This window comes from Arachis stenosperma, chromosome 2 (assembly GCF_014773155.1).
Source record: "Arachis stenosperma cultivar V10309 chromosome 2, arast.V10309.gnm1.PFL2, whole genome shotgun sequence".
NCBI classification, from domain to species: domain Eukaryota; kingdom Viridiplantae; phylum Streptophyta; class Magnoliopsida; order Fabales; family Fabaceae; genus Arachis; species Arachis stenosperma.
The window spans coordinates 70,709,236-70,781,324 of NC_080378.1; the positions used below are offsets into that span (position 1 = coordinate 70,709,236).

At 36.4% G+C, this 72,089-nt stretch overlaps 1 protein-coding gene and 1 non-coding gene across 2 annotated transcripts; both read right to left on the minus strand.

Annotated features, from left to right (window-relative positions):
* Positions 1-23,143: 23,143 nt before the first annotated feature.
* Positions 23,144-36,964, minus strand: LOC130960415 (protein BLISTER). The gene is made up of 13 exons (XM_057885804.1): positions 36,526-36,964; positions 33,797-34,526; positions 33,196-33,683; positions 31,924-32,043; positions 30,911-30,976; positions 29,896-30,006; positions 28,673-28,749; positions 27,672-27,739; positions 26,866-26,970; positions 26,281-26,444; positions 26,055-26,123; positions 24,441-24,596; positions 23,144-24,024 (listed from the first exon to the last, which is right to left on the minus strand). Exons 1-13 carry the CDS (start codon positions 36,601-36,603, stop codon positions 23,944-23,946), a joined length of 2,313 nt encoding a protein of 770 aa, XP_057741787.1. The 5' UTR covers positions 36,604-36,964; the 3' UTR covers positions 23,144-23,943.
* A 6,707-nt stretch (positions 36,965-43,671) lies between these two features.
* Positions 43,672-43,780, minus strand: LOC130965000 (small nucleolar RNA R71). The gene has a single exon (XR_009081060.1). It is a non-coding gene; the product is annotated as a small nucleolar RNA R71 (small nucleolar RNA).
* Positions 43,781-72,089: the final 28,309 nt, after the last annotated feature.

A 72,089-nucleotide genomic window follows, 5' to 3' on the forward strand; every position in this document is an offset into this window, starting at 1 on the left:
ACAGACAAGGTTAGACCTTCCGGATTCTCTTGAATGCTGCCATCAGTTCTTGCCTATACCACGAAGACTCTGATCTCACGGAATGGCTGGCTCGTTTGTCAGGCGAGCACTCGGTTGTCAGGCGATCAACCATGCATCATGCAATCAGGAATCCAAGAGATATTCACTAAGCCTTAGATGCTTGTAGAACAAGAATGGTTGTCAGTCACCTTGTTCATGGGTGAGAGTGGTGATGGGCGTCAATCATCACCTTCATCATGTTGAAGAACAAGTGATATCTTGGTAAAAGAACAAGCGGAATTTGAATGGAAGAACAATAGTAATTGCATTAATACTCGAGGTACAGCAGAGCTCCACACCTTAATCTATGGTGTGTAGAAACTCCACCGTTGAAAATACATAAGCATAAGGTCTAGGCATGGCCGAATGGCCAGCCTCCCAATGATCTAAGAACTAAAATGTCCAAAGATGATCTAGAGATCTAAAAGTGATCAAAAGATGAAAATACAATAGTGAAAGGTCCTATTTATAAGAAACTAGTAGCCTAAGGTTTACAGAGATGAGTAAATGACATAAAATCCACTTCCGGGCCCACTTGGTGTGTGCTTGGGCTGAGCAATGAAGGAATTTCGTGTAGAGACCTTTTCTGGAGTTAAACGCCAGCTTTCATGCCAGTTTGGGCGTTTAACTCCAAATTTTATGCCAGTTCCGGCGTTTAACGCTGGAATTTCTGTAGGTGACTTTGAGCGCCGGTTTGGGCCGTCAAATCTTGGGCAAAGTATGGACTATTATATATTGCTGGAAAGCCCAGGATGTCTACTTTCCAACGCCGTTGAGAGCGCGCCAATTGGGCTTCTGTAGCTCCAGAAAATCCACTTCGAGTGCAGGGAGGTCAGAATCCAACAGCATCTGCAGTCCTTTTTGGTCTCTGAATCAGATTTTGCTCAGTCCCTCAATTTCAGCCAGAAAATACCTGAAATCACAGAAAAACACACAAACTCATAGTAAAGTCCAGAAAAGTGAATTTTAACTAAAAACTAATAAAAATATACTAAAAACTAACTAAAAGATATCAAAAACATACTAAAAACAATGCCAAAAAGCGTACAAATTATCCGCTCATCACAACACCAAACTTAAATTGTTGCTTGTCCCCAAGCAACTGAAAATCAAATAAGATAAAAAGAAGAGAATATACTATAGACTCCAAATTATCAATGAAACTAAGCTCCAAATTAGATGAGCGGGACTAGTAGCTTTTTGCCTCCGAACAGTTTTGGCATCTCACTTTATCCTTTGAAATTCAGAATGATTGGCTTCTTTAGGAACTCAGAATCCAGATAGTGTTATTGATTCTCCTAGTTAAGTATGATGATTCTTGAACACAGCTACTTATTGAGTCTTGGCCGTGGCCCAAAGCACTCTGTCTTCCAGTATTACCACCGGATACATACATGCCACAGACACATAATTGGGTGAACCTTTTTCAGATTGTGACTCAGCTTTGCTAAAGTCCCCAATTAGAGGTGTCCAGGGTTCTTAAGCACACTCTTATTTGCCTTGGATCACAACTTTATTCTTTCTTTTTCTTTCTTTTTCTCTTTCTCTTTTTTTTCTTTTTTTCTCCTTCTTTTTCTCTTTTTTTTTTTTTGTATTCACTGCTTTTTCTTGCTTCAAGAATCATTTTTATGATTTTTCAGATCCTCAGTAACATGTCTCCTTTTTCATCATTCTTTCAAGAGCCAACAATTTTAACATTCATGAACCACAAATTCAAAAGACATATGCACTGTTTAAGCATACATTCAGAAAACAACAAGTATTGTCACCACATCAAACTAATTAAGCTAGTTTTAAAGATGAATTTGAAATCCTGTACTTCTTGTTCTTTTGTGATAAAAATAGTTTTCATTTAAGAAAGGTGATGGATTCATATTCATAGCTTTAAGGCATAGATACTAAGACACTAATGATCATAAGACACAAACATGGACAACCATAAGCATAATTTTCGAAAAACAGAAGAATAAAGAACAAGGAGATTAAAGAACGGGTCCACCTTAGTGATGGCGGCTCTTTCTTCTTCTTGAAGATCCTATGGAGTGCTTGAGCTCCTCAATGTCTCTTCCTTGTCTTTATTGCTCCTCTCTCATGATCATTTGATCTTCTCCAATTTCGTGGAGGAGGATGGCATGTTCTTGGTGCTCCACCCTTAGTTGTCCCATGTTGGAACTTAATTCTCCTAGGGAGGTGTTAAGTTGCTCCCAATAGCCTTGTGGAGGAAAGTGCATCCCTTGAGGTATCTCAGGGATCTCTTGATGAGAGGGGTCTCTTGTTTGCTCCATCTTCTTCTTAGTGATGGGCTTGAGGTCATGCCTTCTCAGTTGAACCGGCTTTGGATGCCATAAATGGTTATGGAAAAACAAAAAGCAACGCTTTTACCACACCAAACTTAAAAGGTTTGCTCGTCCTCGAGCAAAAGAAGAAAGAAGAGAGTAGAAGAAGAAGAAATGGAGGAGAGGGAGATGGCTCTGTGGTTCGGCCAGAAGGGGAAGAAGTAGTGGTTTATGAAGGATGGATGTGAGTGTTGAAGAGAAAGAGATGTTGAGGTGATTGGTGAATGGGTGAAGAAGAAGAGAAAGAGTGGTGGGGTTTATGGGGATCCTGTGGGGTCCACAGATCCTTAGGTGTCAAGGAAAAGTCATCCCTGCACCAAATGGCATCAAAATCCACGTTTTGAGCCATTTCTGGCGTTAAACGCCGGGCTGATGCCCATTCCTGGCGTTTAACGCCAGGTTCTTGCCCTTTCCTGGCGTTTAACGCCAGTCTGGTGCCCCTTTCTGGCGTTAAACGCCCAGAATGGTGCCAGACTGGGCGTTAAACGCCCAACTGCTAGGCTTACTGGCGTTTGAACGCCAGCAGCTTCTTCCTCCAGGGTGTGCTGTTTTTCTTCCTGTTTTTCATTCTGTTTTTGCTTTTTTCATTGTTTTTGTGACTTCTTATGATCATCAACCTACAAAAAAGAGAAAATAACAAAAGGAAATAGTTAACTATAAAACATTGGGTTGCCTCCCAACAAGCGCTTCTTTAATGTCAGTAGCTTGACAGAGGACTCTCATGGAGCCTCAGAAATGCTCAGAGCCGTGTTGAAACCTTCCAACACCAAACTTAGAGTTTGGATGTGGGGTTTCAACACCAAACTTAGAGTTTGGTTGTAGCCTCCCAACACCAAACTTAGAGTTTGACTGTGGGGGCTCTGTTTGGCTCTGTTTTGAGAGGAGCTCTTCATGCTTCCTCTCCATGATGACAGAGGGATATCCTTGGGCCTTAAACACCAAGGATTCTTTATTCACTTGAATGATCAACTCTCCTCTATCAACATCAATCACAGCCCTTGCTGTGGCTAGGAAGGGTCTGCCAAGGATGATGGATTCATCCATGCACTTCCCAGTCTCTGGGACTATGAAATCAGTAGGGATGTAATGGTCTTCAATCTTCACCAAAACATTCTCTACAAGTCCATGAGCTTGTTTTCTTGAATTGTCTGCCATCTCTAATGAGATTCTTGCAGCTTGCACCTCAAAGATCCCTATTTTCTCCATTACAGAGAGGGGCATGAGGTTTACACTTGACCCTAAGTCACACAAGGCCTTCTTGAAGGTCATGGTGCCTATGGTACAAGGTATAGAAAACTTCCCAGGATCCTGCCTCTTTTGAGGCAGTTTCTGCCTAGACAAGTCATCCAGTTCTTTGGTGAGCAAGGGTGGTTCATCCTCCCAAGTCTCATTTCCAAATAACTTGTCATTCAGTTTCATGATTGCTCCAAGGTATTTAGCAACTTGCTCTTCAGTGACATACTCATCCTCTTCAGAGGAAGAATACTCATCAGAGCTCATGAATGGCAGAAGTAAGTCCAATGGAATCTTTATGGTCTCATTTTGAGCCTCAGATTCCCATTGTTCCTCATTGGGGAACTCATTGGAGGTTAGTGCACGCCCACTGAGGTCTTCCTCAGTGGCGTCCACCTCCTCTCTTTCCTCCCAGAATTCGGCCATGGTCATGGCTTTGCACTCTCCTTTTGGATTTTCTTCTGTATTACTTGGGAGAGTACTAGGAGGGAGTTCAGTAATTTTCTTGCTCAGCTGACCCACTTGTACTTCCAAATTTCTAATGGAGGACCTTGTTTCATTCATGAAACTTTGAGTGGTCTTTATTAGATCAGAGACCATTGTTGCTAAGTCTGAAGTATTCTGCTTAGAACTCTCTGTCTGTTGCTGAGAAGATGATGGAAAAGGCTTGTTATTGCTAAACCTGTTTCTTCCACCATTGTTGTTATTGAAACCTTGTTGAGGTCTCTCTTGATTCTTCCATGAGAGATTTGGGTGATTTCTCCATGAAGAATTGTAGGTATTTCCATAGGGTTCTCCTAGGTAATTCACCTCTTCCATGGAAGGGTTCTCAGGATCATAAGCTTCTTCCTCAGATGAAGCATCCTTAGTACTGTTTGGTGCATTTTGCATTCCAGACAGACTTTGAGAAATCAAATTGACTTGTTGAGTCAATATCTTGTTCTGAGCCAATATGGCATTCAGAGTGTCAATCTCAAGAACTCCTTTCTTCTGACTAGTCCCATTGTTCACAGGATTCCTTTCAGAAGTGTACATGAATTGGTTATTTGCAACCATTTCAATCAATTCTTGAGCTTCTGCAGGCGTCTTCTTCAGATGAAGAGATCCTCCAGCGGAGCTATCCAAGGACATCTTAGATAGTTCAGAGAGACCATCATAGAAAATACCTATGATGCTCCATTCAGAAAGCATGTCCGAGGGACATCTTCTGATTAATTGTTTGTATCTTTCCCAAGCTTCATAGAGGGATTCTCCATCCTTCTGTCTGAAGGTTTGGACTTCCACTCTAAGCTTACTCCATCTTTGTGGTGGAAAGAACTTTGCCAAGAAGGCATTGACTAGCTTTTCCCAAGAGTCCAGGCTTTCTTTAGGTTGAGAATCCAACCATATTCTAGCTCTGTCTCTTACAGCAAAAGGGAATAGCATCAGTCTATAGACCTCAGGGTTAACCCCATTAGTCTTGACTGTGTCACAGATTTGCAAGAATTCAGCTAAGAACTGATGAGGATCTTCCATTGGAAGTCCATGGAACTTGCAATTCTGTTGCATTAGAGAAACTAATTGAGGTTTAAGCTCAAAGTTGTTTGCTCCAATGGCAGGGATAGAGATGCTTCTCCCATAGAAATCAGGAGTAGGTGCAGTGAAGTCACCCAGCACCTTCCTTGCATTGTTGGCATTGTTGTTGTTTTCGGCTGCCATGTCTTCTTCTTCTTTGAAGAATTCGGTTAGGTCCTTTCAGGTTCAGGGTCAGCTTCAACAAGAATGCCTTTGTCTTTGTTCCTGCTCATATGAAAGAGAAGAGAACAAGAAAATATGGAATCCTCTATGTCACAGTATAGAGATTCCTTGAGGTGTCAGAGGGAAAGAATTAGTAAGAAGAAGGAGAAGGAAAATTCGAACTTCAATTGGATAATGTTCGAATTGTTCATTTAGAAGGAGTAGTACTCCATAAATAGAAGGATGTGAGAAGGAGGGAAGAGGATTTTCGAAAATTCAATCAAAAGATTTTGAAAACATTTTGAAAATTTGATTGATAATTTTCGAAAATTCAAAGTGAAAAAGAAATCAAGTGATTTTTGAAAAAGATTTTGAAATTAGAAATTAAAAAGATTTGATTGAAAACTTAATTTGAAAAAGATGTGGTTAAAAAGATTTAATTGAAAAGTTAAGGTTTTAAAAAGATGTGATTGAGAAGATATGATTTGAAAACAATTTAAGAAGATATGATTTGAAAACAATTTAAAAAGATATGTTTTGAAAATTATTTTAAAAGATTTGATTTGGAAAATTAGTGACTTGCCTAACAAGAAAAGATATGATTCAAACATAAAACCTTCCTTAATAGAAAAGGCAAAAAATGTTCAATCAAATCATTAATTGTTAGTAAGTATCCTTGAAAAAGGAAAGAAATTAATTTTGAAAGCATTTGATTGAAAAGATTTGATTTGAAAAAGATTTGATTTGAAAAACTTGAAAAAATTGATTTGAAAACAAAATCTTCCCCCTAGCACCATCCTGGCGTTAAACGCCCAGAATGGTATACATTCTGGCGTTTAACGCCCAAAATGCTACCTCTTTGGGCGTTAAACGCCCAACCAGGTGCCCTGGCTGGCGTTTAAACGCCAGTCTGCCTTCTTCACTGGGCATTTTTGAATGCTCAGCTTTTTCTGTATAATTCCTCTGCAGTGTGTTCTCAATCTTCAATCCCTTGTATCATTGACTTGAAAAGACACAAATTAAAAATATTTTTGGATTTTTAATAATTAAAATGCAACAAGAATCAAATAACAATGCATGTAAGACACCAAACTTAGCAGTTTGTATACTACTAACACTATATGAGACACATGAACACTCAAGTCAATAGAAATTAAAGATTAAAACAAGAAATATATGCATGGATTCGAAAAATGTAACAAAAACATGCATTTGACACCAAACTTAAGATGAGACTCTAGACTCAAACAAGAAATATTTTTGGATTTTTATGGTTTTGTAAATTTTTTTTTTCGAAAATTAAGTGGAAAAAGGTATCAAAATTCTTTAATGAGAATTCCAGGAATCAGTGCAATGCTAGTCTAAGACTCCGGTCCAGGAATTAGACATGGCTTCACAGCCAGCCAAGCTTTCAAAGAAAGCTTCGGTCCAAAACACTAGACATGACCAAAGGTCAGCCAAGCCTTAGCAGATCACTGCTCCAAAAGCAAAATTGATGAAAATCAACAAGCTCTTGTGGTGATAAGTTGAAACCTCGGTCCAATCAGATTAGACATGGCTTCTCAGCCAGCCAGATTTCAACAAATCATCATGAAACTCTAGAATTCATCTTCAAGAATTTCGAAAAAAAAAATACCTAATCTAAGCAACAAGATGAACCGTCAGTTGTCCAGCCTAAACAATCCCGGGCAATAACACCAAAAAATTGATGTTGTTGCCGGATCTTGGCACTGATGTTACCAAAGGCTTGCTCAAAACTAGAACAATCCCCGGCAACGGCGCCAAAAACTTGGTGCGCGAAATTGTGAACTATACTTTTTCACAACTCTCATAATCCCTGGTAATGGCTCCGAAAACTTGGTCGGGCGCTCAATACCATGGCATTACACAACTTCGCACAACTAACCAGCAAGTGCACTGGGTCGTCCAAGTAATAAACCTTACGTGAGTAAGGGTCGATCCCACGGAGATTGTTAGTATTGAAGCAAGCTATGGTCATCTTGTAAATCTTAGTCAGGCAACTCAGATATATATATGGTGATGAACGAAAATAACATAAAAGATAGAGATAGTGATACTTATGTAATTCATTGGTAGGAACTTCAGATAAGCGCATGAAGATGCCTTCCCTTCCGTCTCTCTGCTTTCCTACTGTCTTCATCCAACCCTTCTTACTCCTTTCCATGGCAAGCTCGTATAGGGTCTCACTGTTGTCAGCAGCTACCTCCCATCCGCGCAGTGAAAGCTAATGCTCAATACTCTGTCACAGTACGGCCAATCACCGGTTTGGTTCCCTCCCCTACCGGAATAGAATAACTCTTTTGCGTCTGTCACTAACGCCCAGTAGGTTACAGGTTTGAAGCACGTCACAGTCATTCAATCATTGAATCCTACTCAGAATACCACAGACAAGGTTAGACCTTCCGGATTCTCTTGAATGCTGCCATCAGTTCTTGCCTATACCACGAAGACTCTGATCTCACGGAATGGCTGGCTCGTTTGTCAGGCGAGCACTCGGTTGTCAGGCGATCAACCATGCATCATGCAATCAGGAATCCAAGAGATATTCACTAAGCCTTAGATGCTTGTAGAACAAGAATGGTTGTCAGTCACCTTGTTCATGGGTGAGAGTGGTGATGGGCGTCAATCATCACCTTCATCATGTTGAAGAACAAGTGATATCTTGGTAAAAGAACAAGCGGAATTTGAATGGAAGAACAATAGTAATTGCATTAATACTCGAGGTACAGCAGAGCTCCACACCTTAATCTATGGTGTGTAGAAACTCCACCGTTGAAAATACATAAGCATAAGGTCTAGGCATGGCCGAATGGCCAGCCTCCCAATGATCTAAGAACTAAAATGTCCAAAGATGATCTAGAGATCTAAAAGTGATCAAAAGATGAAAATACAATAGTGAAAGGTCCTATTTATAAGAAACTAGTAGCCTAAGGTTTACAGAGATGAGTAAATGACATAAAAATCCACTTCCGGGCCCACTTGGTGTGTGCTTGGGCTGAGCAATGAAGGAATTTCGTGTAGAGACCTTTTCTGGAGTTAAACGCCAGCTTTCATGCCAGTTTGGGCGTTTAACTCCAAATTTTATGCCAGTTCCGGCGTTTAACGCTGGAATTTCTGTAGGTGACTTTGAGCGCCGGTTTGGGCCGTCAAATCTTGGGCAAAGTATGGACTATTATATATTGCTGGAAAGCCCAGGATGTCTACTTTCCAACGCCGTTGAGAGCGCGCCAATTGGGCTTCTGTAGCTCCAGAAAATCCACTTCGAGTGCAGGGAGGTCAGAATCCAACAGCATCTGCAGTCCTTTTTGGTCTCTGAATCAGATTTTTGCTCAGGTCCCTCAATTTCAGCCAGAAAATACCTGAAATCACAGAAAAACACACAAACTCATAGTAAAGTCCAGAAAAGTGAATTTTAACTAAAAACTAATAAAAATATACTAAAAACTAACTAAAAGATATCAAAAACATACTAAAAACAATGCCAAAAAGCGTACAAATTATCCGCTCATCAGTGCCATCAATGGTTATGGAAAAACAAAAAAACTATGCTTTTACCACACCAAACTTAGAATATTGCTCGCCCTCGAGCAAGAGATGAAAGAAGAGAAGAAGAAGAAGAAGAAAATATGGAGGAGAGGGGGAGGTGTATTCGGCCAAGAAGGAGAAGAGAGGTTTGTGTTGTGTGAAAATGAAGAAGAATGGAGGGGTTTATATAGTGAGGGGAGAGGGAGTAGGTTCGGCCATTTAGGGTGGGTTTGGGTGGGAAAGAAATTTGAATTTTGAAGGTAGGTGAGGTTTATGGGGAATAGTGAATGGATGTGAGTGAGGGGTGATTGGGAAGAGAGATTGAGGTGATTGGTGAAGGGTTTTGAGGAAGAGTGTTTATTGGAAAGAGAGGATGAATGTTGAGAAAAGGGGAGAATATGGTAGGTGGGGATCCTGTGGGGTCCACAGATCCTGAGATGATCCTGTGGGGTCCACAGATCCTGAGGTGTCAAGGATTTACATCCCTGCACCAATTAGGCATGTAAAATGCCTTTCCATGCAATTCTGGCATTTAAACGCCGAAGTGATGCATGTTCTAGGCGTTCAACGCCCATGTGCAGTATGTTTCTGGCATTGAACGCCAGTTCCATGCTTGTTTCTGGCGTTCAACGCCAGCTCTCCTCAGGGTGCATTCCTGGCGTTTGAACGCCAGGGTGTTGCTTGTTTCTGGCGTTCCGCGCCAGATCCATGCTCTGTTCTGGCGTTGAACGCCAGCCAGATGCTCCTTACTGGCGTTTAAATGCCAGTAAGTCCTTCCTCCAGGGTGTGATTTTTCTTCTACTGTTTTTGATTTTGTTTTCAATTTTAATATATATTTTTTTTCGTGACTCCACATGATCATGAACCTAATAAAACATAAAAGAACAATAAAATAAAAAATAAAATTAGATATATAAATAAAAATTGGGTTGCCTCCCAATAAGCGCTCCTTTAATGTCACTAGCTTGACAGTGGGCTCTCATGGAGCCTCACAGAAGTTCAGAGCATGATGAAGGCCTCCCAACAGCAAACTTAGAGTTTGGTTGTGGCCTCCCAACACCAAACTTAGAATTTGATTGTGGGGGCTCTCTTTGACTCTGTACTGAGAGAAACTCTGCATGCTTACTCTCCCTTGTTATAGAAGGATAGCCGTGTGCCTTAAACACAAGGTAGTCCTCATTTAATTGAAGGACTAATTCTCCTCTGTTAACATCTATCATAGCTTCTGCTGTGGCTAGGAAAGGTCTTCCAAGGATGATGCATTCATCCTCCTCCTTCCTAGTGTCTAAGATTATGAAATCAGCAAGAATGTAAAGGCCTTCAACCTTTACCAACACGTCCTCTACTAATCCATAAGCTTGTCTTACTGACTTGTCTGCCAATTGTAATGAGAATAAGGCAGGTTGTACCTCAATGATCCCCAGCTTCTCCATTACAGAGAGTGGCATAAGATTTATGCCTGATCCTAGGTCACACAGAGCTTTCTCAAAGGTCATGGTGCCTATGGTACAGGGTATTAAGAATTTCCCAGGATCTTGTTTCTTTTGAGGTAAAGTTTGCTGAACCCATGTATCTAGTTCACTAATGAGCAAGGGAGGTTCACCTTCCCAAATCTCATTACCAAACAACTTGACATTCAACTTCATGATAGCTCCTAGATATTGAGCAACTTGCTCTCTAGTTACATCTTCATCCTCTTTAGAGGAAGAATAGTCTTCAGAGCTCATGAATGGCAGAAGAAGATTTAATGGAATCTCTATGGTCTCTATATGAGCCTCAGATTCCTTTAGATCCTCAATAGGGAACTCCTTCTTGCTTGAGAGGCATCCCATGAGGTTTTCCTCATTGGGAGTCACGTCCTCTCTTTCCTCTCTAGGTTCGGCCGTGTTGACTATGTCAATGGCCTTGCACTCTCTTTTTGGATTCTCTTCAGTATTGCTTGGGAGAGTACTAGGAGGGGTTTCAGTTATTTTCTTACTCAGCTGGCCCACTTGTGCCTCCAGATTTCTGATGGAGGACCTTGTTTCATTCATGAAACTTAAAGTGGCCTTAGACAGATCAGAGACTAAATTTGCTAAGTTAGAGGTATTCTGTTCATAATTCTCTGTCTGTTGCTGAGAAGATAATGGATAAGGCTTGATATTGCTGAGTCTATTTCTTCCACCATTATTAAAGCCTTGTTGAGGCTTTTGTTGATCCTTCCATGAGAAATTTGGATGATTTCTCCATGATGAATTATAGGTGTTTCCATAAGGTTCACCCATATAATTTACCTCTGCCATTGCAGGGTTTTCAGGATCATAAGCTTCTTCTTCAGAAGATGCCTCTTTAGCGCTGTTGGATGCATTTTGCCATCCATTCAAACTTTGAGAAATCATGTTGACTTGCTGAGTCAACACTTTGTTCTGAGCCAATATGACAGTCAGAGCATCAATTTCAAGAACTCCCTTCCTCTGAGGCATCCCGTTATTCACGGATTTCCTCTCAGAAGTGTACATGAATTGGTTATTTGCAACCATGTCAATAAGTTCCTGAGCTTCTGCAGGCATTTTCTTTAGGTGAATGGATCCACCTGCAGAGTGGTCCAGTGACATCTTGGAAAACTCAGATAGACCATAATAGAATATATCTAATATGGTCCACTCTGAAAACATATCAGAAGGACACTTTTTTGTCATCTGCTTGTATCTTTCCCAAGCTTCATAGAGGGATTTACCATCTTTTTGCTTGAAGGTCTGAACATCCACTCTAAGCTTGCTCAGCTTTTGAGGAGGAAAGAATTTATCCAAGAAGGCCGTGACCAGCTTATCCCAGGAGTCCAGGCTATCTTTAGGTTGTGAGTCCAACCATGTTCTAGCTCTGTCTCTTACAGCAAAAGGGAAAAGCATGAGCCTGTAGACTTCAGGATCAACTCCATTCGTCTTAACAATCTCACAAATCTGCAAGAACTCAGTTAAAAACTGGTAAGGATCTTCAGATGAAAGTCCATGAAACTTGCAGTTCTGTTGCATTAGAGCAACTAATTGAGGTTTCAGCTTAAAATTGTTTGCCCCAATGGCAGGAATTGAGATGCTTCTTTCATCAAACTTGGACGTGGGTTTAGTAAAATCACCAAGCATCCTCCTTGCATTATTGTTGTTAGGTTCGGCTGCCATCTCCTTCTCTTGTTCGAAAATTTCATAAAGGTTGCCCCTGAATTGCTGTAATTTAGCTTCTCTTAGTTTCCTCTTCAGAGTCCTTTCAGGTTCAGGATCAGCTTCAACAAGAATGCCTGCTCATATGAAAGAGAAGAGAACAAGAAAAGAAGAGGAATCCTCTATGTCACAGTAAAGAGGTTCCTTATTATTAGTAGAAGAAAAAGGGAATAAAGAAAGGAGAATCCAAACACAAGGGTAAGGATAGGGGCAGTGATTTGAGATGAAGAGAGGTGAAGAGAAGTGTTAGTGAATAAATAAATAAATAGAAGAAGAGGAGAGGGAAAGAATTCGAAAATTAATTTTGACAAGGAGTTAATGATTTTCGAAAATTAAAGATGAGATAGAATTAAAATTAAAATTTTAAAACAATTAGTTAATTAAAAAGAATTTTTGAAAAAGAGGGAGGTATTTTCGAAAATTAGAAAGGGGAGAGTAGTTAGGTGGTTTTGAAAATGATAAGAAACAAACAAAAAGTCAAAAAAATTAGTTGGAAAAGATATTAAAATCAAATTTGAAAAGATAAGAAGATAAGAAGTTAGATAAGATATTTTAAATCAAATTTTTGAAAAAGATAAAATTTTAAAAAAGATATGATATAAAAGATAAGATAAGATAGATTTAATTTTTTAAAATTAAAATTAATTATTTAACTAACAAAGAAACTAAAAGATAAGATTCTAGAATTTAAAGATTGAACCTTTCTTAACAAGAAAGTAACAAACTTCAAATTTTTTAATCAATCACATTAATTGTTAGCATAATTTTCGAAAATAAAGATAAAACTAAGAAAAAGATTTTTGAAAAATATTTTTAAAAAGAAATTTTCGAAAATTAGTAAGAAAAAAGAAAAAGATTTGATTTTTGAAAAAGTTTTGAAAAGATAAGATTTTTAAAATTGAAAATTTGACTTGACTTGTAAGAAACAACTAATTTTAAAAATTTTTGACTAAGTCAACTCAAATTTTCAAAAATTATGAGAAAATTAAGGAAAAGATATTTTTTATTTTTTAAATTTTTAATTATGAGAGAGAAAGATACAAATATGACTCACAACATAAAAATTATGAATCAAAACACATGATGCATGCAAGAACACTATGAACACCAAGATCACTTTGAAAATCATGATGAACATCAAGAACATATTTTTGAAAAAAAAAATTTGATGCAAAGAAAACATGCAAGACACCAAACTTAGAAATCTTTAATGTTTAAACACTATGAATGAAAAAATGTATATGAAAAACAATAAAAGACACAAAACAAGAAAGCATCAAGATCAAACAAGAAGACTTAACAAGAACAACTTGAAGATCATGAAGAACACTATGAATGCATAAATTTTTGAAAAATGCAAGAATTTTTAAATCACGCAATCGACACCAAACTTAAAACATGACACAAGACTCAAACAAGAAACACAAAATATTTTTGGTTTTTATGATTTTATGATTTTTTTTTCGAAAATTATTCTTTTGAAAAACGAAAATAAAGAAAAATTTTTTTGAAAAATTTTTGAAGGCTTTTTGAAAAGAAAATTACCTAATCTGAGCAACAAGATGAACCGTCAGTTGTCCATACTCGAACAATCCCCGGCAACGCCGCCAAAAACTTGGTAGGCAAAATTGTGATCATCAACAATGGCTCCAAAGACTTGGTGCTCTCAAACATGAATCACACTTTGTCACAATTCCGCACAACTAACCAGCAAGTGTACTGGGTCGTCCAAGTAATACCTTACGTGAGTAAGGGTCGATCCCACAGAGATTGTTGGTATGAAGCAAGCTATGGTCATCTTGTAAATCCCAGTCAGGCATATTCAACTATATTAAGAGATTATTGGATTTTTGAATAATAATAATAAATTAAACAGAAAATAAAGATAGAGTTACTCATGTAATTCAATGGTGGGAATTTCAGATAGGTGTATGGAGGTGCTGTATTCCTTCTGAATCTATGCTTTCTTACTGCTTTTATCCCATTTTTATCACTCCTTTCTATGGCAAGCTGTATGTAGGGCATCATCGTTGTCAATGGCTACATCCCATCCTCTCAGTAAAAATGGTCCAAATGCTCTGTCACAGCAGGGCTAATCATCTGTCGGTTCTCGATCATGTTGGAATAAAATTCCTTGATTCTTTTGCGTTTGTCATCACGCCCAGCAATCGCGAGTTTGAAGCTCGTCACAGTCATTCAATTCCGGAATCCTACTCGGAATACCACAGATAGGATTAGACTTTCCGGATTTCCATGAATGCCTCCATCATTTCTAGCTTATACCACGAAGATTCTGATTAAGGAATCCAAGAGATATGCTCCCGGTCTAAGGTAGAACGGAAGTGGTTGTCAGTCACGCGTTCATAGGTGAGAATGATGATGAGTGTCACGGATCATCACATTCATCATGTTGAAGTGCAACGAATATCTTAGAATAAGAATAAGTCAAATTGAATAGAAAATAGTAGTACTTGCATTGAAACTTGAGGAACAGCAAAGCTCCACACCCTTAATCTATGGTATGTAGAAACTCCATCGTTGAAAATACATAAGTGATGAAGGTTCAGGCATGGCCGAATGGCCAGCCCCCAAAACGTGATCAATAGTCTCCTTAGATGAATAAAATAAAACTGAGACCAAAGATTCTGATACAATAGTAAAAAGTTCTATTTATACTAAACTAGTTACTAGGGTTTACAGAAGTAAGTATTTGATGCATAAATCTACTTCCGGGGCCCACTTTGTGTGTGTTTGGGCTGAGCTTGAACTTTACACGAGCTAAGGCTTCTATTAGAGTTGAACGCCAAGTTGTAACGTATTTTTGGCATTCAACTCTGGTTCGTGACGTGTTTTTGGCGTTTGACTCCAGAATGCAGCATGGAACTGGCGTTGAGCGCCAGTTTACGTCATCTAATCTCGAACAAAGTATAAACTATTATATATTGCTGGAAAGCTCTGGATGTCTACTTTCCAACGCCATTGAGAGCGTGCCATTTGGAGTTCTGTAGCTCTAGAAAACTCATTTTGAGTGCAAAGAGGTCAGATTCCAACAGCATCAGCAATCCTTTGTCAGCCTCCTATCAGAGTTTTGCTCAGGTCCCTCGATTTCAGCCAGAAAATACCTGAAATCACAGAAAAATACACAAACTCATAGTAAAGTCCAGAAATGTGAATTTAGCATAAAAACTAATAAAAACATCCCTAAAAGTAACTAGATCATACTAAAAACTACCTAAAAACAATGCCAAAAAGCGTATAAATTATCCGCTCATCACATGTGCATGTGATGCATACCTGCCATATGGCTAATAATATCATCTATTGGTTAGGCCAGTGAAGAGAGTAAAGTGCAAATGACAGAAACACCCCGACACAGATCTAGAAGCTACAAGAAAAAAAGGAGAAGACTAAAGTAAAAGGGTAGAGGACTGAAGGGCAAGCAACATAGGACGAAGGGTGATGGGCTGAGGGTAAAAAGCGGAAGAGGATGACATAACCAAAGAGGAAGTGAAAAGACAACACTAGAAGGCAGAGGGAGAAGGGCGAATGGTGGAGCACACAAGGTGGAGGAACACAAAAAGAAAGATCAACTTGGGAGAGAAGAAAATGTGGTGAATATTAAGGTTCGAGGTGCAACGGAATGGAGTTCTAACAACGGCGCCACACCAGCCATCCGGGTGAACGAATTTGTCTATTTTGACGATTGAGTATTTTTGTAAAAAAAAAATTGAAGTTAATTTTGTTGTTAACTAAATTAAAGAGTACTTTTTGTTGTGATAAGATTGCCTGAGGTGGATGTCCATTTTTCACAAGTCTCAGGTTTTCAAGGGGAATCATATTAATTAATGTTTGAAAATGATGCTCATGTGTATGCCTATAAATAAGAACTTGATATAAAGTAATACATACAGTTAAAAGCAATAAACAAGTCAATACTCTCTCTCTCTCTCTTTACGAATACTTCTCTCTTTCTTTTATATATATATACTACAGCATATAATATTAGTAATATATTAATCATTATTATATTGAAATCGTGGTGAATATTATTACTAGATTTATCTAATTATATTTTTTATTTTATATTACTTCTTCCTTATTTATTTTATATTTATTTTACAACATGTTATCAGCACGAGACTCTGATCAAATTTTTAGGAAGACTCAAGTAACAAATTTTTATTATGTCGAAACTCTCACATCTTGAATTCAGTGCTCTTGATATATCTGGAAACAATTATTTATCATGGATATTAGATGCTGAAATCCATCTTGATTCAATGGATATTGGAGATACCATTAAAGCTGAAAATAATGCATCCCAGAAGGATAAAGCCAAAGCCATGATTTTTCTTCGTCGTTGATAAACCACTATTTTATGGTTTATCTTATGCTCAATTGAGTAGTTTTTATCAACTCTTTACTCACTTATTCATACAATTCGCATGTTTTACATTTTCCTTCCTGATTTTGTGCTATGATTGAAAACATGCTTCTTTGATCTTATATTTGCTTATTATTAATCCTCTCTTATGACCATTAGATGCCTTGATATGTGTGTTAAGTGTTTTCAGATATTATAGGGCAGGAATGGCTTGGAGGATGGAAAGGAAGCATGCAAAAGTGGAAGGAATACAAGAAGTTGGAGAAACTGCAAAGCTGTCAATCTGACCCTCTCGCACTAAAACGACCATAACTTGAGCTATAGAGGTCCAAATGACGCGGTTCCAGTTGCGTTGGAAAGCTAACGTCCGGGGCTTCGATTTGATATATAATATACCATAGTGGCCCTGACGCTAGGCGACGCGACCGCGTGGTCCATGCGGCCGCGTCGCAGTGACGAAAAACCAGCGTGGCAGATTTCTTCTCCAGCGATTTCTGGGCTATTTTCAACCCAGTTTTTGGCCCAAAAAACTCAAATTAGAGGCTATAAAGTAGAGGGATTGCATCCATTCAGATCATGCACTCATAATTCACTTTTTACAGTTTTAGATGTAGTTTTTAGTGAGAGAGGTTCTCTCCTCTCTCTTAGGATTAGGATTTAGGACTTCTCTTAGTTTTAGGAGTGACTCTCAATCCCAGGTTCTTTATTTTTATTTATCCCAATTTAATTTATGAACTCTTCCATGTTACAAATTACTCTTTTAAATTAATGTTATTTGAGATATTTTAGATTGATGATTGCTGTCTTTTATTTATATAAATAATTTGAATTTTCCTGTTGCCCAATTGGCTTATGAATATTGTTAGTTTTAGATTTTACTGCTTTGAATGAATTGAAGGTATTCCAGATATTTATGATTTTAATTTAGCTTTTTACATTCTTGGCTTTGGTTAAATAATTGGTGACTCTAGAGTTATCAAACTCATTGTTGATTGAAAATTGGATTTCTTCATTTCATTAATTCAAGTTCCAATAACTCTAGTCTTTCCCAAGGAAAGACAGGATTCGAATTAATTTATCCACTTAATTTACCTTCATAGTTAGAGGTTAACAAAGTGGGAGAAGAATCCAATTCTCTTTATAATTGATAAGGATAACTAGGATAGGACTTCCAGTTCCCATACCTTGCCAGGAGTTTATTTTATAGTTATTTATTTATTTTTCTTATTATTTTTTGTGCAACATACTGCCCCCTTACTTCCAAAACCCCAATTTTACCTGTTTCATAGCCAATAATAAGAACATACCTCCCTGCAATTCCTTGAGAAGACGACCCGAGGTTTAAATACTTCGGTTATCAATTTATTTAGGGGTTTGTTACTTGTGACAACCAAAACGTTTGTACGAAGGGATTTCTGTCAGTTTAGAGACTATATCTACAACACGACTGTTTTTATGAAATTCTTTACTGGTAAAAATCCCAACGTCAGTCGTCATCTTGACGAAGGATTGAAAAATGAATATCTCACATTAAAAAATCCTGCAGATCTTTGGAAAGACCTCGAAGAAAGGTATAATCATCAGAAAACGGTGATACTTCCTCAGGCCCGATATGAATGGACGCACTTGCGTCTACAAGATTTTGAATCTATAAATGAATATAATTCTGCAATGTTTCGAATCACCTCACAAATGAAATTATGTGGGAAAAAGATATCTGATAATGATATGTTAGAGAAAACTTTCTCAACCTTCCATGCCTCGAATGTGCTCCTGCAGCAACAGTATCGAGAAAAAGGATTTAAAAATATTCTGAGTTAATTTCTTGCCTTCTTGTTGCTGAACGTAACAATGAGTTGCTTTTAAAGAATCATGAAGCGTGCCCAGCTGGCGCCGCCCTATTTCCTGAAGTAAATGCGGCAAATTACCCTAGAAGAGGTAAATGGCAAGGTTTTAATAACAAGAAAAATTATGGAAGGAAAAGCAATTATATTCAAAAGAGAGGTTCTCACCAGAAGTGGGATAAAGAAAGAAATATCGAGCAGAATAAATCAACAGAGGATAAGTTTCCGTTGTGGTAGAAAGGGCCATTGGTCACGTACCTGTCGTACCCTAAGGCACCTAGTCGATCTTTACCAGGCATCTTTGAAAAAGGACGACAAGGGAAAAGAGTCGAATTTCGTTTCAAATGATGCTGAAAATTCCACCACTCATTATGATGTATCTGATTTCTTTGAGGATCCTGAAGGGAATATTGGTCATTTGATCAATGATGGAATAGTTTAATATGTGAGATTGTTAAGTACCCATGTAAATAAATAATGTAAAGAACTCATTGTTAAGTTTTATTTTCTATGCATTTAAGTTTCAAATGTGATGTATATAAATAATGAAATATTAATGTTTATGAATTTTGAAATTATTAAATTTGTCAAGTTTTAAAATAAAATTTTAGTATATGACATTATGTGCAGTATTTCATAGAAAAATAATTCCAATCAAGAATTTGATTTGACTGTGCACGTATTGCTACTCATTTTATTATTATTTATCTTTGAAGAAAATGGCAAGAATATGTAATGAAGATGTATGCCTTGCGAATAGTGCAAGTTCGCACACTATTCTCAAAAGTGATATATATTTTACCCATTTGTGCCAAAAGAAGAATGTGTTAATACTATTATTGGCTCAGGCAATGTGATTGAAGGCTCCAGAAGAGCTATAATTTTGTTTCCCGGAGGAACAAAATTCATAATAAATAATGCACTGTTGTCTACCAAGTCTCGAAGAAACTTGTTGAGCTTTAAAGATATTCGCCGAAATGGATATCATATTGAGACTATGAATGAGGAAAGTCATGAGTACTTATGTATCACAACTCATGATTCAAATAAAAAGGTTATATTAGAAAAATTACCCTCACTTTCATCTGGGTTATATTATACCAAGATTAGTGCAATTGAATCACATGCCATTGTAACCCAGAAGTTTACTAGCACAAATGAGTTCATAACTTGGCACGACCGATTGGGTCATCTGGGAACAACCATGATGAGGAGAACTATTGAAAACTCCCATGGACATTCACTAAAGAACCAGAAGATTCTTAAAACTAGTAAATTTTGTTGTGCTACATGTTCTCAGGGAAAGTTAATTTTAAGGCCATCACCAGTAAAGATTGGATTTGAGTCCCCTGAATTCCTAGAAAGGATTCAAGGTGATATATGTGGACCTATTCATCCATCGTATGGATCTTTTAGATATTTTATGGTCCTAATAGACGCATCTTCGAGATGGTCACATGTGTGCTTATTATCTTCTCGCAACCTGGCATTTGCGAGATTATTGGCTCAAATTATTCGATTAAAAGCACAATTTTCAGGAAATCTAATTAAAGCAATTCGTCTTGATAATGTTGGTGAATTTACTTCCCAAGCTTTTGATGCTTATTGTATGGCTAATGGAATAAGTGTTGAACATCCAGTAGCTTATGTTCACACACAAAATGGGTTAGCAGAATCAATTATTAAACGCCTCCAATTAATTGCTAGACCCTTACTTATGAGAAGAAATCTCCCAACCTCGGTTTGGGGCATGCTGTTTTACATGCCGCAGCACTTATTCGTTTGAGGCCAACAAGTTACCATCAGTTCTCTCCTATGCAATTAGCTTTTGGCCAGCAGCCAAATGTCTCCCATTTAAGAATATTTGGGTGTGCGATATATGTTCCCATTGCACCACATAATCGCACCAAAATGGGACCCCAAAGAAAATTGGGGATATATGTTGGATATGATTCTCCCTCTATAGTGAGGTATCTTGAGATAAAAACTGGAGGTGTATTTAAAGCCTGGTTTGCTGATTGTCATTTTGATGAATCAAAATTTCTAACATTAGGGGGAGAGAATAAGCTTCCTGAAAAGGAACTTAATTGGAATGCATCATCCTTGATGCATTTAGATCCTCAATCAGGGCAATGTGAACTAGAAGTTCAAAAGATTATACATTTGTAAAGAATAGCAAATGAATTGCCTGATGCATTTTCCGATACAAAGAGGATAACCAAATCTTATATACCAGCGAAGAATTTCCCAATTCGAATTGATGTCCCAGTAGGACAAGTAGCCACTGAAGTAAATTCATGCCAGAAGCGGGCAGGCCTGTCGGTTCCAAAGACAAAAATCCTCGAAAGAGAAAAGAGGTAATACTACTCCTGTTGAAAAAGACATAGTAGAGACACCTGCAGTTGTCCAAAATTCTGATTTAGTTTTAATGCCAGAAGACGTTCAGGTACCTGAAATTTGTGAAAATGACGAGATCTCAATAAATTATGTCTTTACAGGAATGAAATGGGACCGAAATAAGACAATTGTCAATGAAATATTTGTATATAATGTGGCATTAAATATCATGCATGAAAGTAAGGATCTTGAGCCAAGATCAGTCGAAGAATGTCGACAAAGGAATGATTGGCCAAAATGGAAAGAAGCCATGAAGGCCGAGTTAGACTCACTTGCAAAACGTGAAGTCTTTGGACCTGTAGTCCGTACACCAGAAGATGTAAAACCTGTTAGATATAAGTGGGTATTTTTGAGAAAACGAAATGAGAAAAATGAAGTTGTGCGCTATAAAGCCCGACTTGTGGCACAAGGTTTTTCACAAAGGCCCGGTATAGATTATGCAAAAACGTATTCCCTTGTAGTGGATGCGATAACATTGCGTTATTTGGTCAGTTTATCTGCATATCATAAACTGCATATGCATTTAATGGATGTGGTAACAGCCTACTTATACGGCTCATTAGATCGGGATATCTATATGAAAGTCCTTGAAGGACTAAAGATATCTAAACCATCCAATGAATATTCGCAAGGGTTATACTCAGTCAAATTGCAAAGATCTTTATATGGTCTAAAGCAATCTGGACGAATGTGATATAATCGTCTTACTGCGTATCTGGCCAAAAATGGATTCAAGAATGATGATATATGTCCATGTATTTTCATAAAGAAAATTGCATCTGGATTCATTATAATTGTTGTGTACGTTGATGATTTAAATATCATTGGAACTCCTGAAGAGATTCCAACAATTATAAAAACTCTAAAAGAAGAGTTTGAGATGAAAGATCTTGGAAAGACTAAATTTTGTCTCGGCCTGCAGATCGAACATACAAAAAATGGGATCTTTATTCATCAAACAACATACACAGAAAAGATCTTGAAGAGATTTTATATGGATAAGTCACATCCCTTAAGTACCCCAATGATCGTAAGATCTTTGGATGTGGAGGAGGATCAATTCCGTCCTAAAGAAGAAAATGAAGATATCCTTGGTCCAGAAGTACCATATCTTAGTGCCATTGGAGCGCTAATGTATCTTGCTAATAATACGCGACCTGACATATCATTCGCGGTGAATTTACTAGCAACGTATAGTTCCTCTCCAACCAGAAGACATTGGAGTGAAATCAAGCAAATCTTTCGATATCTTCATGGAACGGTTGATATGGGATTGTTTTATCCCTATGGATCCAAGTCACAACTAGTTGGCTATGCAGATGCTGGCTACTTGTCTGATCCACATAAAGGGAGATCTCAAACAGGATACCTGTTTACATATGGTGGTACAGCTATATCATGGAGGTCAATGAAACAGACGATTGCTGCAACATCCTCTAATCATGCCGAAATACTAGCGATTCATGAAACAACTCGCGAGTGTTTTTGGCTCCGAAGTTTGATCCAATATATTCTGTCATCATGTGGACTGATTGATCATAATATAGCTCTAACTGTCCTGTTTGAAGATAATACAGCATGCATTGCTTAACTTAAAGGCGGATACATCAAAGGTGATAGATCAAAGCATATTTCTCCCAAATTCTTCTTCACTCATGATCTTTAAAATCAAGGGACAATTGATGTCCAACAGATCCGCTCAAGTGACAATCTGGCATATTTATTTACAAAGTCACTCCCAAAACCTCCTTTGAAAGATTGGTACATGAGATTGGGATGCGCCGATTTCGAGACATAAAATGATGTCGACAAGAGGGGGAGACTGTACTCTTTTTTTCTTGGTCAGGTTTTTTCTCTTTGGATTTTTCTTGACAAGGTTTTTAATTAGACAGTCCTCATCACTAAAGAATTTTGTACTCTTTTTTCTTCACTAAGGTTTTTTTCCATTGGATTTTTCTTAGTAAGGTTTTAATGAGGCATAATCATAAATGGTCATCAAAGGGGGAGTGTTGTGATAAGATTGCGTGAGGTGGATGCCCATTTTCCACAAGTCTCAGGTTTTCAAGGGGAATCATATTAATTAATGTTTGAAAATGATGCTCATGTGTATGCCTATAAATAAGAACTTGATATGAAGTAATACATACAGTTAAAAGTAATAAACAAGTCAATACTCTCTCTCTTTACGAATACTTCTCTCCTTCTTTTATATATATAATATATTTTATATATATAATATATATACTACAGCATATAATATTAATAATATATTAATCATTCTTATATTGATCGTGGTAAATATTAGTACTAGATTTATCTAATTATATTTCTTATTTTATATTACTTCTTCCTTATTTATTTTATATTTATTTTACAACAATTTTATTAGCGATTTAATTATTCGAGCATTTTTGTAGTTTACTCTTTATAAACTATAGTAAATCATTGTATTTTAACAGCAGTTCAAACAAGAAATAACGAATCGAAGAGTACAGACTTCGGGGGTGTCAATGTAACAGGTATCTGACAACCTTTTGATAGCAACGTGCATTTACTACTATGGAAAATAGATCACATACCCACTCATTAGCAAAATGTTTCAAATGCTAAAGGTTTCATCAACTGGGGAATGCTGTTTTCACTGTATATACTAAGCTTCAGGGCATAACGTCCATAAGCGATATAATGTTAGTGCAAACTTAAAAGATATATCTGTGACTGAAAAATACAGACTTCCATTATATATCATGTTTTGCACTAGTACATTCAATACATTCACATTACCACTTCTAAGTCTTTTTGTTGACCAGATGGTTCCACCATCCCCCACCAAGCTTCTGGTTGGGCAGTCTTTCATATCCAGATACTATTAGCACAAAAATTTGGAACTCAGTCAAGAGATTAAACCGCATAACAGATTTTATTGCCATCTTCCAAAATAATTGCAGCCGGATTTGACAATCAATAAGCAGCTCCGAAAAGCAGCTCATTTCTTTTTCAAGAATTTGCTGTGGTTCACTCAAAATATACAGATCACGGCCTCCAGTGTTGAGGAGGTGAAAAGCAACAAAAAAGCAAATTGGTATAAACTCTGTCGACACGTTACTTGTGGATCTGGGTTGAAATTTGATGTTCTTTTTCCTTGGTGGCATTACTGGGAAATGGTATAACAATCCATCCCGGTTGCTTTGTAGAGTTTGATCACAACAATTAAAAATTCAATGTATATCCAATCAACGAAGTTTGCTAGTTCTTCGCTTCGAAGGCCCACCAGGAAACAGCTGCATAATCCATCCTAACACTCTCTCCACCACCTAGTAAGAAAGAAACAGAAATCAATTCCTATTTTCTTTTCTTTAGATTTCTAGTTTTCCAACTGTTGTTCTCAAGTCTTAATAACCACTAACGGTTACAGGTCAACTATCTTCACTCCTAATAATATAATCAAGGTTTCAATTTTCAACCAACACCCATGGAATCCTTACAAATTCAATAAAGATACATAAATTTGATAGCGGTACTGTGAAACAAATATATTCTAGACAAAGGAGTGTTCGAAATACATTGATTTTTTAGTCACTATGCCGAAATTGACAGATATTTTGAGATGGGGATATTGTAAACAAGAGGCAAGGATTCAAAGAAGTATAAAGGATATGCTCTAGTCATAACTCAAGATAATATGAAGTTCATATAACCCAATAAAGCAAATTGAACACATATAAGTTACCTCATCACCCTCATCTGCATATGGGGTGTTCTCGTACATAGAAGTAAATTCTGGTTGTTTTCCTGAAATATTCTCATTGACCATGCTTTGAGAAGTCAACAGCTCTAATCTTTGAGTCTGGAGCTCAAGTTTCCATGATAATTCCTTGTTTATCTCCTTCAAACAGGAAAGCAAACAGAAGAAATAGCACAGTTAAGACTAACAGTGAACTGGAATGGAACTATAGACCAGAATTATAAAACAGTTTATAAGATCTGACAGAATGCTTTTCTACAAATTGCATACCAACACATTAATTGGGCATTAGTTAGACATACTACAGTGTCTAGTTAATTTGGGTACAATATATTATTAGCTAAAGGAGAAAAGAAAAGATCAGAGATCAAAGCAATCTAATCTAAACATGTGGATGTTTGTATCAAGGATCAACTATGCTAAAAGCAAAATCGCCTAGATGAAGACGACTTGTGAATGGCTTCAATGTTTCCTAACCACACCATCTGATATAAGAGCTCTTTGCCTCTTTTATTAAGCTACGTATGGTACACTGTCGACCAAGAATACCTGGAAATATCCATTCACGGAATCGCTTCCCTATAGTAAGGACTACAAATATGCAACAAGTTATTTGTATTAACCCTATCTAGTATCATTGTCCAAAACAATATTGAACTTAGGCTGAGCTTTCCAATTCCAATTGAGTTGATCAAGGAGGAACCTAGATGGACTCGGAGAGTGAGTTGAAAAGTGATGAAATGGTTTATATGAAAACACACAAGAAAAATCTGTGGTCTGCATCCTCCAACTAAAATTAACAGATAAACGGGTACAATAATGATAAGAAAACAGATTGAATTTTGCTCCAAAACCAAAAGTGTTTCTTTCCCTTCTTAAAAGAAGCACCAATTGCTTCTCTTCAATAGCACTTTTTTTTTGCTTCCAAAGTCACCTTATAAGAATTCAATAACTTGGACAAACACCATAAACAATCCAAACTTTTCTTTTGGTTTATATTTTGGGCAGTATTTGTTTTTCAGTGGCGCCTTCATCGGAGGTCTTTCATTTGAAAAAATAAATATCAGAAAACTGCACAAACTTCAACCAAAGCAAGGACTATTATAGGTGTAACAGTATAAGAAAATGTCTGATGAATGTAAAGCACCTAAATTCTTATCATTCGAATATTGGACAGTGAAATAACATTTAGGGAATGCAATGCGGAGAAAGTTATAGTAGCATTTATTAAGGGAAAAATGGTAGAGATGGAGAGTAGCCTAATAAATAGAGATAGAGGGAGACCCAACAATCTGCTTAACCATTCTTAAAAGATTCAGATTTCAATAGTTTAAATATTCACATAATTCATGACATAACACTGGCATTATATAATCCATGAAGTTAACTCAACTAAGTAGAACAAAGCTTGGCTGTTATTGTTTTGTCATAATTAATTCATCCCCTAATAGCAAACACATCAAACTTGCTTTCAATGAAGTGCTCTCTTCCATGGTAGAAACAATAGTAAGTTATGCCAAAATGATTAAGAACAAAAATAAAAATAAAAAAAAAAGCTCCTCGTTCAAACATAAAAAAAAATGGCCCTGACTGACTTACCCTCATCCTAGAACATTCAGATGACTCAAGTGTCAAGGCTTTCATCAAATCTTCTTTCTCCTGTGCCAACTACATAAGAAAGGTAGACACATGAATATGCCAAGCCTATTTAATTACAAGAATACTTGGAACAAACATATGGCGCAGGACAGGGAAAAAAAACCAATAAATAAAAACAGTAATGAGCAATGAGAGGTGGCACTGAGTTTCCAATAGACCAAGCTACCTCAGAAATAAGCGCATTAATGTTCTCTATCACTCTCATCTGATCACGAGGAATATTCACAGGAGAAACTCCAGAAGTTGAGTGTGGAGTATCAGGAACTGTGGATAAACTAGATGCTTCAGCATCATGAGCACCCCTGTTTTCTGCATCACCATCTTCGCTTGCTGCACAGCATAATATAAAAAAATAAGCAGAGATATTAAACTAGTAAAAAACTTGGATTAAGAAAACAATGTATGATCATCTATTCATTTTTTTGTAGTATATGCAAGGAGAGACAAACTGAAATAGGATAAATGATGTTCTATCAAAAGAGAAAAAGAGCAAATGGAAAAAATTTTCTTTGCCAAAACAAGTCCTCCATCTCATTTTTGAATAATTGAATTCTCATTTTCATGTTAAGAATTCTTTTATTAAACCAATTACTTCTGTTATTCCTTAAAAAAAACTACAGAACCATGAAAACAGGCTTAATTTGACTTGAAATTAGCATGAACACTTGTTTGATTGGACATCCACATATAAACCAACCATTATGGTTATTTAGAATATACAAAGTAACAACCACAACCGAGGCATACATACCTAAATCCTGGGTGGATGTAGAAATATCCTTTTTTAAAACATGACTCTCAATGGACTTTCCAATGCCTGACGCCTTTCGCAGCTTAGAAAGCAACACTTTCTTCTCTGTATCAATGAATGGAAGAGAATGAACATCAACTGAGTTCATATATGACTAAATTCACATAAAATTTGTCATCAAATTTGAAAGATCAGTACTTTTTTGTCATCTCAACATATATATTCAAAAGTTAGTGGACAAAATTATCAGTTGGTTAGCATTTTTTTAAGCATGTCTTAACATTGTTCTTGTGAAGGCATAAATCCATTGATTTGCCTCCATCAATAGCTTAAACATTTGGAAGGTATGGTTCTTGACGTGGTTCAATGGTTTCCGTTCCAGTGACATTCTTATGAATACAAATGAAAGAATTTCAAAGGGTGTGCTAGAATATACATTCATTTATTAGCTTCTAACTAACACCTTAAACTATTGGGAATAATTAAAGGTTGTGTTCCAAGCCATTCCCCATCTATGCATACACCTATATGCATATTCATTCGCAAGGTAGCATTCCAAATAGGAATTAGTTTGAGAAATCACCAAAAAAGATGCATTCAGATGAAAAATGACCCTAACGAATATACAGCTTGTTTTGCCAATTTTCGCTATAACCATTGCACATCAATATTCCTTCTTAATGCTTGTTCCTTCCTCTTATAAGCGTCAAATAAGTGAAAGCACCAGCCTTACAAAAGTATTACACAGATGCAAGCAAATAGAAAATTACATGAGTAGGGATAATTTACAGTTAAAATCTGTTTACCCTCTTGAAGTGCTTCAATGGTCGTCCGCATATCATGGCAGTCTTTGTCTAGGCTTGACATTTTCTTTCTGCAACATTTATTAAGAAAATCCTTATATAAACAAATTAAGCAAAATGAACAATGAAAAGAAACATGAAATAACCTTTCATCATTGGGGAGCTAAAGTATTAAATTTAAAAATTAAAAAGAGAAGACGGCAATAACATTTGGTGTAGATCTCATGATCTTTATAGAGGACTTTCCCTCTTAAACATGTTGAGACTTGAGAGATTGGAAAGCTATGCTTTCTTAGATAGATCTTTTGGTTGTTTTGCTCTTGTATAGAGGAACTCTTATCTTCTATCTTGTATTATTCTTATCTTCATCTTAATGAATTTCTTCTTTTATTAAAAAATAAAATAAAATTAAAATACCTTCTCTATATCAATCATGGAAGTTATTTGAATATTGTAAAAAATTAAGTGCCATTTATTCAAAAGCAGATTGAAGTTTGATAATTTTTTCTCAGACAATAATAAATACTTTCATTAGGGAAAATAAGGTATGTTCCACCAGAAGAAAATAAAATTGGGGAGAGGAAAGCAGCCATCTACTTCCTTTTAGATTAAGGAGGAATTTTATTGACGAAGTTAAGTACTTCAATTTAAACTCCTAATATGACAAACAAATGTATAGGACTAGTAGTGCACGAAAGATTCCCTATTTAATTTCGCTTTTTCTTTTCACTCTTTAGGTTAAAATGTCAAATCCAGGGATTTGCAGTGTTTGATGCTTTAGAATAGTATACAAAACAATATCCAAAGGAGAAATGATTTCAGTAAAGATAGAACTTTTATCAAATCCATCTACAATGTGAAATCGAGGCTAAAGCAGACATTTGAAAATGGATTATCTTCACAGGAACGCCAACAATTCAGGCAGCACTATCATCAAATATTTAACAAATTTCAATCATTGAATATGTGGTTCTTTTGCTTGAAATTTAAAACCTCAAGAATACCTGTATGAAGAAATCTCTGCTTCCGCATTTTCCAACAGCTTCTCAAGCTTTAGCTCATTAGATCTCAATCTGAGTGCCTAAAAAGGTTATTCAACACAAGAAATTAACTTTGGAATCTAATTGATATCCCAAATCCGTACACAATAGCTTAGAAAGTACCAAATGAAAGTGGGAAATCACAATTTAAAGGATAGCTATTAAAGGGGAAAAACCACTCTCCTTCGTAACATCAAGGACCCCAATGTGTCGTTACATTGTCAAGTACGTAAGGGAAGTGGGGAACCACGCCTTAAAAGCTAGTTGATAAAGGGGGGAACCACTCACCTTAAATACAACATCAAACATCCAATACTACCCAATGTGGGACTTTGAACACCCCATAGTTACCCAAGTCCCTAACAATTCACTTGTAAGAGAACAGCAGTAGCAGAATATATACAAGAAATAGGTGGAACAAGAGAATACAGTAGAGAAATAAAAGAGAAGAATGAATGTAGAAGCAGAACAGCATAATGAAATCAGTATGATATCATTCTCTCCTTGTGAAGGTGTTATTGAATATAGAAAATGCAGAAACGAGCATAGAGGTGGCAGTCAAGAGGCCACCACTCTCCTAAGGGTCCTGTTCTATCCAAATCCTCAATAGATCTCCTCATTCCCCTGCTATCACTTATAAACACTTTCAATCCTCTCTTTCTTCTAACAGAATTCCTCACTTTGCATGAATCCTCCCTTCCCTTATGCCAGCTATCCTATTTGTTACACTGCTGATCCCACTTGATTCTCTCCCTTGGTTCTCTTTTTCTTATCTTTCCAGCTGTAGATAAAAGATAGTGGATGTCTTTTATCACCTTTCCCACTCCCTTCTTCAACGAACTTAACTCCTTTGGCCATTAGGCATCAAGAATGGAAATTCCCCAGGTCGACTTTACCTATAACAGCGCAGGTGATTTTTCTATTTCAACATTTTCTAAGAAAAGGATTGTAAGAGTTAATTATATCCTCTTTATTATCTTAAATTTTTCCGTTTATTTAAAATACTCACTGTAATTGTAACCTAATTGGAGAGAGATGTAGTGTAGTTACATGCCCAAAAACATGTTGTCATCTTGAATGACAGTTCAAAAGTAATTTCAGTTGAAAGACTTGACTAAAAAAACGGGAAAATATTTTTTATTCTTCAAAGTATAACAATCACACAACATATCAAGAAAGTTTAGTACCTTCTCCTCTAAGCCAATAACTTCAGATGCCAATAACTTTGCACGCTCATCAGCAGCATTACACTCCAGTTGTGCATTTGCGTAGTCACTCTTGACAGACTCAAGCTCAACCTGTTGCATGAAGGGTCACACAGTGGCACCAATACCAGAAAGAAGAATGCAGCACCAGAAAGCATTTACAGAGATATGAAAAAATCAGTCCATTCCAATCAAGGAGAGAATTCAGAATCAAATATATAGAATGTCTAACTTATTCAAAAGTCATCTAATTACACCAATATTTTGAACTCAAAAACATGACCATGACAATCTAAGTTACCATTGGAAACATGAGAACATGGGCAGGTTCCCAAATAGTAAACCACAATGATGATGGGATGATCACAAACAAAAAAAGATTATGTGGATTTCAAGAAAGATACAAGTTTTTCAGATTATCACAAACAAAATAACAAATTGCGTTGGTTTCACACCTTCCCTAAGAATTCTGGTAAGTATATAATGCCCTTAGTTATACATTTCAAATCAATGGTATCAAACATCAGTTGATTTAAAAGGCAATGACTAAATCAGATGTAAACTGTAAAACCACTTCCAGAATGCCAGAATAAGATATCTTGACAAAAAGATATTAAGATGCATCCCATGTATATAACCAAAATCTTTTTACATTCTACTTTGATGTTCAATGTAACAAGTTCAATAGGCTTGGCTACATCAAGTTTGATACAAAATCCAATTATATAGTTGGAGGTCAGCTCAAACACCGTGCTATCAGATCAAAATTGTAATCCACCTTGATCAATCATTTAGGACATTTGCAACACATAACAATGTTAAAATTTGTAAATTTGCAAATCTAAACAAAAATTTAAAATTAATTTTCATTATGAGATTAAGTATCATAAATGACATATGTGCGCATGAACATGCAAAACAAGACTATGAATGCATATAATAGAACACGAGCACAGCCAATACAATTACACATTTAGGTATGGAATCTTATACAAACCAGGTGCACTTTGATATCTTCTTGTAACTTCTCCATGTCCAATTTTAATTGATTGACAACACTTCGCTACAAAAACATGAATGGAATTCATTAAAACAAATTAGAAGATATTATTACTTATTCTCATGGACAACTATTCTACGTCTAAAGTAGAGGCAATATAGCAATTTTAGTTGAAATTCAGATTCTTAGTGATGACCCAAACAGTATGGAACAAAGTAGTGCTATCAAAAGCAATAACCCAGGAGTAAACTAATCTGCTACTTGAGACATTTGCACAATTGCTATCACTTTAAAACATGTTCAGGTCCTTTTCTACACCCACACAACAGAGTTCAACAATATTCTAAATGCAGATCTCTTGCCAAGGGAGCACAAGCAGACCCAAAATCAAGTGACATACATCAAACATACTAAAAAATAGGGGAAAACAAAGCGTCCAAAGCATCTCGTGTTACCCAAGTTTGGGGAAGGGTCACACTCTAACCTAATGCATGCATCAGTGGCTAATTCCATGGCTTCAACCTATGACCTTGAGGTCGCACAAAAGACAATTCAACTGTTGATAAAAGGCTGCCCTTCATATCACATAAGCTAAATATGCATTCTATTACAATGCAAAAACAACTGTGATATTGGTTCAGAATTCAACCACACAGAACACACACATCCTAAGAAATAACCATATGTGGCCTTCTAACCTGCAAAATGTTACTATTTTACAAAGTATTTGACCTTAGTGTCATAACAAGCGTTGATTTTACAATCACAGAAATGATAGTCTTCAAATTAACTATTGAAGATCTCAACATCAGCCAACATAACATGCTGAATGGAATTGGATACTGAATTCTGAAACACTTAAACATGTATTAAAAATATTTGGTAAGAACTATAATTAGGACATCTAGTTGACCACGAATTATTATATATAAGTGTGCAACTAAAATAAAAAACTACAACAGTTCCCAAGATTGATATCTGAAAATGACACTAATACTCCACAAGCTAACCTGCTGATTATAATTATCAGTCAAAGATGAATTTTCTGCAGCTAGTGATTCTGCTAACACTTGAGAAGCCTCAAGAGCACGTTGCAAAGAAAACTTTTCTTGTGTCAAATCTTCAATATGCTGCAGAGAAATAACAAGGAAACGGGGGGAAATGAAAATATAAATAATAACTTCTCATAGAAAATTTTATAGGCAGAGATTGAGAGAAAAGGAAATCAAAGGAGCATAATGCACAACACAGAGAAACCACAATGAACAACTAAATACTAAATACTAAGTGGATAAACCATTCAATAAAGCATGCCATTCAGATTATATGATAGATAAAGAAATACCAATAATAGATCATGAGCATACAAAAAAAGGGATGCCAAAACATGTATTAAAGATAAGGTGAATCGCTCATCACATCACAAGCGCACTGATAGTCCTCCCTGTCATTTTTATGGAAAAATAAAAAAATATAAATAATTAATAGAAGAAAATAAACTGCTACACCCACAAATTTAAAACCTTTTCAAGTTGAAAGTATAACTTAAATTGGGTATCATTTTCACTACTAAACATATGGGCAATGCTTATCCAATGATTCACAGAGAGAGAGAGAGAGAGAGAGAGAAAACGGGGGGGAAGGGAGAGAGGGATTGAAGAGAAACATTATTAAGTTTGTAAAAACCAGTTGCCAAAGTCATAAATTCATTACTGACTGATCTATAAATTTTTGGACTCCCGCAAATTCAGAGAAAGAATCTCCTTTGATAATTGACAAACGGAAGAAATGTATTATATACTAGAAAAAGATCAATATTTTTTGCCCTAAATAATAACATTACATTCTTTGTGCATAACATATGCTAATCTTCTGTGCCTAGAACTGGCAAAAGAATACCATGAACAATTTTCATTGGATTAAACTAAAACAAGCATAATAAAATGTATAATCAAGTTGAGATCATTCCATTCGATTGATCTTACTGTATAATAAATGCACAAAATGATGCTGTCAAAAAGGTCCCCATAACTACAAATACATCTCAGCATTAGCTTATATTTGGTATATCATAGATTAGATACTCCCAATAATCAAATCAAATGCTTTCGTTAGTTATAAACCCTAATCTACCAAATAAGTCAAGCACAAGACAGTAGCATCAAATACATCATTTTCTGATGCCAATTCATCAAAAGAACAGGCAATAAAGCACTTTAACAACAGCCAACACTCATTAGGAGGGAAAAAGAAATGCCAAGATCAAGACCAGCATAAAACACCTGTTCTAAAGCAGCAAAGTCCTCATTTTTTGAAGGAGGTGCATAATAATCATGCTTCTTCTCCATACCATTTTCACTATCACTTATCATCAATGCATTTTGACTACTATTATCGAAACCTGCAGTTGTAAAATTTGGGAGAGGTGCCACAGTTTTGGTCTCTTCGGGTGGCTTGCCCAAATAGGTAGATCCTGACACATTATTGCTGGTTGATTCTAAATGATTGAACAATGAGGAATCTTGCTCGGCCTGCCGAAATGGAGAACCCAAAGAATTTCTATTGACATTAAGAGAATCAAGAAAAGATGGACGAGTCCTCCTAGAACTAGATTCCACTGAAACTGAATGTATTGGAGTATGGTTAAAGGAGTTGCTGCCAACATAACTTGTCGAATCGAATTTTGGCATTGATTCATGAAGACTGGACAAATTTTTATCAATGTTAGTATGGGTCTCTGGAAACTTAGAACTGAAAGAATCACCGAAGCCTGCATATTAAGAAAATATTCAGCAAATAGTACTACATCGAGATGTATGAAAATGGAAGAAAAAGATATTATAAAAATCTCAGAGTACAGATGCGGAAAAAATAACACATTACCACCAGAAAATGAGCCATGGGAGTAATCACTGTTTAAATTGCTGGAATTTGTTGAGTTATTTTGCAGTAGTGTATTAACAGAGTTTTGAGGTGAGATTTTTGAAGAAAAATAAGAAGAGCCATGATCAGTGACCACATAATCCTTCGATGGACCATTACTCTTATTTGAATAGTTTTCGTTAATATCTTGAAGACTAGATTGAGTAATATTGCTATCAAAATCTTGACTTCCTTGCGAGTGTAGAAGAATGCTTTGGTTGTTTGTTGACCCATAAGGGAATCCAACAGGACCACTGGTATGAATTCCAAAGGTATCTTTCACCTTATCTGCCTCGTTGCATTGACTTACATCAGCAGATGCAGTAATAGCAGAAGCATTGTATCTCTTAGCTTCAGCAATATCAGAATATGTCTCAACCAGGCTGGTGGACTTTGTATTGAGATCATTCCTCGCAAAACCTTTTATATCAGGCAGAGATTCTTGCTTACTACTAGTACTTTGGCTAATTAAACTCGTACTTTTATCATTACTTGTCCCTGAAGTTGATGGCTCAATGACATCTCTTCCAATACCATCAGATGTGGTAACTCCATCTGACTGATCAACTCGTACATTCTCAATTTCAGAAGCTCGGTTTTGTTTCAAGCTAGCATCAGAGCTCTGAGCATTGCTAGAGGATACAGCCTTCTTGGCTCGCTCTGCGGCTTTCTTTTTACGAAACTCCTCAAGCTGCAAACAAAAATAAAATTATTTTTAGTTTAACAAAAGCAAGGAAAAGACTAATGATTTGTACTTTGAAAAGAAGTGCAGCACATAATAGTGCAATACGTAAGATTGCATTTTAAATTTACGAAATCAATTTCTTATAAGCAGCCAATGTTTCATTGAAACAACTTACTAAATTATTGTCAGCACTATGATATTTTACACATGATGAATAACAAAAGCTCTGGATTGTGCAAAAAGCATACAGCCTTTAACTATAAAGAATGAGAAACACCATTCTTTTCTTATTTAAAAGAGACTCCCTCATCTCTGATGGTAATATAACTAAGAATTCTATGAGGTGAAAGAGACATAACCAACACCCATCTGTCTTCTTGACTAACACTCTTCAAACCCATAATCCCCGTCATCAATAAATATGAAAGGGCATATGCTATAAAACCTGGCATGTCTAATCTATTCAGACAAAGTGACCAAAACTGGAAAACCAAATGAGGGTAACATATGCAAGAAGCATCTCATAGTCACAAAGGGAGTATAACTTCCAAATATTCAGCACTTGGTTCTGTACAAACATGCCTCATCACATATAATGGACTGAAATAAAGTAATTCATTGAATAATTTCGGTTGACATCAGAATTTCACAAATTTTGCAGTAATTGAAACAGATTTGTAAGGGCATGAAATTATGTTTTTCAAGCATTACTGAGTCTACTTTTAATCATCATGTCTTAATTATGGGCTTAGTAGCAGTTTGATTCATATTTCTTATTGACATAGGAATTCAATGCTTGTGATATAAGCTGCAAATATTTGTTCAACAGGTTATTGTCTTCCTCAATCGTATGATGTAAGTCGCAAATGGTGTGCCAAATAGATAACGGGTAAGGGGACATAACAGGAAATTATCAGAGCAGCAAATGCATGTTGTTGGGTAATGAAATCCAACATAATGGCAACTAGAAAAACGATTTAGCAGAGACGAATGCTGAAATATATAGGTGGGAATAGAAAAAAAAAAAAGAGATTAAGAAGAATTGCATGGCATCCAGAAGAAAGTTGGAGACTTGGAGTAAAACTTATTTAGGGAATGATGATGAAAACAAAGGTTAAGCTATATAGTCATGTAAGAAGAAAACCAATTAAGCCTTTAATAAGAAATGTAAACCAAAGGAATCCATGTCTGATAAAACCATAGGGAATAACGTAAGAAAACTAACTGGTTTTATGATGCAGAAAACAAAATTAAAAATAAAACTTTTACATAGATAAACCTAAATGAGATTAACTAATTCATGCAACTAACCCTGCCTTGGTGGATATAAAACTTGATTGCTTGTGCCTTCTCAGAATTTAGCACATCAGATACCAAGCTCATAAACATAAACAATCCATCAAAATTTAAACTTATACCAGACGTGTTCATTAGGAAATGAAGTGAACAAGGAAAACAACAGATAGATTTCTCTTTAAATAAAGAACCTGACCCTCATGCAAATACCAACTCAATGACCTAACTCCTTCCAACAACAGATAGATTTCTCTTGATTTCTTAGAAAGCAGAATCCCAATTTTACCCCCAGATCTTCAATCATAAATGATTAAACACAACTACGGGATGAAAATCTGCAAATTTTTTCTTCTAGAAAAATATGAAAATTGCAGAATTCTCTCCCTTTAAATTACCTTCCATTTACACTTTCCCATTTTCCTTTCAAGTTTACCCAACCCAACATCCGAATCAATTCAAGGATAATAACATGGTAATGTTTTGAAAAAAAAAATAGCAAACACATATATACACAAAATTTAATCTCTATCCCATCACCATCACATTTTTCCGGGAAAACAACGAGCACATTAGACAAACGCACAGCAATAACATAACTTCCACAAAACCCAAAATCAATAGAAATAGAATAAAATAAAACAAGCTGAAGATAGTTTTAAAAAAAAGGCAAAAGAAAAAACAATTTAAAAAAATACATATAAATACGTACACGACGCTTGCCAGCTTCCAGATGTTCTTGCTTCCGCGACGAAGAGGCGGAGTTCGGCAGCACCTGCGCCGACGCCATGTGAGACTCACGTGCGATCTACAGAGAGAGCGTAACTAAAATCTCTCGAATCAACATTCCCCTTCTCAAATTGGCGATGTATCCTACCTGAACGAGCCGACGCAGATCACAGCAAATGGGTAGGAAAACGACACGATGCCGAATTCAAATTAGCAATAGGATCGAATTCTGAATATTTTTAAAAAATAGGGAATTTTGAACATTTGAGACGTTGGGAGGTACAAAGGGGTCGAATTCGGGAGTTTTTCAGACAGAGGGCGCCCGATCTGATCAGAGAGAGAGAGAGAGAGAGAGAGAGATTTGTTGGGGCAAATCAAATCAAATTATAAAAGGGCACTTCCTTTTCTCTCTCTCTCTTGCTGCTGTTTGTTCTCGGTTTTCTTTTTTAACAACAATATTATTATTATTATTATTATTGTGATAAGATCAAAATGGATGCCATATTAATATGGGCAGTTGATTTCATAATTATCAAAATAGAACTAGCAATCAACTCGGTGAAATTATTGGGTTATTGGGTTAGTGATTTAACCGATAGGTCAATGATCAAACCGTTTAATCTAATAATAATTAAATAAATATATAAAATTATATACAACTTCAATTGACCAAATATCGAGCTCCAGTGCTCCAATTCGCATGTCGTTAATGGCTATACGAAACTCTCGCCGAGCCTGTTACTCTCATCTAACTTTTGTAGGTAAGATTTTGAAATTTTCTCTCTTTCCTGTAGCCTTAAGAAATTCAAAATTTTAGGTGTTGGTTTTGAGTGAATTTTTGTGTTTTGATTGATTAAGTAGTCTCTAAGGTTGGGCTATTGGTAGTTTGTACCCCAAACACCATCGAAAAAGGTAAAAAAACTCTTTACCTTGTGAAATTGTGATTATGATAAATGCTAGGTTGATTGGTTATAAATTACGTGTATATATAACTTGAAGATTTTTGGCATTTATTTGGAGCTTAGGATTGATTGTTGGTGATTAGAGGCTTGAGTTGGACTCAATTTTGGGATTTTGGCATATTAGGAATTGGCCAAGATATGGTTTCGATTTTTTCTATGTAATATATAATATTTTTGGATACTTAGGCTAGTGACCCACAGGATAGGTTGGATTGAATTGATTGTTGGATTTGATAATGCATGATGATGTTGTTAAATTGATAGTGTGTGATGATGTTAATGCTTGTGATGGTTTTGATGTGTTGAGATGAGGATTATGATGAGGTGTGATAAATGAAGCTTATGAGTAGTGAGATTTGATGAAAGTTGTTAATATTGAACATTGATGTGCAAATTTTGGAATTTGTTGGGTTATAAAGGTGGAATTGATTTATATAGATGTTGAAATAGTTGAAATGTGATGGAAAGGTAAAGTATAATATTTGGTAGTGTTTCATGATGAGATGTAATGGGCTTTTATTTGATTTGGTTGTGAACTTTAAGGTGTTGCGAACTTGTGAACTTTGGTGAAAACTAGCTTTTGGGTGAACTATGACGGATCATATCCTTTGCTATAGTTTTTGAAATTGAATGAATTTTATATCAAATTAAAGATAATTTAAAGAGCTTTAAAATGATATAGATTTTGCAGAAATACGAATTTTATAGAGGAAGATATGATGGTTGAAAATTGGTGTCAAAAATCTGATTTCTGTTATGGTTGCAGAAATTATGAGTTTTGATTTGTGTGCGCACGCCCACTACTATGCGCGTGCTCGGAGTAGGGGCAATGTCATGACATGTGCGCACGCACACACAAGGACAAGTATTCTGTTGAGGGCGATCGCACACTCTGGTGTGCACACACCCTGCAAAATTTGCAAGCTGCGGGTACGTGATGGCGGGAAACGCATCCGCACAAACTATCGGCAAGTATATCGGGTCGCATCAAGTAGTAAAATTCACGAGAGTGAGGTGGATCCCACAGGGATTGATGGATCAAGCAATTTTAGTTGGGTGATTAGTCTAGTAAAGCTAATATTTGGAAGAGTTTGGTGAAATTAAATGAGCAGAAAGTAAATTCACAATGAAAGTAAAGCAACAAAATGTAAAGTGCTAAAGTATAAATGCTGGAAAGGAAAGGATAAAGACTTGAATGTAAAGTACTTAAACTTAAATGCTGAAAAGTAAAAGGGCAGAAGCTTAAAGTGCAAGAAATGTAAATGCGTTGAATCTTAAAATGCAAGAAAATAAAGGCACAAATGTAAATGGCAACAGAATTTAAATTGCATGAAACGTAAATTGGGATTTGGGTGCTGGGAATCAAGAAAGTAGTAAACAATTGCAATTAAAGTGAATTCAGGGAAATCTAAATTGAAGAAAATCAAAGAGAAAGATTCATTAGGGATTGGAGATATCATAATCCACTATGAATCAAATGGGCCTCAATTTCCTTCTCAATCATATGAGTAGATCTATGGTGGATTGTAATTGATTGGATCCCAATTCCTTGGCAATCCAATCTCTCTAATCCCAATCATCACCTTAATTCCATTCGATGCCTTGATATATTTATTGAGTTTTTTCAGATTCATAAGGCAAAGATTGGATGGAAGAAGTGAAGAGAAAAGCATGGAAAGTGGAGAATTCATGAAGAAATGAGGATTTGCAGAATTCATGGCGACGCATATATGTGGCACACGCGTGCGCGTGGAAAGGAAATCTGCCAGGCGACGTGTCGTACGCGTGACAAGTGTCACGTGACCTCATTAAAGTGAATACGCTGGGTGATTTCTAAGCCATCCAGGCCCAAGTCCAACTCATTTCTGATGCTATTAGAGGCCAAGATCAAGGAGAAAAAGGGGAGAGTGATGAGCAGATATTTTATACGCTTTTTGGCATTGTTTTCATATAGTTTTTAGTATGTCTTATTTAAGTTTTACTAAGTTTTCATAGGTTTTAGTGTTAAATTCACATTTTTTGTTTCTACTATGAGTTTGTGTATTTTTATGCAATTTCAAGTATTTTCTGGCTGAAATTGAGGAGCTGGAGCAAAAGTCTGATCCAGAGGCAGAGGAAGCACTGCAGATGCTGTCCGGATCTGACCTCCTTACACTCGAAAGAGCTTTTTTGGAGCTATAGACATCCAAATGGAGCGTTCTCAACAGCTACAGAAAGCTAACTTCCAGATCTTTTCAGAAATATATAATAGTTTATACTTTACTTCAGAATAAAAGGCCCAAAACTGGCGTTCAACGCCAGCCATCTACCCCAGTCCAGGCGTCCAACGCCCACCAAAGGGAGACCAGCGTCCAAATGTCCAAAGAGGTGCCCCTAGCCAGTGTTCAACGCCCTAGAGCCCTTCTATCTCATGGATCTCATCAAAACTCAGCCCAAACACTTACCAAGTGGGCCCAAGAAGTGGATTTTAACACTAAAAGACTGTTTTACCCTTCTTATATAATCCTTAGTCATTAGTTTAGTATTTAAGGGATATTTTACATAATCTTCCAAGGACTTTTATAGCATTTTTCGTTTATCATTATATTTCCTATCAGTATGAGTTCCTAAACCTCCTAGTTTGAGGGGAGGAGCCCTACTGAGTTTTATGGATTAATAAAAGTTTTACTATTTCTCTTCAATCCGTGTTTGATTCAATTCTAAGATGTATCTTCGTTCTTCAATCTGATGAATGAGATGACCTGTAACAATCATCTTCGTTCTTCAATCTAAGACCGCGTGCCTGACAACCACCCGTGTTCTTCTTGGGTTCGTGTGAATACGTGACTGGAAAGTAATGCGAGAGTGGGGTTGGATAGACCAAATGAAACAACATAATAATACAGTCGAAAACATCGGCAAGAAAAGCATCCTCTTACTTTTTATATTCATTTATTTTTTTATAAAAGAAAAAGAAAACACTCACATATTCCTCGTGCTTCAATTTTCCACCTCCAACACCAAATATATTTATTTTTTATTGGGCCAATGAAAATTTCTCATAATGTTTTCTCATTTATATTATTTTTTTTATAATTAACATTTTAAATTATGATCTAATTAGATTGATTTAAATTTGAAAAATAAAAATAACTGCTTCCAATTGTTAGATTGATGAAATAGTAGGGAGAGAATTGAAACGGTTATCTCTCATGTGGATAGTGGAAGATAACGTGAGAGATAACTATTTCCATTCTCTCACTAATATTCCATCCATCTCTTATAGGCAAACTGTTATTTTTATTTTTCAAATTGAAATTAATCCAATTGGATCATCATTTAAACTAAAATTTTGTATGTACTCTTTTTTAGTATTAATTGATCAAACATATCAATTTTAAAAAATTTTAAATTAAATTATGATCCAATTGGATTTATTTAAATTTGAAAAATAAAAATAATCGTTTGCCAATTGTTAGAAAAGATTGATGGGATAGTCACGTGGATAGTGGGAGATAACGTGAGAGATAACCGTTTCAATTCTCTTCCACTGTCCCATCAACCTTTTTTAATACTACTTGATCAAACATATCCATTTTAATCTCTTCTACCAACCTTTTTATGTACTAATTGCATGCTAAAAATTTGGATTATTGATAATATTAATATTTTTTATTATTTTCATTTTTTTTAAAAAATACATGTATCTCGTTTACACTGTAAACGAGATATACGCAATTAACGTCCACTCGTCTTATCTCGTTTACATTGTAAACGAGATATACGCAATTCGCGTCCACCCGTCTTATCTTGTTTACACTGTAAACAAGATACATGCAAAATTATCTCGTTCAGTGTAAACGAGATAAGAGAGGGATATTTATTTCGGTAAATATTTTTTAAATTATTTATTTTGGTAATTATTATAATTATTTTATTTATTAAAATAAAAAATCCAATGAACTGCAGGAGCTTCACCCTCAATTAGAATGGATCCACACTAACCCTGGAGTTCAGATCTAGAGGAGCATTGGCGACTTCTCAACCGGTGTCAATCACATACAACCTGCCATAGAAGAAATCATTCACAGTTGAAGAAGACAATAAGACTGGATTAATCCAGAAGGATAAAGCATCTCCAAGCCTTAACCATCTTCTTATCATTGCAAACAGGTCAACCTAGTTTAGATCTCTTTATTCTTTTTATGCATTTAAACAAATCTAACAACTCTTCTATCCGCCTGATTAAGATCTACAAGATAACCATAGCTTGATTCAAACTACAATTTTTGTGGGATCAACCCTGACTCACTCAGGTATTACTTGGATGACCCAGTGCACTTGCTGGTTCAGTTATACGAAGTTTGAAAATTCGTACACAAAGTTTTTGGCACCGTTGCCGAGGATTGTTCGAGTTTGGACAACTGACGGATTATCTTGTTGCTTAGATTAGGTATTGTCTTTAATTTTATTTGAGTCTTTTTATTTTCTTCTTCTTTTTCAAAAAATTTCAAAATTTTTTCAAAAACCTTTTCTTTTCTTTATTCAATCTTTATTTTTGGTTTGAGTCTTTTGTTTTTGTTCTTGTGTTTTTCTTTTAAAGTCTTTTTAAGTTTGGTGTCTTTTGCATGTTCTTGTTTTCTTTGAATTCTTTGAGTTTTGTTCTTGGTGTTCTTCTTGATCTTCAAAGTGTTCTTGTTTTTCTTCTTATTTTCATCTTAAAATGTTTATGTTTGGTGTCTCTTTGTGTTTTTCTTCTTAATTTTCGAACACTAGGTGTCTTAGATCTAAAATTTTTAAGTTTGGTGTCTTTTTGTTGTTTTTCTCTTTCTTCATTAAATTCAGAAATAAAAAAATAATATCTTTTCTATCTTTTCACTTCAATTTTCGAAATTCTCAACAAATTTTTCAAATTTCAATTTCAAAATCATATCTTATCTTATCTTAGTTTTAAAATTTCAAAATTCAAATCTTTTCAAAATTAAACCTTTTCAAAAATCATATCTTTTTCAAAATATTATCTTATCTTGTTTCGAATTCAAATTTTAAATTCAATTTCAAAATTTAAAATTTAAAATTTCAAAATTCAAATTTTAAAATCAAATCTTTTTCGAAAAATCAAATTTTAAATCTTATCTTTTTCAAATCTTTTCAAATTCTTATCTTATCTTTACTAATTTCAAATTTTACAAAAATCTTTTTCAAATCTTTATAGTTTCTTATCTTATCTTTTCTAATTTCAAATTTTAAATTCAAATCTTCTCTAATCTTCTATCTTATCTTAAATTCAAATCTTTCTTAATTAGTTAGTTATTTTCTCTTTTTTCTTTTTCAAAACTTCCTAACTGATTCCTCTCTCTTCTAATTTTCAAAAATCCTTCTTTTATTTCTCCCTCCTCTTTTTCGAAATTCATTAATTAATTTTCAAAACTTTTTAGTTAATTAACTTTAATTTTCAAATTTAATTAATAAATAAAAAACAAAAATATTTTAATTCTTGTTTCTCTTTTTATTTCTAATATTCGAATTCTTCTTCTCCTTCTTCTATCTTCATTCTTCTTTCTCTTCTTTTTCACATCTCACTAGGAGTTCTCTGTCCTCTGGCATAGAAGCTTCCTTTCTTGTTGTATCTATGTCTTCTTGTTAAAGAGCAAGAACAGAGATAAAGAGCATCTCCTTAATCTTGATACTAACCTGAGAGGACTTTAAGGAAGAGCTTACAACAAGTTAAAGCACAACACTCTGGAAGAAATCTCTCAGAAAATTTCGAACAAGAAGCAGACAACATGGCAGCCAAACCTAATCATGAAGGAGAGGCAAAAAAGGTTCTTGGTGCTTACACCACGCCTACCTCTGACTTCTATGGCAGAAGTATCTCTATACTTGCCATTGGAGTTAACAACTTTGAGCTGAAACCTCAACTGGTGACATCAGTTCAATAGAACTACTAGTACCATGGACTTCCACAAAAAGATCCAAATAAATTCTTATCTGACTTCTTGTAGATATGTGACACAGTTAAGACCAATGGAGTGAGTCTTGAGGTCTATAAACTTATGCTCTTTCCTTTTGCTATAAGAGAGAGAGCTAGATTGTGGTTAGATTCTCAACCTAAAGTGAGTCTTGACACATGGGAGAAAGTGGTCAATGCATTCTTGACCAAATTTTTCCCACCTCAAAAGTTGAGCAGATTTAGGGTGGAAGTTCAAACTTTCAGACAAAAAGAGGGTGAATCCCTCTATGAAGCTTGGGAGAGATACAAGCAACTTATCAGAAGAAGTCCTTCCAACATGATCTCAGACTGGACCACACTAGACATATTCTATGATGGCCTTTCTGAGATATCCAAGATGTCACTGGATAACTCTGCTGGTGGATCACTCCACAGGAAGAAAACGCCTAAAGAGGCAACTATAGGAAACATCCGAGGCAAACAGGAGAATCGAAATCGTTCAACATTGATAGCTAAACCTCTTCGGCAAATCCTTTCCAAAAACATAGGTGGCAACTGCAAGTTCCATTCCAACTAACTCCATTCCCTCAGGCAGTGGGAATAGTATTTCCATACACTTTTTATCAAATCATACTTAGTTAGGACAAACTCCAATAGGCAAAGAATATATGATCTTTATATATATATATATATATATATATATATATATATATATATATATATATATATATATATATATATATTCATCAATAGGATGATAATGGTCATACCTTAGGTGTCTCAGCACCATCTATATAGGCATTAGAATGAGTGTAATAGGTGAATGGAGTTCTATGACCCTGCTGCTGTACCTCCAACATGACATCGGTGCTAGACTCTTCTTCCTCAAAGTATAGCTTCCGCTAAGAAAGATGACCATAAATGAAAAACACATGGTATAAACACATGAGGCTCCATGGAGACCAAAGTACGTAACAAAGAAATGTAGCTAGTCACACATGACAATCATTTCAACCCAATCTGACCTTCAAGGAACTATCCGCAGTCTTTGACTTTGCCGATTTCAACTCTGGCGTCCTCCTTGCTACCATCCCATCCCTGTCTTCTTGGTGGCATCGCTGGTCTTTCTAGGTCGACCGCGTCTCTCTTTTGCTAGAGCGTTCTTTCCTTCATTCTTCTTGGCCGGCACAAGATCTTCTTTGGTTGACACATTCTTGATCAAAGCTCCGAGTATGTGGCTGTGACCTTCAACCACTTCTGTTGGCTTTTTGATTTGGTCTCCATGAAACTGCAGAAGGGCCTTCATTGTTTCCTCATCTTTATCCAGATGCTGCAAGTACAACGGACAAGTATCAAGTCAGCACATGAGTAACCACATCAAACCGACCATAGTAGAATCCTCGTGACATCTACATCTCAACAAATAAACTTGACCAAATAAGAACTCATACCTCTATAATGCTACCAAGGAGACGCAACACATGTTGGTCCTGCATTGTCCCATTCTCACTGGCATCAGTTCGTCCTTCCCTACGGAAAAAACAACCCGCCGTATGGAGGCATCATTTTACACGACTTAGTGTATCTATGCTCAAACTAATAATCTATACCTTTCAAGTTCAAATTGGGATGTTGGGGTATCTTCGGAAAACTTCAACATGTCTTTTTCCTTGCTAAAGGGTGAGACACTGTTTTTCTCCATCAGTGTTGGTTACCAGGAAGCGTCCTTGCTGTGTTGGAAAAAAAAGTAGTTGTATAAGTAGTGTTGAGCTCTCCACGCGTGCATGCATTCCTTTTTCAAGAGAACGATGCAACCATAGTTAATGGGCTTGGGCCTTGTGCATCTTGGACCGGTGAAGTCAGGGAGGCCGAACACAGAGTCTTGCTTACATTGAGGGACATTTCCTATAGTGTATCATTCCTAACTTGTATATGTCATAGCAATTATTTTTTTATAAAATATTTGCATCGTTTTATTAACCTTCAGCATACCCACTCTCCAAGGAAGGTTAAGTGTGAGAGAAACCCTGCTTTCACATGTATTGTCACATTATAAGACACCCATCATCCCTTTCTGATGCGCCTCCATCAATCAATCATAGCATCTTATCCTTTCTTCACAAGAAAAAATCTAGAAGATTCACTCACCGTATCACCAAAAGCGCGGTGAACAAAATAATTAACATTCGCGCCAACTAAGAACATGAGTTCTTCCTAACCACTCTGAACCATTGCTAAATTAAATTAATGTTGTTAGATTAAGTGATAAGAATTTGGTTCCCCTTAAAACTTGGTATGCCTTCTTTAATTTTATTTAATTTTCCCGCCATACGTAATTTACCAGCAAAATTCAATTATAATAAGATTTTATCATCCACAATAATAATAAAAATATAACTCATACAAAATTAGAACCTACAACAATAATAATAACAACATTGTTGAGAGTACATAAAAAGAGTATTAAAGTATGTTATTTTATACGTTATTATTATTTTAACAAGTACATATTAGTTTTTATTATCAAAGAATACTTAAAAAATTGTCTATTTTTGTATGTTATTTTTAACATAATAAATGAAAATTATTTTTCATTATGAAAGTAAAAATTCATAACATACTCAATTTGGGTATTGTAAAAACAACTATATAAAAAATATAATGAACGAAGTACAAAAAACAAATCAAATATACTTAACAAAATAATATCATAAATTAATATTATATTTTTTGAGTTATTAATAAATAATCAATTTACAAGTGATGTAAGCATGTTTTTAAGCAAATGATTTGCTAATAAAAATATGAATAAATAAATATCCAATTAAATATTTTTAAAAACACATATCCAACTTTGTTGTCAATGTTTTTTATTTTTCTGTTTTCTTTTAATTTTCATTACCGTAAATTTCATAATTTGTTAATGATAAGTAAAAGTCATCATGACAGGATTGGTTCTTTAATCGATAATTCCGAAGCTTGCTCAAAATCATCTTTTTCTTTAGTTTGTGATTCTTTATTTTAATTATTATTCATACCATACACATTTTTTACATGTTTTATAACCAACAACTATATGAAGGGAAATATGTGACATTCTTGATCACAAATACAAGCACATAATACAATTAAAAAAGAATAACAACACAGAAGCAGGATGCATATAACAGTAGTATACTTTTTGTGTGACTAGTATTCTTGATCATTTTTTTTGTATTTAATTTTAACTAAAACGTATTATTTCTAACAGTATAAAGTTACTTGTATAATATTATCTTACTAATTAGGAAATCTTTACCCAATTACTTTCTCTAATGAAAATCACTTAGGACGTGATTAAACCTGCCTCAAACCCATATGTAAATTGTGTCCCATCATGATCCACATTAAGCTTGTTTCAACCATAAAGCCTAACCAAAACACCTGATACTCAGTTACAACCGGAAGAATGCAAGTCTTCCATCTACTCAAAACAAAAAGAAGAGATTAATACTAGAACCAAATATACGAACACAATCACATGCAGCCTATTCGTCCAATATTTCTCCAAACATTTCAACTTGTCCCCTAAGATCTTCATTTTCAACTTTCAGTAAACGAATTCGTTCATTCAACTGGTCAACTTCCTCTTTCTTGGCATGATTCAATTGTTCTGTTACACGGCCAAGAATGCGATAATTGTAATCACTAACAGTATATCCCGTAGCAGAAAGAATCTTCTCAACCATTGTGAATGACACTTCTTGACGAGCAAAACGTTCCTCGTAGCAGAAGGGACCATGAGCCACAAGATCTAGACCTCTGTCATTCTATGGACGAACAACTGTAAACCCAAAAAGGACATCACCATCCCTTGAGTTGATTTCCTGAGGAACAAAAATCGGGGGACCAATCCGGAAGAAAGAGCACGCTCGCTGATAAACCACTATTTTATGATTTATATTATGCTCAATTGAGTGGTTTCTATCAAGTCTTTGCTCACTTATTCATATAAATTTTATGGTTTTTCAATTCCGTCCTTATTCCTTAATATATGTGAAAATATGTTTCCTAGACCATAAAATTATTAATTTTAATTACCCTTTATTACCATTCGATGCCGTGATCCGTGTGTTGAGTATTTTCAGGCTTTATAGGGCAGGAATGGCTTAGAGAACAGGAAGAAAACATGCAAAAGTGGAAGGAACGCGCGAAAATGAAGTTTTGAAGGAAATGGCAACGACGCGCACGCATGGACGACGCGGACGCGTGACTTGTGCAGAACCCAAGCGACGCGCACGCGTGGACGATGCGGACGCATGCCTTGTGCAAAGCACGAGGGACGCATACGCGCGACTAACGCGTACGCGTGACAAGGAAAACTTCTAAATGACAAACGCGTGATCCACGCGCACGCATGACGAACGCCACGTGCAGAAAGTTGCAGAACTTGCCCCTAGCAATTTTTGGACCCTTTTTTCGGCCCAAATCCAAGCCCAAAAAACACAGATTAGAGGCTATAGAGTGGGGGAATGCATCCATTCATTGGGGGACAAGTTTCATATTCACAATTTTTAGGTTTTAGATGTAGTTTTTAGAGAGAGAGGCTCTCTCCTTTCTCTTAGGATTTAGGATTTAGGATTTCTCTTAATTTTAGGATTGCTTCTTCTTAATTCTAGGTTCAATGTTCCTTTAATTTGATTTCTCTTCTAATTTAATTTGTTTCTTCTCAATTTTATTATTTATTTAATTGCTTTCGATTTTATTTCCATTATCATGTCTCTTTTCTATTCCAAACTCCCAACAACAAAAATGGTATGCATGATTACAGAGTAGACTCCCAACTTGACTTGGGGGTAGATTAAAAGGAGACAGTTGAGTTGGAATGCTCAAGTGATTAGTTAAATTGGAAGTTGTTGGCTGATTCTGTATTTACTAACGCTAGGCCTTCCCAAGAGAAAGGACTAGGATATGCAAATAAGAGTTAGCTCAATCACTTGACTTTCCTTTATTTAGTAAGGGTTAACTAAGTGAAAATAACAACCTTTTGATACTACACTTGAGAAAATTCCAACAAAGATAGAACTTCTAATTAATCATACCCCCGGTCAAGGCTTTTTAATTTAATTATATAAAACCTCTTGTTAATTTTTATTACTTTAATTTATAATTATTTTTGTGCCCATTGCCCAAACTCCAAATTTTCCACAAAACTCATAACCAATAATAAATACACCTCCCTGCAATTCCTTAAGAGACGACCCGAGGTTTGAATACTTCGGTTATAAATTTTATTGGGTTTGTTTTAGTGACAAACAAGTTTTTGTACGAAAGGATTCTCTGTTGGTTTAGAAACTATACTTACAACATGATTATTTTTGTGAAATTCTTTACCGGCAAAAGTCCTCTCGTCAAAATGGCGTCGTTGCCGGGGAATTGCAAACGTGTGCCTTATTATTGGTTATTGTAAATATTTGTTTTTGCTTATTTATTTGTTTTTTTTAATTTTTATTAGCTACTATGAATTCTCAGCCCTCTGGCTTAAAGTTTGGTTCCAATGTTGTTGTAAAGAATGGAAGCTATAATGAGAACAGGCATCAAGGTTGGAAGAATCAAAGATGGGAGGTGCCACAAGGATTTGATCAACCCTCTTGGCAACAACCCCCTCCGATGCGCTATAGCCAACAACCACTCTATGATGCATACCAAGACAATAGTTATGGTGGACCTCTTCGTGACAACCAACCTCCACCAAATTACTATGGTCAAGAGCCATTCCGAGGTGCGTAACAAGATGATGGATACGGTGGACCCCTTTGTGGTTATCAACAAGCCCCACCATATGCTTGTGAACCACCTCTTCAACATAACTTTGAACCACCATACTCACAAGCCCCTTTCCACCATTCACCTCCATATGACCCTAATTCTTATCCACCATACCAACCACCATATGAGCCATACTTAGAACCACCACCTCAATATACACCATCTCCATATCCTTACCAAGAGGAACTACCTCCATGTTATGAGTTCTTTCTCCAAAATAATGAACCCTCCTATCCACTCCAACCTCCACTGGATGACAACACCCTTGGTGCTATTCACCAAGGGCAAACAGAGCTTCATACCACACTTGCCTCTATCACTAATCTCACCTATATTCTTCAAGCTCTTACATCCCGCATGGACCAATCCTCTACCTCGAATACTCAACCCTCAAGCTCTTGTGCACTTCTTTTTTAACCACATAATGATCTCTCCATCCCATCACCACCTTCCATGGAAGAGCACCCATATCCATCAATCTAAGAGAAAGATGATCCCAATTATACTATGGACATGGAACAAGAGAGGAGGGATCGTCTTAGGGATGCAATCGCGATGGATCGGTTACACGCGACCTTATTTTCAGAGGAGCAAGAGGTGACCCAAAAGGTGGAGGTAGGAGAGACCCTTGAAGATGAAGGAGTAGTTAAAGGGAGTTGTCTTGGAAAGGAAATCATCAAGGATGAGTACGATCTTATACTTAAACAACTGGACAAAGCAGCAATTATTGAAAAGGAAGAAGTGGTTACAGACTTAGAAGATGCTGAACCTCCATTGGAAAGTCCAGTCATAGAGCCTCCTTCCAAGGTGTTTGATGTTGATGTTGAAGAGGGTGTACAATCTCTAAGGCATATCATGGTTGAAGACTCTGCAGAGATTGATCAAGAGATGTAGACTAAAGAAGAAGAAGCACAGCCTCCCATGTTCTTGATAGGCAATGCAGAAGAGATTGAATTGGAAGAAAGCTACCAAGAGGAAGCGGTTGAAGTTGAAGAGGCTTGCAAAGAGGTGGAAGTTGTCAAGGAAGAGCACAAGGGAATGAAGCTTGAAATCACCTTGCCAAAGTTGTTGGAGACCTCTCACCCAAAGCCATTACCATCCAATACAACATTCAAGTGGGTAAAATTCATATCCTTAACTTTTACTTTCCCACTTGAATATGGGCTACCTGAGATAGATGGTCAGCTTAGAGCTCTTTATGGCTTTAAGAATAAGAGGGAGATGGTTAGTGGTTGGCAACACCATCCTAGGTTCGTTATGGTTGGACACTTAAAATCTAAATGCAAGGGTTGGTGTAGAGCTCGAATGAATGGGTCTAGGAAGCTGTTTGGATGCCTTAGTGAGGATTCGGATTGCTTACCACCCGGATGGAATCATGATGATCAACTGGAAGATGGGTGTAGAATCAAGATTTGGGATCCGGGAATATATGAGGATCAAATTTGGGAGCTCAAAGCTTGTGAAGAACTCCATCAAAGCTTGAGAAATTTACTAGGTATTGATAGAGCTTATTGGAAGTCCAAGCATTGGTGGAAGTTTCAAGACGAGTTCAAGCACAAGCCACCATGACAAGGAGCTCACCAAATGTCCAACTTAAGGACTTTAACTAAAAGTTCTAGGTGGGAGACAACCCACCATGATATGATCGTTCTTTTTCAGTCTCAGTTTTATTTTGTTTTATTCTTAGTTTTATTTTTCTTCTATTTTTCTTCGTATTCATTCATAATGTTTGCATCAGCATCTGTATTTTGCATTCTGCATAAAAAAAAGAAGAGAGAGAAAAGCGCGTCCCACGCGTGCGCGTGAACCACACACATGCGTCACATGCGATGCTAAACCTTACAGAAAGTTACACGGGAGCTATGTAGGAAGGGTGCCTTGCGCACGAGCCAACCCACGCGTATGGGCGGGTGACGCGTGCGCGTCACCAGTATTTTAGTCACCCCACGTGTAAGCGTCAGCGACGCGTACGCGTGGATTGCCAGATCGGCATCAATGGGTGATTTTCCCGAGAGTTGTGCTGCCTTGGTGCTGGTATTGGGCGTTTAGGACAACCAGTGGTCACGCGTACGCGTGACCAATGCTTACGCGTCACTAGGATTCTTGCTCACCCACGCGTAAGCGTGGACGACGCTTACGCGTTGCCTCTTCTTTTGCACACCCACGCGTACGCGTGGGCGACGCTTACGCGTCACTTCGCAAATTCCATTCTTCTCCTTTTCTCTCTCCTTTCTCATTCTTTCTTCTCCCTTTCTTACTTTCTTCTTCTTCACTCCTTAAACTTCTCATCCTTATTCTTTGCCATTCTATTTTTCTTAATTTATTTGCAGACTTTCATTCATTGCATTTTAATTTTGTGCATATTTTTATTTTCTTTTCTAAATTTATTATTTTTCCATTGGTGTTAAATGTTCTTATTCAACTGTTGTATCTTTTCTGGTATTATTTTGGTGCTTAGTAACTTGTTTTACACTGTTGGGTAATATTATTTAAGTCAATGCTAATCCTTTATAATGCTTGTAATCCTTTTGCATTGACATGCACCTATATTGTCTTTCATTACCCACACTCTCTCCCCCATTATTGCACTTTTTACACTATTGATATGCCATTTGCTTCTACTATTTTCTCACTTGCATATTGTAGCTACCATGTATTTGAGACCCTCATTATTCGGCATAAACCCACCCATATTTTATTTATTTTTATCTTTGCTTTTGGGTTACTTTTCCTTCTTTTTCTCTTCTTTCAGAGTGGCCACCGAGAAGGGAAAGGAAAAGCTTTTCAATGGGACAATAAACAAGTCCATCTGCACATTCTTTAGAGAAAGAGCAGCAGTTGTAACTCACAACCCCCGTCTACTTGCACGTCTCAGCATGCACCAAGGACGGTGTAACCTTTAAGTGTGGGGAGGTCGATACCGACTTTCGCGGGTTAGTACTTCCTGACTCAATGCCAACATTTAACTTTTTGACGTTTTGTTAAATTAGTTGTTGCATTTACATGTTTGTTTGATTTTGTGCATATTTTACCACTTGGTTGAAGTAATGTTTCTTTTTCAAGAAACTTTTTATAGCATTTCACTAATTTGAATTAAACTTTTTGAAAGACTTGTTTGAAGAAATATTATATTGGAACATGGTTTAGAGCTCGAACACACAAAACCAGTGAGATTTTGAGCCTATTTGATTGGTTGCATTTTATCAACCAATATATTTTATTTTTAGTGTGTGTTTTCTCTCTAAAATTTTAATCTTTGTCTTGTTTAATTCTATATTTTCATTGTTTGATGTATGCATACACTTATATGATTGAGGCCTTGTTTCACTTAGCTTACATACCCATATGGCCTTACCCTTTCATTATCCTTTGCAAACCAATGTTTAGCCTATTTTACCCCTTTGTTCTTTACATTAGCTCATCACTAACTCTAAGAGAAAAACAATAATGTCCTTAATTTGAATCCTTGATTAGCTTAGACTAGTGAAAGTGCTCATGAATTAAGTATTGGAAAAGTGGGTTTGGAAACGTTTGGTTTGGGAATTGAGTATGTTAGACTTTGTGTGAAAATGTGAAAAATGTTAAGAACATGTTTATGCATTCAATACCTTAATCATATGCATTGAAAAAGGAAAGAAAAAAATAGATTAAGAAAAGAAAAATAGAAAAAGAAAAAAAAAGAGAAAAAGAAAAGAAAAAGAGCAAACAAAAATAAAAGGGGACAAAATGCCCCAAAGTAAATAGTGATAGCAATGCATATGTATTGTACTAAAAAATTAGAATGCATGAATATGTAGTAAACACAGTTAATAGGTAGTTATTGATTTTATATTATGATTATATGGATTGTCCTAAGTTAAGTGGGAAGTTTAGGTTAATTAAGGATTCAAATTTTAGTCCACTTGACCAAATACAATCCTACCTTTTCCTTAACCCCATTATAACCCTCAAAAGACCTCTTGATTTGTGTATTTGTGCATTAAATTTATGTTGATTGGTAGAAGAAGAGCAAGTCTTAGAAAGCAAGATTAGTAGAGAACCGAGAGATCGAACCTCAAATACTTGAGTGATTAGAGTGTATACACTTTCAGTGAGGGTTCGATGCTCGATTCCTTGTTCCCAACTTTCATGAGCTATTTTCTTTTGCAAGTTTACTTGTACCTTATTTTATGATTTGAAATAGTGAGAACTAGTTCATATTTCTTCTTGAAGGATTTGTTCACTTTTAACCAAGTAGGTAAAAGCATTTTGCATGTAGTTTCATTCATATAAATAGGTTGCATTTCATACATCCTACCACGTGCAGAAAGTTGTAGAATTCGCCCCTACTGATTTTTGGACCCTTTTTTGGCCCAAATCCAAGCCCAGAAAACACAGATTAGAGGCTATAGAGTGGGAGAATACATCCATTCATCGGGGGACAACTTTCATATTCACAATTTTTAGGTTTTAAATGTAGTTTTTAGAGAGAGAGGCTCTCTCCCCTCTCTTAGAATTTAGGATTTAGGATTTCTCTTAATTTTAGGATTGCTTCTTCTTAATTCCAGGTTCAATGTTCCTTTAATTTGATTTCTCTTCTAATTTAATTTGTTTCTTCTCAATTTTATTATTTATTTAATTGCTTTCGATTTTATTTCCATTATCATGTCTCTTTTCTATTCCAAACTCCCAACAACAAAAATGGTATGCATGATTACAAAGTAGACTCCCAACTTGACTTGGGGGTTGATTAAAAGGAGACACTTGAGTTGGAATGCTCAAGTGATTAGTTAAATTAGAAGTTGTTGGCTAATTCTGTATTTACTAACGCTAGACCTTCCTAAGAGAGAGGACTAGGATTTGCGAATAAGAGTTAGCTCAATCACTTGACTTTCCTTTATTTAGTAAGGGTTAACTAAGTGAAAATAACAACCTTTTGATACTACACTTGAGAAAATTCCAACAAGGATAGAACTTCCAATTAATCATACTCCCGGTCAAGGCTTTTTAATTTAATTACATAAAACCTCTTGTTAATTTTTATTACTTTAATTTATAATTATTTTTGTTCCCATTGCCCAAACTCTAAATTTCCCACAAAACTCATAACCAATAATAAATACACCTCCCTGCAATTCCTTGAGAGACGACCCGAGGTTTGAATACTTCGGTTATAAATTTTATTGGGTTTGCTTTAGTGAAAAACAAGTTTTTGTAAGAAAGAATTCTCTGTTGGTTTAGAAACTATACTTACAACGTGATTATTTTTGTGAAATTCTTTACCGGCAAAAGTCCTCTCGTCACTCGCATCAACATGAGCTCCATGTGTTCGACATGCATGAACACACTCTCTATCACAGGCACCTCCACTCCACGACCTATATCTGTATGGTCTAACACTTACGTATATCAATAACATGACTCTCCTTTCGACATTAAACGTTTCATAAATGAAAATGTTGGGTAAGGCTTAAAAAAAATATTTTAACATCTCACCTTCCTATCCACCAGAATTGCTGCCACTAGGGGTGTAAGTTACCGAACCGAACCAAAAATTATGGCAAAACTGAACCGAATTTTACAACAACCGATTGAAGAACCGAAAAAACCGTTTTTTTTTGTTTTTTCCGAATTAAACCGAACGGTTCGTTTCGGTTTTTGGTTGACTTTGCTGAAACCGAACCAAACCAAACCGAACCGAAGAGTGAGTGTTCGGAGGTGCTTGTTTTTACTAAGTTGCCCTAGGAATAAAAGAGTCCATCAGCCAAATCCTTAACTTTATTCTTCCCCTTTTACGCGACACACCCACAACTCACTTCCATCTCACATTCTTCCACCTCTGAATCTCTGACCTCCATGCCAGAGAGAAAGAGAGCCTGAGGGAGCCAGAGTGTGTCGTCCGCCATCAAGGAACTGCCCATCGTCGCTCGAAGTCATCCATTCATCTCCGTCGCAGGGTTGCCGCCGCAACAAACCCTAAGCCAAGCAGCAATCTGTCGCAGAGTGTAACAACCCTGATTTTCGAGTACGCAAGATCTTCTGTGAAGGCACGGATTTCTCCGGAAGATCAGTAAAGGAAATACCTCTACTATATCATCAAGCATCTTAACCCTCATTATCATTATGTCATCCTTAAGCTAGAATTTCTTTTGAGACAAGCTCGATAACGCAATCATGAAGAACCTAGTTTTTGAACCGTATCGGTTAGGAGTTTTGATTATAGTTTTCGTAAATTGTCTCAGTTTGACGAACCGGACTCAATTCATGAGAGAAGAGAGATAATAGGATAATATTATCATTATATTAGTATTAGAAGCTTCTTGAATGATATTATAAGGTTACCTAGTTAGTTTTAGTCAAAAACCGAAAATCGATTTAACTGGGTTCACAGTTTATTGGTGCAGCTTAGCACCAGCACTCTCTGATGACTTTAGCAATGCTAAGGCCTCATTATACATGTTTTATTCTCATAATAAATATGTTACTAGTGTCATTTATGCTAGTAGCTCAGAAAATAATTTTTAGAGATGTTTTTACAAGTGTTCTGATACACCTAGTTTTAGTAGTTATACACCAGAGATATTTTAATATTATTTTAACCCACCTCCAAGCCAACCAATCACAACTTACCCTACATCCCCAAGACCTCCAAGGCTGTCTCATTTCATCATTTTGCCTGAAAATAACAAGAGAGAAAAGAGAGAAACTTTCATGAACACTTAATCTTCAAAGCTTTGATTTCTTCTGAACTAAAACTCAAATCAAAACTCCGATTTCACCAAAATGATCCTCTCTTCTTCCTCTACATAACCATATAACATATCAAGGCTGGAAATAAGGTGAGATGGCTGTCTCCCCCCTCTTCAATTTGGTTTTCAAGGAAACATGTTTAAACATGTGTTTTCTTGATGTTCTTCCTTAGGAATCATGCTAAACTTGACTTGAGGGCCAAGAAACGTTAATTTCCAGCAAGTCTAAGGTGAGATATCTGATGATCAGATTTCCTATCGGTAAAGAAATATAAAAATATAATCGCGTTGCAAGTATAGCTTCTAAACCCACAGAGAATCCTTTCGTACAAAAGTTTTGTTTGTCACTTAAGCAAACCCAATAAAAATAAATAACCGAAGTATTCAAATCTCGGGCCGTCTTCTCAAGGAATTGCAAGGAAGTATTATTTATTATTGATTATGCAAAAAGATATATTTTATTTTGGGTTTTTGAAATAGAGAACAAGTAATTTAAATAGCAAGGAAAATAAATTAATAATTGTAAAATCTCTTGGCAAGGTATGAAAATTAGAAGTCCTATCCTAGTTATCCTTATCAATGGTGATGAGAGTTATATTTTTGCTCCCACTAAGTCAACCTCTAACTATGAAGGTAAGTCAAGTGGTTAAATTAATTTAACACCTAAAGTCCTAGTCAACTTCTAAGAAAAGACTAGAGTTATAGGAGTCTAAATCAATCAGCAAAGATATCAATTATCAATCACGATGAGTTTGACAACTCAAGAGTCACCAATTAATCAACCAGAACCAAGAATATAGAAAGCTAAATAAAAATCATATATCTGAAATACCTCAAATTGCATTAATAAAAGAAATCAAATCTAACATGAAAAAGTTCATAAATTAAATTGGGAAAATAAATAAAAGGAAAATTAAACCTGGAAATTGAGAAGTAGAAATCCTAAATCCTTTAAGAGGAATCCTAATCCTAAATCCTAAGAGAGAGGAGAGAACCTCTCTCTCTGAAAACTACATTTAAATCCTAAAACTATGTATGAATGTATGTTGTATGTTGTTCCCTTATGAATGGATGCATTCTCCTACTTTATAGCCTCTAATATGTGTTTTCTGGGCCGAGAACTGGGTCAAAAACAGCCCAGAATTCGCTGGTTATGAAATCTGCCACGCTGATTTTCGTTACTGTGACACATTCGTATGGAGCACGCGTTTGTGTCGCCTAGCTGTACGACCACTATGAAAAACTATATATCAAATCGAAACCCCGGACGTTAGCTTTTCAACGCAACTAGAACCGCATCATTTGGACCTATGTAGCTCAAGTTATGACCGTTTTAGTGCGTAGAGGTCAGGCTGACAACTTTAGCAATTTCTTCAGTTTCTTGTATTCCTTCTACTTTTGCATGCTTCCTTTCCATCCTCTAAGCCATTCCTGCCCTGTAATCTCTGAAATTACTTAACACACATATCAAGGCATCGAATGGTAATAAGAGAGATTTAAACATAGCAAATTTAAAGTCCAAAGAAGCATATTTTCAATCATAGCACAAAATCCGAAAGGAAAAAGAAAAACCATGCAAATAGTATGAATAAGTGTATGAAAGATTGATAAAAACCACTCAATTGAGCACAAAATAAACCATGAAGTAGGGGTTTATCAACCTCCCCACACTTAAACATTAGCATGTCCTCATGCTAAGCTCAAGAGAAGCTATAAATAGTGAAGAGGAATGATAGAGATTATGCAATGCAACCTATCTATGTGAATGCAACTACATGCAAAATGTTTCTACCTATTTGGTTAAAAGTAAATAAGTTCTCCAAGACAAATATGAATCAACTTCCACTAATTTAAATCACACAATAAAAGACGAGTAAACTTGTAAGAAGATAGCTCATAAAAGCAGGGAAGATAGAATCAAGCATTGAACCCTTACTGGTAGTGTATATCACTCTAACTCTCAAAGTGTCTAGGGTCAATCACTCTACTTTTCTCTAGTCATGCTTTCTAAACTTTGTTCTTCACCTAACCAATCAACAAAAATTTAATATACCAGTGCAAACATCATGAGGTCTTTTCAGGGTTGTAATGGGGCTGAGGTAAAGGTAAGGATATATATATATATATATATATATATATATATATAGGCTAAGTGAGCTAACAAAGTGAATCCTTGATTAGTCTAAGATCTCACCTAACATATACATACTTTATATAATTTAAAATGCTTTACCTAGCTACCCAAATTTTTCCCACCTTTGTATTACATGCTCATGTATCAAACTTATTTTTGAATTTTGTCCCATGTGCATTGATTCTTTTTATTTTGCATTTGGGGTAATATTTTTATTTTTTATTTTTTATATTTTTTATTTTTTTTGTATCCCCTTATTTAATTACTTAATAAATCTTTTATCTGAAATAAACATAACTTAACAATGCACATGGATTTTCTATTATTTAATTATTTTGGTTTTTCATGAGTAGGTTCCCAAATTTCCAATATTCAAAATTAGAAACATGATACATTCCCTTATTAATCCATGTTCCCACAGTTTCCCCACACTTAGTTGATGCACAACCTCTATCTTAAGCTAACCAAAGATTTAATAAGGATATTTAATTTGTTTTTCTGCTTAAGGCTAGTGATGTGGTTATAAAACAGAAGGAGATTAAAAAGCTCAAAGTGGCTAACAAGGGTGACATAAAAGGGTAGGCTTATTTGGGATAAGTGAGCTAATAATCAAATGATGGCCTCAATCATATGCAAGAATGTAAATACACTAAATAATAGACATATAGAATGGAACAAAGCAAAGATTGCAATTATAGAGAAGAAAACACACAAGAATAAAAATTTATGGTTAAATAATGTAACCATGTAAATAAGCTCAAAATCTCATAGGTTGTGTGTTCTTTGGCTCAAAAACCATGTTCCAAATACAACTTCAAACAAATTTAACACATAGAAAATTTTAATTTTTAATTTAAATTAGTAAAATTTTTTTCAAAAATAGGGTCCTAGAAAGAAACTTATTATTTTTCAACCAAGTAGTATTTAAATGCAAACAATCAACTACACATGCAATCTATTATGCAATGACACAATGAACTAATAAAGAAGATAAGACATTGGTGTTGAGAAGAAGGTAACTAACCCATGAAGATCGGTATCGACCTCTCCACACTTAAAGATTGCACCGTCCTCGGTGCATGCTAAGATGTACAAGTGGACGGGCTGCTCCAACTGATGCCTTTCTCTATAGATTGTGCAAATTGACTTGCCTGTCTCCCCATATAGAAGTTCTTCCTTTTTTCTTCCTCGGTGGCCATCCTGAAAGAAGATGAAAAGGAAGAAAAGTAACCCAGAAATAAAGATAAGAAAATAAATGAAATATGGGTTGGTTAATGCCAAATAATAAAGGTCTCAATTACATGGTAGCTACAACATGCAGTGAGAAAACAGTAGAAGAATACGGCATATCGATAGTGCAAGAATTGCAACAATGGGAAAGAGGGTGTGGGTAATGCAAAATAGTGTAAGTGCATATCAATGCAAAAGGAATATCAGTATTATAAAAATTAGCATTGACTTATGAATAATAATACCCAATTAGAATAAAACAAGTCATGAAGCACTAGAATAATTCAAGAAAAGATGCAATAGTTGAAGAAGAGAATTTTAACACCAATGGAAAAAGAAAGAGAAAGTAAGAAAGGAGGAAGAAAGAAGAAAAAATAGAAGAAATTAGGATTAGAAAAGAAAAGATAAGATAATTGGCACTGATCTGAATAAGTTGTGCGTCGCATGTGACGCGGACGCGTGGTGCACACGATTGCGTGGTGTGTGATAAATTCAAGTGACGCGTACGCGTGGGGCACGCGGACGCATGACTCGATTTGTGCTAGTGGCGCGAGAGCAGCCTCGCGTATGCACAACTCTCTGTTTAAATGCATTTTTGCCAAAAATCTGGGGTGACGCGATCACGTGAATGGCCTCATTTTGTAAAACAACGCGGACACGTGGGGCACGCGGTCGCGTGGTAGGGCTTGGGTTTCCAGCATGGTTCCAGCCCCACTCCATCATAACTTTCTGCCATACACCTTTTTACGTCGATTTTGCAGGGCCACGTGGTCGCGTGGGAGGCTCTTGTTCAGAACGACGCGGTCGCGTGGTTGACGCGATTGCGTGGGCATGCTTGTGCCTAAGGCACGCCTCCAGCCACGCTCTCGCATGACTTTCTGCTTCTTTTCTTCCTTGTGTCTAATGCACTAATGACGCGGATGCGTCAGCGATGCTAGCGCGTCGCGTGCTTTTTTTTATGCAGAATGCAGAATGCAATGCTTAATATGAATGCTATGTATGATTCCAGGTTCAATGAAAACTCAAGAACAAACAAAACAGACTAGAACAAAACTGAAAAAGGAACGATCATACCATGGTGGGTTGTCTCCCACCTAGCACTTTTAGTTAAAGTCCTTAAGTTGGACATTTGGCGAGCTCCCTGTTATGGTGGCTTGTGCTTGTATTCATCCAAAAATCTCCACCAATGTTTGGAATTCCAGTAGCCTCTGGGATCCCAAACTAGGCGCAGAAAGCCTTCAAGCAAGTTAAAGCAAGTGACAAGGCCCCAAGAGTGTTGATTTCTAGACTGAATTCCGGGGTCCCAAACCTTGCTTTTGCACCCGTCTTCTTGTTGATCATTATGATTCCATCCGGGTAGCAAGCAATCTGAATTCTCACTAAAGCGGCCAAACAACTTCCTAGACCCATTCAGTTGAGCTCTATGCCAACCTTTGCGTTTAAACTTAAAGCTTCTAACCATAATGAACCTTGCAGGACAATTCTTACCACTGACCATCTTCCTCTTACTCTTAATGCCACAAAGAGCTCTAAGTTGACCATCCGTCTCCAGTAGCACATATTCAAGTGGAATTAGAAAGCTAAGGGATATGAATTTTACCCACTTGAATATTGTGAAGGATGATGGCAACTTAGGGGGAGGGGTTTCTAATGAACTTGCAAGCTCCACTCCTTTGTGTTCTTCTTTGACAACTACCACCTCTTTGCAAGCTTCTTCAATATCAACCTCTTCCTCTTGGTAGCTTTCTTCCAATTCAATATCTTCTTCATTGTTCACCAAGGGCATGGGAGGTTGTGCCTCTTCTTCTTGAATCTCCATCTCTTGATCAACCTCTTCCAAGTCTTCAACCATGATATGCCTTAGAGGTTGTACACCTTCTTCAACATCAAATTCAAACGTCTTGGAAGGAGGTTCTATGATTTGAATTTCCCATGGAGGTTCCACGTTTCCTAAGTCTTCAACCACTTCCTCTTCTTCAGCTATTACGGTTTCCTCCACTTGTTCCAATACAAAGGTATGTTCCTCATTGTCCATTGGAGATTCTAGTGTCTCCTTTATGCTACGCTCTTTTATTGATTCTTCACATGTAGCCATGGGAGCACTTTGAGTGTCCAAGCATTGGGAAGCCAATCGACTTATCACTTGATTTAGCTGATATAGAGTTGTATGAAATCGATCCGCTGATTCCTTGAGATGATCCCTTGATTCTTGTTCTGCTTAGATTGTATGATTAGGATCATATGGCTCTTGGGTAGATGGATATGGACATGATGTATATGGAGGTGGTGGTTCCTGGGAGTAATTAGGTTGAAATTGGGGTGGTTCTAGATATGGTTCATATGGCTCATAAGGTGGTTGGTATGGTGGATAAGGGTTAGGATCATATGAGGGTGTTTGGTGGTAAGGGGCTTGTGAGTATGGTGGTCCAAAGTCATGTTAAGGAGGGGGTTCATAGGCATATGGTGGTGGTTGTTGATAATCAAAAGAGTGCTCACCATAGCCATTGCCTTGATATGCATCACAGAATGGTTGTTGATAGTCCATCGGAGGTGGTTGTTGCCATGATGGTTGATCAAATCCTTGTGGCTCCTCCCATCTTTGATTGTTCCATCCTTGGTGCATGTTCTCATTGTAATCTCCTTTTTCTGCAACATAGTTGTAACCAGACTCATAGCCAAAGGGTGAGAGTTCATAGTAGTAGGAGAAAATAGAAACAAAAACTAAGAAAATATTTTGAAAAAGATATGATTTTTGAAAAAAAAAAGATAAGATAAGATTTTGAAAAAGATATGATTTTTGAAAAAAGATAAGATAATATTTTAAAATAAGATAAGATAAGATTTAGAAAAAGATATGATTTTTTTAAAATGATTTGAATTTTGAAATTTAAAACTAAGATAAGATAAGATAAAAATTTTAAAATAAAAAGCTGAAACTTTTTTTTTGAAAATATTTACAATAACCAATAATAAGGCACACGTTTGCAATTCCCCGGCAACGGCGCCATTTTTGACAGTCGGATTTCCTATCGGTAAAAAAATATAAAAATATAATCGCGTTGCAAGTATAACTTCTAAACCCACAGAGAATCCTTTCATACAAAAGTTTTGTTTGTCACTTAAGCAAACCCAATAAAAATAAATAACCAAAGTATTCAAACCTCGGGTCGTCTTCTCAAGGAATTACAGGGAAGTATGATTTATTATTGGTTATGGGAAAAGATATATTTTATTTTGGGTTTTTGAAATAGAGAACAAGTAATTTAAATAGCAAGGAAAATAAATTAATAATTGTAAAATCTCTTGGCAAGGTATGAAAATTAGAAGTCCTATCCTAGTTATCCTTATCAATGGTGATGAGAATTATATTTTTGCTCCCACTAAGTCAACCTCTAACTATGAAGGTAAGTCAAGTGGTTAAATTAATTTAACACCTAAAGTACTAGTCAACTCCTAAGGAAAGACTAGAGTTATAGGAGTCTAAATCAATCAGCAAAGATATCAATTATCAATCACGATGAGTTTGACAACTCAAGAGTCACCAATTAATCAACCAGAACCAAGAATATAGTAAGCTAAATAAAAATCATATATCTAAAATACCTCAAATTGCATTAATAAAAGAAATCAAATCTAACATGGAAAAGTTCATAAATTAAATTGGGAAAATAAATAAAAGGAAAATTAAACCTGGAAATTGAGAAGTAGAAATCCTAAATCCTTTAAGAGGAATCCTAATCCTAAATCCTAAGAGAGGAGAGAATCTCTCTCTCTGAAAACTACATCTAAATCCTAAAACTATGTATGAATGTATGTTGTATGTTGTTCCCTTATGAATGGATGCATTCCCCGACTTTATAGCCTCTAATATGTGTTTTCTGGGCCGAGAACTGGGTCAAAAACAGCCCAGAATTCGCTGGTTATGAAATCTGCCACGCTGATTTTCGTCACTGCGACGTGTCCGCGTGGAGCACGCGTTCGTGTGGCCTAGCTGTACGGCCACTTTGGCAAATTATATATCAAATCGAAGCCCCAGATGTTAGCTTTTCAAGGCAACTGAAACCGCATCATTTGGACCTCTATAGCTCAAGTCATGACCGTTTTAGTGCGTAGAGGTCAGGCTGACAGCTTTAGCAGTTTCTTCGGTTTCTTGTTTTTCTTCTACTTTTGCATGCTTCCTTTCTATCCTCTAAGCCATTCTTGTCCTGTAATCTCTGAAATTACTTAACACACATATCAAGGCATCGAATGGTAATAAGAGAGATTTAAACATAGCAAATTTAAAGTCCAAAGAAGCATGTTTTCAATCATAACACAAAATCTGGAAGGAAAAAGTAAAACCATGCAAATAGTATGAATAAGTGTATGAAAGATTGATAAAAACCACTCAATTGAGCACAAGATAAACCATGAAGTAGGGGTTTATCAATATCTCTTTCTAATGTGCTGAGGATATTCGGTCAGCTGAGGGTTTGTGGATTTAAAGTTGTTCTTGATGTGATTTAGGAGGAAAAAGTGCTTAAGGACCACTGATGAGCGGATAATTTATACGCTTTTTGGCATTGTTTTTAGGTAGTTTTTAGTAAGTTCAAGCTACTTTTAGGGATGTTTTCATTAGTTTTTATGTTAAATTCACATTTCTGGACTTTACTATGAGTTTGTGTGTTTTTTTTTGTGATTTCAGGTAAATTCTGACTGAAATTGAGGGATTTGAGCAAAACTCTGAAAAAGGCTGACAAAAGGACTGCTGATGCTGTTGGATTCTGACCTCCCTGCACTCGAAATGGATTTTCTGGAGCTACAAAACTCCAATTGGCGCGCTCTCAACGGCGTTGGAAAGTAGACATCCAGGGCTTTCCAGCAATATATAATAGTCCATACTTTATTCGAAGAATGACGACGTAACTTGGCGTTAAACGCCAAGTACATGCTGCTGTCTGGAGTTAAACGCCAGAAAAACGTCATGATCCGGAGTTGAACGCCCAAAACACGTCATAACTCGAAGTTCAACTCCAAGAGAAGCCTCAGCTCGTGGGTAGATCAAGCTCAGCCCAAGCACACACCAAGTGGGCCCCGGAAGTGGATTTATGCATCAATTACTTACTCATGTAAACCCTAGTAGCTAGTCTAGTATATATAGGACATTTATCTATTGTATTAGACATCTTTTGACAGTTTAATCTCTTTGAATATTCGGTCACTTGATCATGGAGAGGGCTGGCCATTCGGCCATGCCTGAACCTCTTTTACTTATGTATTTTCAACGGTGGAGTTTCTGCACACCATAGATTAAGGGTGTGGAGCTTTGCTGTACCTCGAGTATTAATGAAATTCTACTTTCTTTTATTCAATTCCTCTTTTATTCTTATTCCAAGATATTCATTCGTATCCAAGAATATGATGAATGTGATGAGTTAGATAACCCTCATTATCATTCTCACTTATGAACGCGTGTGATTGACAACCACTTCCGTTCTACATGCAACAGAGCTTGAATGCGTATCTCTTAGATTCCCCAACAGAATCTTCGTGGTATAAGCTAGATAGATGGCAGCATTTATGAGGATCCGGAAAGTCTCACCTTGTCTGTGGTATTCCGAGTAGGATCCTGGGAATCCGGAAGGTCTAACCTTGTCTGTGGTATTCCGAGTAGGATTCCGGTAATGAATGACTGTGACGTGCTTCAAACTTGCAAGTGCTGGGCGTTAGTGACAGACGCAAAAGAATCAAGGGATTCTATTCCAGTAGGCGCAGGAACCAACCAGTGATTAGCCGTACTGTGACAGAGTGCGTGAGCATTAGTTTTCACTGCAAGGATGGGATGTAGCCATCAACCATGGGTGATGCCTCCAGATGATTAGCTGTGCGAGTGACAGCCGCATAGGATATTTTCCCGAGAGGATTGAAAGTAGCCATCGCTGATGGTGAACCCCTATACACAGCTTGCCATGGAAAGGAGTAAGAAGGATTGAGTAGAAGCAGTAGGAGAGCAGGCGTCCTTGGGCCATACAGCATCTTCATATACTTAACTGAAATTCCTACCAATGAATCTGCATAAGTATTCTATCCCTTTTATTATTCCTTTTTATTTATTATTTATTCCAATAATCACAATTACCCTTTAATCTGCCTAACTGAGATTTACAAGGTGACCATAGCTTGCTTCATACCAACAATCTCTGTGGATTCGACCCTTACTCACGTAAGGTTTATTACTTGGACGACCCAGTACACTTGCTGGTTAGTTGAACGGAGTTGTGAATTCAACCAGTGCCATAATAGAAGCCTTCATCTCAAAATAGTTAGAATATTGATCACAATTTCGTCCACCAAGTTTTTGGCGCCGTTGCCGGGGATTGTTCGAGTATGGACAACTGACGGTTCATCTTGTTGCTCAGATTAGGTAATTTTCTTTTCAAAAATCTTTTTCAAAAAATTTTTCTTTTATTTTTCGTTTTTCTAAAATATATTTTCGAAAAAAAAAAATTTAATAAAAATCTAAAAAAATTAGAAAATCATAAAAATAAAAAATATTTTGTGTTTCTTGTTTGAGTCTTGAGTCAATTCTTAAGTTTGGTGTCAATTGCATGCTTTTAAAATTTTTCTTGCATTTTTTCGAAAATCCATGCATTCATAGTGTTCTTCATGATCTTCAAGTTGTTCTTGACAAGTCTTCTTGTTTGATCTTGATGATTTCTTGTTTTGTGTTGTTTGTTGTTTTTCATATGCATTTTTTGTTTGTTAGAGTCCATGCATTAAAGATTTCTAAGTTTGGTGTCTTGCATGTTTTCTTTGCATCAAAAATTTTTCAAAAAATATGTTCTTGATGTTCATCATGATCTTCAAAGTGTTCTTGGTGTTCATCTTGACATTCATAGCATTCTTGCATGCATTCATGGTTTTGATCTAAAAATTTCATGCATTGAGTATTTTTGTTGTTTTTCTCTCTCATAATTAAAAATTCAAAAATAAAAAAAAATATCTTTTCCTTATTTCCCTCCAAATTTTCGAAATTTTGGGTTGACTTGGTCAAAAATTTTCAAAATTAGTTGTTCCTTACAAGTCAAGTCAAAATTTCAATTTTAAAAATCTTATCTTTTCAAAATCTTTTTCAAAAATCATATCTTTTCCATTTTTTTTCTTATTTTTCGAAAATTTCAAAAATATTTTTCAAAATATTTTCAAAATCTTTTTCTTATCTTTACATCTAATTTTCGAAATTACACTAACAATTAATGTGATTGATTCAAAAATTTGAAGTTTGTTACTTTCTTGTTAAGAAAGGTTCAATCTTTAAATTCTAGAATCTTATCTTGTAGTTTCTTGTTAGTTAAGTCATTTTAAAAAAATTAAATCTTTTTCAAAATATCTTTTTCTTAAAACTTTTATTTTATCTTTATCTTATCTTTTTCAAAAATTTTATATTTTTCAAAATTTGATTTCAAAATATCTTATCTAACTCCTTATCTTCTTATCTTTTTAAATTTTGATTTCAAATCTTTTTCAATCAACTAACTAACTTTTTGTTTGTTTCTTATCTTTTTCAAAACCACCTAACTACTTCTCTCTCTTCTATTTTCGAAAATATCTCTCTCTTTTTCAAAAAAAATTCTTTTTAATTAACTAATTGTTTCAAATTTTAATTTCAATTAATTCATCTCTAATTTTCGAAAATCACTAACTCCTTTTCAAACTTATTTTCGAATACTCTCTTTTCTTTTCTTATTCTATTTAATTATTTAATTATTAACACTTCTCTTCACCCCTCTTCATCCAAAATCCGAATCCCCCTCTTCATTCTTCTACCCCTTTCTTCTTCTACTAACATAAAGGAATCTCTATACTGTGACATAGAGGATTCCTCTTCTTTTCTTGTTTTCTTCTCTTTCATATGAGCAGGAACAAGGATAAAGGCACTCTTGTAGAAATTGATCCAGAACCTGAAAGGACTCTGAAGAGAAAATTAAGAGAAGCTAAATTACAACAATCCAGAAACAACCTTTCAGAAATTTTCGAACAAGAGAAGGAGATGGCAGCCGAAAATAATAATAATAATGCAAGGAGAATGCTTGGTGACTTCACAAAGCCAACGTCCAAGTTTGATGGAAGAAGCATCTCCATTCCTGCCATTGGAGCCAATAACTTTGAGCTTAAGCCTCAACTAGTTGCATTAATGTAACAAAACTGCAAGTTTTATGGACTTCCATCTGAAGATCCTTATCAGTTTTTAACTGAGTTCTTGCAGATCTGTGAGACTGTAAAGACGAATGGAGTAGATCCTGAAGTCTACAGACTCATGCTTTTCCCTTTTGCTGTAAGAGACAGAGCTAGAATATGGTTGGATTCACAACCCAAGGATAGCCTGGACTCATGGGATAAGCTGGTCACTGCCTTCTTGGATAAATTCTTTCCTCCTCAAAAGCTGAGCAAGCTGAGAGTGGATGTTCAAACCTTCAAACAAAAAGATGGTGAATCCCTCTATGAAGCTTGGGAAAGATATAAGCAGCTGACCAAAAGATGTCCCTCTGACATGTTTTCAGAATGGACCCTATTAGACATATTCTATTATGGTCTCTCTGAATTTTCGAAAATGTCATTGGACCATTCTGCAGGTGGATCCATTCACCTGAAGAAAACGCCTGAAGAGGCTCAAGAGCTCATTGACATGGTCGCAAATAACCAGTTCATGTATACTTCTGAGAGGAATTCCGTGAACAATGGGATACCTCAGAAGAAAGAAGTTCTTGAAATTGATGCTCTGAATGCCATATTGGCTCAGAACAAAGTGTTGACTCAACAGGTCAACATGATCTCTCAAAATCTGAATGGATTGCAACATGCATCCAACAGTACTAGAGAGGCAGCTTTTGAAGAAGCTTATGATCCTGAGAACCCTGCCATGGCAGAGGTTAATTACATGGGTGAACCTTATGGAAACACCTATAACTCATCATGGAGAAATCATCCAAATTTCTCCTGGAAGGATCAACAAAAACCTCAACAAGGTTTTAACAATGGTGGACGTAATAGGCTGGGCAATAGCAAGCCATATCCATCATCTTCTCAGCAACAGACAGAGAATTCTGAACAAAACACTTCTAATTTAGCCAATATAGTCTCTGATCTGTCAAAGGCCACTTTTAGTTTCATGAATGAAACAAGATCCTCCATTAGAAATCTGGAGGCACAAGTGGGCCAGCTGAGTAAGAAAGTTATTGAAACTCCTCCCAGTGTTCTCCCAAGCAATACAGAGGAGAATCCAAAAGGAGAGTGCAAGGCCATTGATGTAATCAATGTGGCCGAATGCACAAGGGAGGAGGGGGACGAAAATCCTAGTGAGGAAAACCTCCTGGGACGCCCCTCAAGCAAGAAGGAGTTTCCTATCAAGGATCCTGAGGAATCTGAGGCTCATCTAGAGACCATAGAGATTCCATTAAATCTCCTTCTGCCATTCATGAGCTCTGAAGACTATTCATCCTCTGAAGAGGATGAAGATGTGACTAGAGAGCAAGTTGCTCAATACTTAGGAGCTATCATGAAGCTGAATGCCAAGCTGTTTGGTAATGAGACTTGGGAAAGTGAACCTCCCTTGCTCATTAATGAACTAGATACTTGGATTCAGAGAACTCTACCTCAAAAGAAGCAAGATCTTGGCAAGTTCTCAATACCTTGTACCATTGGCACCATGAGCTTTGAAAAAGCTCTGTGTGATCTGGGGTCAGGGATAAATCTTATGCCACTCTCTGTAATGGAGAAGCTGGGGATCATTGAGGTAAAGCCTGCCTTGTTCTCATTGCAATTGGCAGACAAGTCATTGAGACAAGCTTATGGGTTAGTAGAGGACGTTCTAGTAAAGGTTGAAGGCCTTTACATCCCTACTGATTTCATAATCCTAGACACTAGGAAGGAAGATGATGAATGCATCATCCTAGGAAGACCTTTCCTAGCCACAGCAGGAGCTGTGATAGATGTCAACAGAGGTGAGTTAGTCCTTCAATTGAATGGGGACTACCTTGTGTTTAAGGCACATGGCCATCCCTTTGTGACAAAAGAGAGTAAGCATGAAGAGCTTCTCTTAGTTCAGAGTCAAGAAAAGCCCCCACAGTTAAACTTTAAGTTTGGTGTTGTGAGGCCACAACCAAACTCTAAGTTTGGTGTTCAAACCCCATATCCAAACTCTAAGTTTGGTGTTGGGACCACACAAAAATTGACCTGATCACCTTGTGGCTCCATGAGAGCCACTGTCAAGCTATTGACATTAAAGAAGCGCTTGTTGGGAGGCAACCCAATTTTATTTATCTAATTTTATTTTATTTTGTTTCTTTGTTATTTTTGTGTTTTATTAGGTACATGATCATGAGGAGTCACGAAAAAAATAAAAAAAATAAAAAACAAAGTCAAAAACAAAAGAAAAAAATTTTTCACCCTGGAGGTAGCGCAGACTGGCGTTCAACGCCAGTAAGGTGCATCTGGCCGGCGTTCAACGCCAGAACAGAGCACCATTCTGGCGCTGAACGCCCAAAACAAGCAACAACCTGGCGTTAAACGCCAGGATGGTGCACAGAGAGGACAAACTGGCGCTGAACGCCAGGAACAAGCATGAAACTGGCGTTCAACGCCAGAAACATGCATTACATGGGCGTTGAACGCCCAGAACATGCATCAATGGGCGTTTGAACGCCAGAATGATGCATGAAGGCAATTTACATGCCTATAGGGAGAAGGAATGGTATTTCTTTCCACCTCAGGATCTGTGGACCCCACAGGATCCCCCTCAGGATCTGTGGCCCCCACAGGATCCCCACCTACCATATTCCCACCTTTTCTTTTAATCCTAATCACACTCTCCTAATCCAAATCTCATTCTCCTACTCCCCATATCACACTTCCCAACACCTTCACCAATCACCTCAATTCTTTTTCCCAATTACCCCATTCACCATTCACATCAACCCACTCTTCCCCATAAACCCCACCTACCTCCATAAAATTTAAATTCAATTTCCCACCCATTCCCACCCAAAATAGCCGAACCTACTTCTCTCCCTCTCTACCATATTCTCTTCTTCTTCTTCTTCTACTCTTCTTTTCTTTCTTGCTCGAGGACGAGCAAATTTTAAGTTTGGTGTGGTAAAAGCATAAGCTTTTTTTTTTGTTTTTCCATTACCAATGGCACCTAAGGCCGGAGTTTCCTCAAGAAAAGGGAAAGGGAAAGCAAAAGCTTCCACCTCCGAGTCATGGGAGATGGAAAGATTCATCTCCAAGAGCCATCAAGACCACTTCTATGATGTTGTGGCAAAGAAGAAGGTGATCCCTGAGGTCCCTTTCAAGCTCAAAAAGAATGAGTATCCGGAAATCCAAAGAAGAGGTTGGGAAGTCATAACCAACCCCATGCAACAAGTTGGAATATTGATGGTTCAAGAGTTCTATGCCAATGCATGGATCACTAGGAACCATGATCAAAGTATGAACCCGAATCCAAAAAACTATATCACAATGGTTCGGGGGAAATACTTAGATTTTAGTCCGGAAAATGTGAGGTTGGCGTTTCACTTACCCATGATGCAAGGTGATGAACGCCCCTACACAAGAAGGGTCAACTTTAATCAAAGGTTGGACCAAGTCCTAATGGACATTTGTGTGGAAGGCGCCCAATGGAGAATAGACTCTAAAGGCAAGCCAGTCCAACTAAGAAGACTCGACCTCAAGCCTGTAGCTAGAGGATGGTTGGAGTTCATCCAAAGATCCATCATCCCTACAAGCAACCGATCTGAAGTTACCGTGGATCGGGCCATCATGATCCATGCCATCATGATTGGAGAGGAAATAGAAGTTCATGAAGTTATCTCCAATGAACTCTACAAAATAGCCGACAAGCCTTCACCCATGGCACGGCTAGCCTTCTCTCACCTTATTTGCCATCTATGTTACTCAGCTGGAGTTATCATAGATGGAGATGTCTCCATTGAAGAAGACAAGCCCATCACCAAGAAAAGGATGGAGCAAACAAGAGAAGTTCCTCACGGCCCTCAAGAAGAACATGAGGAAGTTCATCATCAACAAATGCCTCAAGGAATGCACTTTCCTCCCAACAACTATTGGGAGCAACTCAACACCTCCTTAGAAGATTTGAGCCATAATGTTGAACAACTAAGGGTGGAACATCATGAACACTCCATCATTCTCCAAGAAATAAGAGAAGATCAAAGAGCAATGAGGGAGGAGCAACAAAGGCAAGGAAGGGACATAGAAGAGTTGAAGAACATCATTGGTCCTTCAAGAAGAAGACGCCACTAAAGGTGGATTCATTCCTTGTTCTTTATTTCTTTCTGTTTTCGGTTTTTAATTATTGTGTTTATCTATGTTTTGTGTCTTTATTTCATGATCATTAGTATGTAACCATGCCTTAAAGCTATGAATAAAATCCATTAATCCTTCACCTCTCTTAAATGAAAAATGTTTTAATTCAAAAGAACAAGAAGTACATGAATTTCGAATTTATCCTTGAATTTAGTTTAATTATATTGATGTGGTGACAATACTTTTTGTTTTCTGAATGAATGATTGAACAATGCATATGTCTTTTGATATTGTTGTTTATGAGTGTTAAAATTGTTGGCTCTTGAAAGAATGATGAACAAAGAGAAATGTTATTGAGGATCTGAAAAATCATGAAATTGATTCTTGAAGCAAGAAAAAGCAGTGAAAAAGAAAGCTTGCAAAAAAAAAAAAAGAGAAGGAGCAGTAGAAAAA

Coding starts and splice junctions, on each gene's coding strand:
- LOC130960415 (XM_057885804.1), bottom strand. CDS start 36,603: ATGGCGTCGGCGCAGGTGCTGCCGAACTCCGCCTCTTCGTCGCGGAAG. Junction 30,977..31,923: donor CTGATAATTATAATCAGCAG/GTTAGCTTGTGG, acceptor ATGTTTTTGTAG/CGAAGTGTTGTCAATCAATT. Junction 30,007..30,910: donor AAGATATCAAAGTGCACCTG/GTTTGTATAAGA, acceptor TTCATGCAACAG/GTTGAGCTTGAGTCTGTCAA.